General features: G+C 38.8%; 2 protein-coding genes across 2 annotated transcripts in view; one reads left to right on the forward strand and one right to left on the reverse strand.

Annotated features, from left to right (window-relative positions):
* Positions 1-22,886: 22,886 nt before the first annotated feature.
* Positions 22,887-60,171, forward strand: GALNT5 (polypeptide N-acetylgalactosaminyltransferase 5). Its single transcript, XM_059051943.2, has 10 exons — positions 22,887-24,499; positions 37,032-37,198; positions 38,780-38,899; positions 44,300-44,435; positions 45,053-45,172; positions 47,466-47,583; positions 48,592-48,915; positions 52,787-52,867; positions 55,929-56,090; positions 59,610-60,171. The coding sequence occupies exons 1-10, from the start codon at positions 23,049-23,051 to the stop codon at positions 59,748-59,750; spliced, it is 2,820 nt and encodes a 939-aa protein (XP_058907926.1). The 5' UTR covers positions 22,887-23,048; the 3' UTR covers positions 59,751-60,171.
* Positions 60,172-65,582: 5,411 nt separating this feature from the next.
* ERMN (ermin) overlaps positions 65,583-70,957 on the reverse strand; it is a 7,216-nt gene continuing 1,841 nt past the window's right edge. The window contains exon 3 of the mRNA XM_059051946.2: positions 65,583-68,661. Within this exon, the coding sequence (XP_058907929.1) occupies positions 68,153-68,661 (509 nt within the window). The 3' untranslated portion in view covers positions 65,583-68,152. The remainder of the gene's footprint in view (positions 68,662-70,957) is intronic.

Genomic DNA, 70,957 nt, shown 5'->3' on the forward strand with positions numbered 1-70,957 from the left:
ATGAGGCAGGACACACCAGGAAGGACAGGGCTGGGGGATAGCCTCAACAGTGAACTCTCACCCGGAATCCCTTGTAACTAAGGAATGATTGATTTTCTACCATTGTGTCCAAATGACAAAGGCAAAACTCAACAAAATAAAAAGTTTGCCTCTGTTAGGTACCACCTACATCTGCCTACATATATTCATGATGCATACTGAGAACGTGCGTATGTCACTAGCAGAGGGGGTTGGAGTTCATAGCATGAATCCCATTGGCAAGGATGTATTTTAGTGGGTTGAATTACACCCATCTGATAAACAACATTTGGGTTCACAACAGGGAGGGCTTGGAAAGAGAGAGGCTGCTCACAAGGAGATGCTGACACTGGGGAAGAAAGCAGGGAGGAAATGCAGCATAACAAAATCCCATTGAACTATTGATGATGGCGTCTCTAGCATGAGAGTTTGCCGGTCACAGCTATCTTGGAAGAAGTTACACAGATATTGATATGCCCAAATTAAAGAAAGAAAAAAAAGTTTCATTCTTCAAATAATTTCTTTTATATGAAGCTATTTTTCAAATAACTGTATCTGTAGGATTTTGCTGGAAAACGAAAAGTCTATAAAAACCAAATATCAGAAAGTTTTAAAGACATTTGGATAAAATCCTCCCACAGATTCAGTTGGATTGAAACTAATTCCACTTCTCTTGTAATAACCTATAATGGAAAAGAATCTAAAAAAGAATATATATATATATATATATATATATACACACACATATATGTATGTATATAATTGAATCACTTTGTTGCACCCCTGAAACTAACACAACTTTGTAAATCAACTATAATTCAATTAAAAAAAAATTCCACTTCTGGGTCTGTCTAAAATTTTGCATTTGGCTAGGAGAGTTAGCAAACACTTATTTTTAAAGTTTATTTTAGCTGCTAAAGTTTATATAGTTTGTAGTATATATGAATGCAATCACTATTTTTTCAATTGACCTCTTACACAGCAATCTTGCTAAATTAACTTAGAAATTCTAATAATTTAGTTATAGATGCCTCAGAATTTTGTATGTATGCAATCATATGACCTGAAATACAACGCGAATTGTATTTCTTTCTCCCCAGTTCTCATAGCTCCATTTTCTTGACTTACTGCACTGGCAGGGCCTTTCAAGAAAACATTGAAAAAAAGTGAATATTCAGCTACATTTTTCCATTCCTCAAATCAAAAGGAAATCATTCAGCATTCCTGGTTAAGGATGACATTTCTGGATATTTTTTCTTCTAGATACCCTTTATCAAATCAATAGTCTCCTTCTATTCATAGTTTGCTGAGACTTTTGATCATAAATAAGATTGAATTCTATCATAAGCTTTATCTCCATCTGTTGAGATGGCTACATGATTGTTCTCCTTTGTTAATTTGTGAAATGCACTGATTTTTTTTAATGCAAAGCCAATTTTACATTCCCAGAATAAACATAACTTAATCATGATGTATCCTTTTTGGATATTGCTATATTGGGTTTACTGATACTTTGTTTAGGGTTTTTATATCTATGCTCATGAGTAAGATTGGCCTTTAACTTTTCCTTCTTATAATGTCCTTCTGAGGTTTCAGTGTCAAGGTTATACTTGCCACATAAAACAGGTTGAGGAATGTTCCTTCTTTATTCAGAATTGATCTAAACTGGTGTATTTCTATTTAAACTGTTTGATAAAATTCATCAAAAATGACAAGTGGCTTGGGAGTACTTTTTGCGCCATATTGGATTTCGTTTGTTAGTTTGAGTTTGTTTATCTTTAAAATTTAGGATTCAATGTCTTTAATAGTCAAATTATTGTTTTCTTTTTGCATTAATTTTGGTCAGTTTTATATTGGGGGGAATTTATCAAAATTTAAATTTATTACTATATAGTTCATAATATCCTCTTTTAATAGTTTAAATCCTGAAAAGTACATTATAATGTCATTTTTTCCATTTTTTATATTGATTACCTGTGCCTTTTTACTTTTTTTTCTTCATCATTCTTACCAAATATTTGTCTATCTTGGTCTTTGCAAAAAAACTAACTTTTGTCTTTGTTGATCCCTATATTATGATTGGGTTTTATTACATTATTTTATACTTTTATTATTTACTGACTTCTACTTTCATTGGATTTAACTTGCTCTATTTAACTAAGTTTTTGAGATTAATGCTTGCCTTGTTGGTTTTCAGCCATTCTTCTTTTCTGATATATACTTATTTGTATATGTACATATATAAATCTCACAAGTTTTGATGTGTAGTATTTTTGCAAGCATTTACTTATTCATTTTCTATTTTTCATTTTGATTTTTTCTTTGACCCACAGGCTACTTGGAAGTATGCTCCTTAAATTCCAAATCTGTGAGGATTTTACAGCTATCATTCTGACTAATTTCCTAATTAAGAATGTTAAGGGAAAAACACATTAAGATGGGTGAGAGGGGCAGAGATGCAGCCTAGTCAGTATTCACATCCCACACAGGAGACCCACAGGTGGAAGGGATATCACAAACTCAGAACACTTCTTAAGCAGCAAGGAGTTCTTGTCCCATACTGGACACCCCAGCCCTGGGGTCTGGCACCAGGAAGATGAGGCCCCATAACTGGCTTTGAGAACCAACAGAACTTACAACCCAGAGAGCCAGAGGGCTATAGGAAACCAAGACTCCCATCCTAAAGGGCTCACGCAAAAAATCAGTGACTCTGAGTAGCGGCACAGAGGTAGCAGATTGAAAAAGCACCTGACGCTCTAGTTGACCTGCTGAGACCACCCCAGCACGACCCCAGCCTTTACCCAGCTCCAGCCTCAGCCCTCCCAGAAAGACTGCAGTCCTCAGAACACCCCCCAAAAAAGGTCCCAGCCCATGCTGGGCTCTGGCTCTAGCACTCCCACCAAGGCGGTGGCCCCTGGAACACCGCAGGAAAAGCCTTGGTCTGTGCCCGCACCAGTTCCAGCCATACCACCAAACCCAGCAGGCATATGCAGGCACATAGAGATGCTCCTGCATAAAGCCATGCCTCCAAGACTGGCAGAGGTAACTCTTTTGCCTAGTTCATAGAAACTAACACAGAAAGTCAAGCAAAATGAGATGACAAAGCAATTGGTTCTAAATGAAAGAACAAGATAAAACTCCAGAGAAAAACCCTAATGAAATGAACGTAAGTAATTTACCTAGAAAAGAGTTTAAAACAATAGTCATAAGGACACTCATCAAACTCGGCAGAATACCAGAGAAACACAAGAACTTCAACTATAAAAAAGAATGAATCAGAGCTGAAGAATACAATAACTGAAATGAAAAATACACTAGAAGGAATCAACAGCAAATTAGATGATTCAGAAGAACACATAAGTAACGTGGAAGACAGACTAATGGAAATTACCCCTCTATTAGAGAACTTCTGGATAGTTGGGACAAAAACTTATTCAATTTTGATATCCCAAGCTTTTAGCACCGTACCAGGCAGATGGATATTATGGATGAATAAATGGAAAAAGAGGAAAAGGAAGGAAGTTTCTCCAGATACCTGAGGGTCATAAGAAGTTCTCCTGCTGTAAAATTCTTCTCTTTTTCAGTGGTGCAATACAAAAGGACTAGAGGCTTAAAACTCTGTGCATTACAACATCTGGAATATTCTGATAGTAAATAAAGTAGCTAGTTCTATATTAAAATGAAATAAGAAGCTCTTTTTAAAAAGAAGAGAAAGGAAAAAGTGCATATTTCTGCCAGTTATAAACAGATCTCTAAATTAAATTTCCAATAGCAACTACTTATTATGTCACTTTTTTTTACTTTAAAAAATTATCATTTTTGAAAGAGGTGGAGGAAGGTAGAGGGAATTTTTTGGGAAAAAATGAAGTCTGTTATTTAACACAGCTCGTTGGATAGCTGGTCATTCATAGTTTCTCACAAGGAGTCCCCAAGACAACACTCTATACTTTTAAACTTCGTGTTCTCGGCCTGAACCATGAAAATGATTTCTGTTAGCCTGACCAAACACTGTAAGCAGTGTAGGCTGAACTCCTCTACAAATACACACATATTCCTGGCTATTTGAACAGCATGTCCTCCCTTGAGAAAATAGTCACTTCTATATGGATAAATTGATTAGTTAAGTCCATACTACTCCAACTTTAAAATAGCATGAATATTTTCAACACCCAGAGATAAGGAGTTTTTAATTTAAGTGTTGAGAGGCTCTTCAAAGTGTTGACAACAGCAGAATATGACAAATTAGTCTGTATGATCAAGAATCTCCTCCAGCTAATGATTGAGAGGAAATCAAAATGGTGACCCAATATTTCAGGGACCCCAAAGAGGACAAGGAGAGACCAATTTTCTCAGTTTGGAGGGCTTATGGTCTTTGGTGGTTATGCTGATAAACTGTCTTTATAAATGTCTGTGTATAACTTGTCTGACTGCAAGGAGGATCACAGTCTTCAAAAGACTAAAAGTAATACAGGTAACTTTTAATCAACATGTAAAATGTACTTTTGCTAAAAGTGAAAGCATGTAATCAGACAAAATTATCAAAGCACAAATAGTCACAGCACTCTCCCCTCACCCAACTCAACCCCCTGGAACTCAGTGCTGAGACTGGCCTTAAGTCAAGAACAAGAAGATCTCATTTTATTCTAGTTAATATGGAGAAGGTTATTGTGGTTTGTCAGAGAGAACATTGAGCTGAATAGGGTGTATAAGGATATAGTGAAAAGCACAGGTTAAGGAAGATAGAGTAAGAGTCAAGCCAAAGGCAGATAAATATTGTACTTAGACACTGTGCAAAGCTGGAGTATCACACAGCTTCAAGGGCACCATTCTCAAAGAATGAATTAGCGGTGCCTGACAGAATCATGCTATGTGTTGCCCCTAACTTTGCCTGGTGAGGATATATGTAATCACGGTCAAGACAGTAAATGCTACATCAGACAGGAAAAAGAGTTTGAACAGTGACAAAGTCAAGAGTTCAGTAATTATAGTTGCTGCTGTAGACACATTGGAACATTGGCAGACTGCAGTAAGGATTGTTGATTTGTCCAGTGCAATTGTGACTCGTAATTCTTTTAAGTAGAACACTAAAATTTATAGCAAGCTCTGAAACTGAAGAGTCAGAACCATTAAATTTTAGTAAGGAAATTCCCTGATGTAGCAAAATCTGTGACCTCCTTGGGCTGAGTGATTTAAGAAGAGGCCAAAGACCTTCTGCTTGAAATGTCACTGAGGTCAGCCTGCTATATGCCATTCCACTCATGGAGGCCTAAGTTAGGTTTTAACATTAAAATATCCTTTGAAAGTAAAGGTATTTTTCCCCCATTCTTTATTTATTTCAATGGTCTTGTTTCAAAAAAATAAGCAAAAATTTGAAAATGATTTACATCCACAGGAAAACCTTCACACCGGTGATTAGAGCAGCTGTATTTATAATTGCCAAAACTTGGAAGCAACCAAGATATACTTCAGTAGGTGAGTAGAAAAATCAACTGTTGTACATTCAGACAATGGAATATTATTCAGCACTAAGAAAAATGAGCTATCAGTCCACGAAAAGAGATGGAAGAACTTTAAATACTTATTACTAAGTGAAAGAAGCCAATCTGAAAGGCTACATTCCAGTTATATGACAGTCTGGAAAAGGCAAAACTATGGAGACACTAAAAAGATCAGCGGTTTCCAGCGGTTGGATGGGAAAAAGGATGAATAATCAGAGCACAGAGGATTCTTAGGGCAGTGAATATACCCTATATGATACCACAGTGGTGGATACATATCATTATACATCTGTCCAAACTCATGGGATATACAACACTAAGAGTGAACTGTAATGTAAACTATGGGCTTTGAGTAGTTATAATGTGTCAATGTAGGTTCATCATTTGTAGTAAACATACCACTTGGATGGGAGGTGTTAATAATGGGGGAGGTCATGCATGTGTGGGGGAAGAGCCTATATAGGAAATCTTTGTACCTTCCTCTCAACTTTGCTGTGAACCTAAAACTGCTAAAAATAAGTTTTATTAAAAATGTTTTACAAATATACTTAAAATATTGCCAAAGTACATAAATTGGTTGTAGGGAAGAGAGGTGAGGCAGTGGTAGTATAACGGTGAAGACATTAAACACAATAACACTCTTCTTGGGGAAGGCCAAGCTATTGAGCCACGATAAACCATTAATTGGTCAGATGATCGAATTAGGCACTAAGGTATACAGGACAATTTTGGTTGGGAGTTGTCAGAAGGTTGAGAGATGGGAGAAATCCAGCATGTGGGACCCAATCCCTCAAGAACTGTTTTAAATGAGAAATCATAGGGGGAAAGTCTTAAGACATAGGAAGACATCATTAAGGGCTCTTATTTCTGAAATGAATGAAGCAGATGGGAAAAGCAAGCTAACTAGCAAAGCAGGGACACAGTTTAGCAGGTGGGGAGGCACTAGAATGATTTTGCAGAAAAGGCTCTGGTTCTTGTAACAGATTCCTTTTTTTTTTTACCCCGTTACACGATTTTATTACAATCTCCTCTTTCCTTCTACCAAAAACTTCACTTCTAAGAAGTCTGTGCTCCACATAAGGCACAAAAAATGCTCTGTAGCATCAGTGTGACCACAGTGTGTGGGGTTCCCTTGGGAAGCAGAGCCAGGACAGGGAAAAAAGAACCTGCAAAAGAGAACTTGTGATAAAAACCCAAGTGATGCAGGGCCCTCAAGAGTTCAGCTCACTAACCTACAGGGGCAACTGAGATATTTCTCCCTGCTACTGCTGATTGTTTGGGTCTCTTCTTACACTTTTTGGTATTCATAAACAATGTCATGATCTGGTCCCTGCTTACCTCTCTAGGCTTATTTCCTGAATGTTTCCTAACCTACTACATATGCCACATGCTATCAAGTCTCTGTGCCTTTGTACACACTGTTCCTTCAGACTGGAGTTACCTAATCCCCTTGACATTCTTGATGGCTGTTATTCAATCTTTATTACTTATCCTTAAAGTTATTTCTGCTGATATTTCCAAACTAACCAGATTCTTCTGTGGATATCTATTAGCTGCAGCATTTATCATTTATCTGTGTTCAAAATGCTGGGTTTGAACACTCGAGAGAGGCGAGAAGATGGCGGAAGAGTAAGACGCGGAGATGACCTTCCTCCTCACAGATACATCAGAAATACATCTACACGTGGAACTTCTCCTATAGAACACCCACCGAACGCTGACAGAAGACCTCAGACCTCCCAAAAGGCAAGAAATTCCCCACGTACCTGGGTAGAGCAAAAGAAAAAAGAATAAACAGAGACAAAGAATAGGGACGGGACCTGCGCCAGTGGGAGGGAGCCGTGAAGGAGGAAAGGTTTCCACACACTAGAAGCCCCTTCGCAGGCGGAGACTGCGGGTGGCGGAGGGGGAAGCTCCGGAGCCGCGGAGGAGAGCGCAGCAACAGGAGTGCAGAAGACAAAGTGGAGAGATTCCCGCACGAAGGATCGGTGCGAATCGGCACTCACCAGCCCGAGAGGCTTGTCTACTCACCGGCCGGGGCGGGCGGGGGCTGGGAGCTGAGGCTTGGGCTTCAGTCGGATCCCAGGGAAAGGTGTGGAGTTGGCAGAATGAAAACAGCCTGAAGGGGTTAGTGCACCATGGCTAGCCGGGAGGGAGTCCGGTTGAAGTCTAGAGCTGCCGAAGAGGCAAGAGACATTTTCTTCCCTCTTTGCTTCCTCGTGCGCGAGGAGAGGGGTTTAAGCGCGCCACTTAAAGGAGCTCCAGAAACGGGCGTGGAGCTGCCGAAGAAACAAGAGACTTTTTCTTGCCTCTTTGTCTCCTGGTGCGAGAGGAGAGGGGATTAAGCGCACCGCGTAAAGTACCTCCAGAAACGGGCGCGGAGCTGCCGAAGAGACAGGAGACGTTTTCTTGCCTCTTTGCTTCCTGGGGCGCGAGGAGAGGGGATTAAGGGCACCTCGTAAAGGAGCTCCAGAAACGGGCGCGAGCTGCGGCTGTCGGCACGGACAGTAGAGACGGGTGTGGGACGCTAGGGTTGCTGCTGCCGCCACCAAGAGGCCTGTGTGCGAGCATAGGTCACTCTCCACACCGCCCCTTCCAGGAGCCTGGGCAGCCCGCCACTGCCGGGGTCCCGGGATCCAGGGACAGCTTCCCCGGGAGAACGCGCGGTGCGCCTCTGGCTGGTGCAGCGTCACGCCGGCCTCTGACGTCGCAGGCTCGCCCCGCATCCGTGCCCCTCCCTCCCCCCGGCCTGTGCCAGAGCGCCCGAATCAGCTGCTCCTTTAACTCCGTCCTGTCTGAGTGAAGGGCAGACGCCCTCGGACGACCTACATACAGAGGCGGGGCCAAGTCCAAAGCTGAACCCCAGGAGCTGTGCGAACAAAGAGGAGAGCGGGAGGTCTTTCCCAGCAGCCTCAGAAGCAGCGGATTAAAGCTCCACAATCAACTGTAAGTGCCCTGCATCTGTGGAAAACCTGAATAGAGAGCGAAATATCCCAAGTTGAGGAGGTGGATTTGGGGAGCAAGATATACTATTATTTTCCCCTTTTTTCTTTTTGTGAGTGTGTATGTGTGTGCTGCTGTGTGAGATTTTGTCTGTATAGCTTTGCTTGCACCATTTGTCCTAGGGTTAGACCAACCCGTTTTTTTCATTTGTTTGTTTTGTTTTGTTTTTAATAGAAATTTTTCTTCTTAATAATTATTTTTTTATTTTAATAACTATATTTTATCCTACTTTATTTTGCCTTCTCCCTTTCTTCCTTTCTTCCTTCTTTTCTTCCCTCCTTCCTTCCTTTCTTCCTTCTGTCCTCCCTTCCTTCCTCCCTTCCTTCCTTCCTTTCTTCCTTCCTTCCTTTCTTCCTCCCTTTCTTCCTCTCCTCCTTTCTTCCTTCCTCCTTCCTTTCTTTCTTCCTTCCTTACTTTCTTTCCTTTCTATTTTTTTCTCCCTTTTATTTTGAGCCATGTGGATTAAAGGCTCTTGGCACTCCAGCCAGGCATCAGGGCTGTGTCTCTGAGGTGGGAGAACCAACCTCAGGACACTGGTCCACAAGAGACCTCCCAGCTTCACGTAATATCAAATGGTGAAAATCTCCCAGAGATCTCCATCTCAACACCAAGACCCAGCTTCACTCAAGGACCAGCAATGAACAGTGTTGGACACCCTATGCCCAACAAAGAGCAAGACAGGTCTACAGCCCCATCCATTAGCAGAGAGGCTGCCTAAAATCATAATAAGGCTACCAACATCCCCAAACACACCACCAGACGTGGACCTGCCCACCAGAAAGATAAGATCTAGCCTCATCCACCAGAACAGAGGCACTAGGCCCCCAACCAGGAAACCTACTCAACCCACTGAACCAACCTTAGCCACTGGGGACAGCCACCAAAAACAACGGGAACTACGAACCTGCAGCCTGCAAAAAGGAGACCCCAAACACAGTAAGATAAGCAAAATGAGAAGACAGAAAAACACACAGCAGATGAAGGAGCAAGATAAAAACCCACCAGACCTAACAAATGAAGAGGAAATAGGCAGTCTACCTGAAAAAGAATTCAGAATAATGATAGTAAAGATGATTCAAAATCTTGGAAATAGAGTAGACAAATTGCAAGAAACAGTTAACAAGGACCTAGAAGAAATAAAGAGGAAGCAAGCAACAATGAGCAACACAATAAATGAAATGAAAAATACTCTAGATGGGATCAATAGCAGAATAACTGAGGTAGAAGGATGGATAAGTTACCTGGAAGATAAAATAGTGGAAATAACTACTGCAGAACAGAATAAAGAAAAAAGAATGAAAAGAACTGAGGACAGTCTCAGAAACCTCTGGGACAACATTAAACGCACCAACATTCGAATTATAGGGTTCCCAGAAGAAGAGGAGAAAAAGAAAGGGACTGAGAAAATATTTGAAGAGATTATAGTTGAAAACTTCCCTAATATAGGAAAGGAAATAGTCAATCAAGTCCAGGAAGCACAGAGAGTCCCATACAGGATAAACCCAAGGATAAACACACCAAGACACATAATAATCAAACTGTCAAAAATTAAATACAAAGGAAACATATTAAAAGCAGCAAGGGAAAAACAACAAATAACACACAAGGGAATCCCCATAAGGTTAACATCTGATCTTTCAGCAGAAACCCTACAAGCCAGAAGGGAGTGGCAGGACATATTTAAAGTGATGAAGGAAAAAAACCTACAACCAAGATTACTCTACCCAGCAAGGATCTCATTCAGATTTGATGGAGAAATTAAAACCTTTACAGACAAGCAAAAGCTGAGAGAGTTCAGCACCACCAAACCAGCTTTACAACAAATGCTAAAGGAACTTCTCTAGGCAAGAAACACAAGAGAAGGAAAAGACCTACAAGAACAACCCAAAACAATTAAGTAAATGGTAATAGGAACGTACATATCGATAATTACCTTAAATGTAAATGGATTAAATGCTCCCACCAAAAGACACAGACTGGCTGAATGGATACAAAAACAAGACCCATATATATGCTGTCTACAAGAGACCCACTTCACACCTAGGGACACATACAGACTGAAAGTGCGGGGATGGAAAAAGATATGCCATGCAAATGGAAATCAGAAGAAAGCTGGAGTAGCAATTCTCATATCAGACAAAATAGACTTCAATATAAAAACCATTACAAGAGACAAAGAAGTACACTACATAATAATCAAGGGATCGATCCATGAAGAAGATATAACAATTGTAAATATTTATGCACCCAACATAGGGGCACCTCAATACATAAGGCAAATGCTAACAGCCATAAAAGGGGAAATCAACAGTAACACAATCATAGTAGGGGACTTTAACACCCCACTGTCACCAATGGACAGGTCATCCAAAATGAAAATAAATAAGGAAACACAAGCTTTAAATGATACATTATACAAGATGGATTTACTTGATATTTATAGGACATTCCATTCAAAAACAACAGAATACACATTTTTCTCAAGTGCCCATGGAACATTCTCCAGGATAGATCATATCTTGGGTCACAAATCTAGCCTTGGCAAATTTAAGAAAATTGAAAACGTATCAAGTATCTTTTCCGACCACAACGCTATGAGACTAGATATCAATTACAGGAAAAGATCTGTAAAAAGTACAAACACATGGAGGCTAAACAATACACTACTTAATAACAAAGTGATCACTGAAGAAATCAAAGAGGAAATCAAAAAATACTTAGAAACAAATGACAATGGAAACACGATGACCCAAAGCCTATGGGATACAGCAAAAGCAGTTCTAAGAGGGAAGTTTATGGCAATACACTCATACCTTAAGAAACAGGAAACATCTCGAATAAACAACCTAACTTTGCACCTAAAGCAATTAGAGAAAGAAGAACCAAAAAAACCCCAAATTTAGCAGAAGGAAAGAAATCATAAAGATCAGATCAGAAATAAATGAAAAAGAAATGAAGGAAACAATAGCAAAGATCAATAAAAGTAAAAGCTGGTTCTTTGAGAAGATAAATAAAATTGATAAACCATTAGCCAGACTCATCAAGAAAAAAAGGGAGAAGACTCAAATCAACAGAATTAGAAATGAAAACGGAGATGTAACAACTGACACTTCAGAAATACAAAAGATTATTAGAGATTACTACAAGCAACTCTATGCCAATAAAATGGACAACCTGGAAGAAATGGACAAATTCTTAGAAATGCACAAGCTGCCGAGACTGAACCAGGAAGAAATAGAAACATGAACAGACCAATCACAAGCACTGAAGTTGAAACTGTGATTAAAAATCTTCCAACAAACAAAAGCCCAGGACCAGATGGCTTCACAGGCGAATTCTATCAAACATTTAGAGAAGAGCTAACACCTATCCTTCTCAAACTCTTCCAACAGATAGCAGAGAGAGGAACACTCCCAAACTCATTCTATGAGGCCACCATCACCCTGATACCAAAACCAAAGATGTCACAAGAAAAGAGAACTACAGGCCAATATCACTGATGAACATAGATGCAAAAATCCTCAACAAAATACTAGCAAACAGAATCCAACAGCACATTAAAAGGATCATACACCATGATCAAGTGGGGTTTATTCCAGGAATGCAAGGATTCTTCAATATATGCAAATCAATCAACGTGATACACCATATCAACAAACTGAAGGAGAAAAACCATATGATCATCTCAATAGATGTAGAGAAAGCTTTTGACAAAATTCAACACCCATTTATGATAAAAACCCTGCAGAAAGTAGGCATAGAGGGAACTTTCCTCAACATAATAAAGGCCATATATGACAAACCCACAGCCAACATCATCCTCAATGGTGAAAAACTGAAACCATTTCCACTAAGATCAGGAACAAGACAAGGTTGCCCACTCTCACCACTCTTATTCAACATTGTTTTGGAAGTTCTAGCCACAGCAATCAGAGAAAAAAAAGAAATAAAAGGAATCCAAATAGGAAAAGAAGAAGTAAAGCTGTCACTGTTTGCAGATGACATGATACTATACATAGAGAATACTAAGGATGCTACCAGAAAACTCCTAGAGCTAATCAATGAATTTGGTAAAGTATCAGGATGCAAAATTAATGCACAGAAATCTCTGGCCTTCTTATATACTAATGATGAAAAATCTGAGAGTGAAATTAAGAAAACACTCCCATTTACCATTGCAACAAAAAGAATAAAATATCTAGGAATAAACCTACCTAAGGAGACAAAAGACTTGTATGCAGAAAACTATAAGACACTGTTGAAAGAAATTAAAGATGATACAAATAGGTGGAGAAATATACCATGTTCTTGGATTGGAAGAATCAACATTGTGAAAATGACTCTACTATCCAAAGCAATCTTCAGATTGAATGCAATCCCTATCAAATTACCACTGGCATTTTTTACAGAACTAGAAGAAAAAATTTCACAATTTGTATGGAAACACAAAAGACTCCGAATAGCCAAAGCAATCTTGAGAACGAAAAATGGAGCTGGAGGAATCAGGCTCCCTGACTTCAGACTATACTACAAGACTATAGTAATCAAGACAGTATGGTACTGGCACAAAAACAGAAATATAGATCAATGGAATAGGATAGAAAGTCCAGAGATAAACCCACAAACATATGGTCACCTTATCTTTGATAAAGGAAGCAAGAATATACAGTGGAGAAAAGACAACCTCTTCAATAAGTGGTGCTAGGAAAACTGGACAGGTACATGTAAAAGTATGAAATTAGAACACTCCCTGACACCACACACAAGAATAAACTCAAAATGGGTTAAAGACCTAAATGTAAGGCCAGATACTATCTGAAGGTCTACACACACACAGACACACACAGACACTCTAGTATACATACACATACTCACGTAATCACACAGCCAGGATTTTCCCTTCAGAGAAAAAAAAAAGTTAACCGAGTTAAACACTTTCTTCCTCATATTACTGTCTCAATGAACATTGCCTTCCCTCCATCTCTTACATCTAGAAGGCACAGGCAGGATGAAGAAAAGACAAGGAAAAGAGAATAGAAAATGCAAAAATTAAAGGTGAAGAATAGAACTAAGGGAAAACAGAAATCAAAAAGAAGACAGAAGAGACTGTACTTATTGAGATAGGAGTTAGCTGCTCATAAGTCACTGAATAAAATAAAAGCAGTCAGAAAACCAAAACCGTATCTGACCTGACTTCCCTTAAAATGTCTTTATGCATTTTAGAACCACTGAATTTCAGAATGGAGAAGGCCCAGCAAATAACGATAGTGCAAACCCTCACCAAATGGAAGAATGCCCCCTACAACTTCTGTGACAGATGGCCACGCAGCCTCTGCCACATGTCATTTCCAAGAGTAGGCAGATCATTATCTACTTTTAGAAGCAATACATGTCTCTTTTGTGTAGTACTAATTGTTAGAAAGTCGTTCTCATTTAAAACAGAAATCTGCTACGCCTCGGCCTCATTTCTACCCTCTGGAACCATATGGAATGATTAAATCCTTCTTCCACATGACATCTCTCCAAAATTATGAAGCAGTTATTATGTTGTCCTGAGTCTCCTCTAACCCAAAATAAACATATGCAAAACATAAAATATGCCCTCCAAATATCAGTACACCTGGTAGGATGACCAATGTCCTCAAAAGCCCTGTTTCATTTCCTTCTCCATAATAATCTTTTCCTTGGAGAGCTCAAAATCAGCACATCTGGTGTGTATTTGTTTGGGAGTGCTCTGTGAACTCTGTACATACATATGTGTATAAATATGAATATGTACACACAAGCATAAACCGCACATGGAGTTTGTGTGTTTGCATATAAATATGTAGACACATATGTGTGCACACATGTAAAATATACACATTGCTCATCTTTCCTTTTCTCTCAAGTGTTTCTTTTTGCATGGCTCCCATCCAGTTCAAGTTCATGAGGAGAGTTCATCTTATTTCCCGGCTTATTTCATCCCTCTGGAAATAAAGTGGGGACTTTGGGGTTATATTTACGTTCCTTAGTTCAATCATGAGTGGATGCTTGAATACTCCTGTATCCTACATGCCGAAGCTTGAATAGTTCGTTAACCCTCAGCTTCTAAGGGTAAGGAAACCACTTAGAATTGTACATCAGAGGAGCTGAGTAACTCTGAAGATATTTGATCATGTAAGCAAAATTCATATCCTGTGATAACTGTAAGCATGACATTAATCTAAATGCACTTGTCTTTTCCTCTCTTAATTTCATTTCCAATTAAGTATTTCTTACACTGTTTCTGATTAGTTTATCACTTGTCCATTTTCTACCCTATTTTCAGCAAGCAGGAAAAAAATTCCTTCTTTGATATCCAGGAAAATGTCCAGAGGGCCCTGAGTTCAAATCTCTTTCATATCTCCCATTGTGATTTGAGTTTCACGGTTCAGTACTTTAGCAGGCCTCAAAGGCAAGGGTTGTTTCCAGGTTATGATAACTTAATTGGATCCAAAGTCATTGTCATCCTTTCATCCCACAGAAGGTTATTTTGATCTTGCTCCTGGGGGCAGGAATTGAGTTGGAGGTGGTGGTGGAGGGGGGAGATAGGAAGCAGCATTTAGCCCTTCTTCAAGGCTTTCATTTCATCCTACTTCTTCACAGCACATGAAAATGCCCTCAAGGGCCCTCAATTGTGCATACCGTCTGCCCCTCCCACGACTCTTCTTTCTCTACCTCTTCTCTCCTGGCCCTTCTCTTCTCTTTGTTAAAATGGAGGTCATAGAGAGAACAGAATGGTTCCAGGGTGGGACAGAAAAGAAGAAGAGGAAGAGTCAGGACATGTTCTGAGGGCACCACTGCTGTGGCACCTGGAATGTGGCAGAGGTGGCCTCAGCGGGGCACATAGGGCTCCTGGGGGCTCAGGGCTCAAAGCTCTCTGACAGTCCTTGCTCCTGTTCTGAGTTGGCAGCTCTTCCTTCTCTTCGTAGCAACTGATTCCAACCTTTAGCACGTGCCTCGACTCCCTCCCACCCACTCCCATCTCTTCCCTGTCTGCCTCACGCTTATGTAAAATAATCAGAAGCCATTGAGCACAAACTCCCTCAACTTTCTTTCCTTCCATCTCCACTCATCCTTATCTGCCCTGGAACAGGTACAATTTCAAAATGAAACATGCCCCTAGTTGTTTCTAAAATGAATTAAATAATCCACCTGTGTTCTTAAGCTTATTTCCTGTCTCCTCTGGGACCATCACTTTAATCTGATAAGGCTTTATCCACTCTTTATCTTCAATCTTACCTCCCCTATGCCTTAGTCTTCAAAAGCATTCAGGTCTAATCCATCTGCAAGTAAAAGGCAGGCTCATCAAGCTACCAAATTATCCCTTTTATTTCCCTGTTTATAAGAAAAGTATACAATAAAAGCATTTATCTATAAGAGAGATATAATTTATTTATAAAAAATATTCATTTATTTATAAGAAAATTTTACTACAAAATTATGTTTTTATGAGAGATATTATGGTGTAGTGTGTGCATTTTTCCCAATGAGGTGATGTCACCCTCAAGGGGGCAAAAATAGATTCTTAGTGGGCAAAAACATTCTAAAACATTACAATGGTTTCTGGCCCTCCAAAGCTTAACTCTACTTGACAAAGTATTCTTTCTTAGTATTTAAATTCTCTCTCTTTAGGGAGAGTTTTAATTTAATTTTTCTCACAGGGAGTAAGATCTGATAATGAGAAAGAGATTGAGAAACACTGATGTATAGGATCCAGCCGGCCTGGGTTTATATCCTGAACCCACCACTGCTTGGCTGGCTGTGTGACCTTTGACAGGCTACTTAACTTCACTGTGCCTCAGTTTTCTTACCTGTAGAATGGAGATCTTAGCACCTAATTCACAAAGTTGATTTTAAGTAAAGATTACTTGAGGTAATATAGGTAATGCTATGAGTGTTAGCCCACGCTTTCAACTAATTGAATCATATATACAATAGATTAGCTACGAAATCTGGAGCCTGCCTACCTCTTCATCTCTTCCCACTCTCCTTCTCACTCATTCTACTCCAGCTACACTCACATTCTTACCCATCTCCAAAATGCCAGGCTGTTTCCAATGTCACATCTTGATTTTTCTGTTCTTACCATCTGGAATCTCTTCCCCCAGATTTTCTCGTGGCTTACGCCCTTACTCTATTCAAGTTTCTTCTCAGATGTTACCTCTTTAAAGAGGTTTCCCTGCTTTATATTCCCACTTTTCTTTCCCTATTTCCTTTAATTCTCTTTCTAGCACACATGACTACCTAAAGTTACACATTTTTGTCTCTTTATTTCGTTATGTGTGAACTACAAGACGATGGAACTTCTCTGGTTTAGTCACTGTTGTATTCTTGGTGCCCAGAACATTGGGAAAAGTAGTATTGATTGAGTACGAGGCTCTAAGGATATAGTGGTGAATAAAAGAAATGCAGTCTTTGCTTTCCTGGAACCTAAAATCTAGTGACAGTCAGACACTAAACAAGAAAACATGCAATTAATGTATAAGTGGTAACCAAAATTACAAAAGTCTGCTCTCCCAGACAGCCTGAAGCAACACAACACAAATCATAGATTCCACATTGCCCTGCTGAGACCCACTGACAGGACTGCAGGTCCTTCTTAGGACTAGAGAGCTAGGGACCTGATTTCTTAGAAAATTGCAGGCTATACTAATGGCTACTCCCATCCTTCTCCAACCTGGAATGGTAAAAGACTGAAACACTGAACTTCTCTTCTTGTCAGGACTTATTTTCCTTCCTTTTTAGGTTAGTTGATTGTTTCACTCACTTTTCCCATTTTTATATTAATATTTTACCTCTGCCACTGAACCAATGAACCTCAAAGTGTGGGTCTTGGTCCACCTATATGAGAATCATCAGATATTCTAGTTAAAAATCTAGATTCCCAGGCCCTATATCCAACCTCAGAATTACTGAGGGAAGAACATGAGAATCTATATTTTAACAGTCCCTCCCCTTGAGATTTTTGATGCACAAAAAATTGAAAACAACTACATTAAACTGTGAGCTTCAGCTTCTTTGTTTTCCCAGAGGCTAGTACACGGCTGGTACTCAAATATTTGCTCATATATACATGTTTATGTATTCCACATATATTTCAAACACAACATGTTTAAATCTGAACTTCTCTTTTCTTCCAAACTGTCATTGTTCTTCCTACCTTTCCTTTCTGAATTAGTAAAGCCTTAATCAGAGTCACCCTGAGCTATTTTACCTTTTTCTCCAAATTTATAATTAACCAATACCAATGGCTCTGTTACCTTAGTATTTGAGTTAAAAGTCTAGGGCTCATTGACAACCTGTCCCTTAAGGCATCTTTTTCCTTCTGATAACTAGCACAGTTCTTTTCCCAAGGTGGATACTCAGTTAATGTTTTATTTTATTTTTAATTTTTAAATATTTATTTATTTATTTATTTACTCATTTATTTGGCTGTGTTGGTTTTTAGTTGTGGCATGCGAGATCTTCGCTGCAGTGCGTTGGTGTCTCTCTAGTTGCAGTGCGTTGAGCATGAAGGCTCTCTAGTTGTGGCGCATGGGCTGTAGAGTGTGCAGGCTCAGTAGTTGTGGCACACAGGCTTAGTTGCCCTGCCGCAAGTGGGATCTTAGTTCCCCAACCAGAGATTGAACCCACATCCCCTGCATTGGAAGGCGGATGCTTAACCACTGGACCACCAGGGAAGTCCCTGTTTTATTTTAAATTTATTAAATTTTTCTTAATCAAAATAAAATATTAAAACAATTAAATTGGCCAGGGACCTAGAAAGCACAGATGCTGGCTTGGCTCCACTCTTCACAAAACAGAAATAGAGACAAGATGTAGAGAACAAATGTATGGACACCGAGGTGGGGAGAAGTGGGGGTGGGGTGAATTGGGAGATTGGGGTTGACATATACACACTACTGATACTATGTATAAGATAGATAACTAATGAGAACCTACTGCATAGCTCAGGGAAATCTACACAGTGCTCTGTGGTGACCTAAATGGGAAGGAAATCCAGAAAAGAGGGGATATATGTATACATATAGCTGATTCACTTTGCTGCACAGTAGAAATGAAGACAACGTAAAGCAACTATACTCCAATAAAAATTAATTTTTAAAAAATCAATGAAACCTGAGGTCTAAGCACAGTGTATTATTATCTTTCACTGGTAGAGGCCTTGCTTTCTTCAAACTCAGGCTTAATGGATTATGATTTACCACCACTAATATGGGAAAACTTTTCAAGGACAAATGTCAGAGGGAAGGTCACAGCAGTCCTCATTCTCTGGGCGTTAGATAGTGAGGCTGTTTCTTAACCAGCTTCTAAATCTTATAAAAAAGGATACATACACCAAAGCTTAAATGGCTGCCAGAAATTGTATTCATCCATCTTCACTAGAAGAACCAGTTAAACTGAAGTAAAATTATCATTTTTATATTTATGGTACCTATGGACTTTATAAAAACTCCAGCCTTTAAATTATGATTTTCAATTTTCTCTCTTTTTTTTGTGAATTTTGTTCACAGGACAGTGTTATCTTCTTGAATACAATTTCTCTTTTTCTAAAAAAAAAAAAAAAATTTTGAAGGAAAAAAATGATCATATTAAAATACAAAAGCAAAATATATTTAATATTTGCTTGATTTTTCCCATTCAAATTTCCTAAATGAATCATATCCTCATCCCATATTGTCTTTAATTGGAATCTCCAAATTTAAATCTACATTCAAATTCAGTGATGCATCTGTAGATTCTCATTATTCTCTAAAGAATATATGTTTAAATATATTTTCCTTTTATATCTTTTATAATTAAGAGTAAGCAACTGGGTACATATTATAAAAGAAAATAGGTATTAGTTACTCAGAATATACTTACATAGTCAAAAAAAAACATTCAAATATTTTGAGAGAGTTACTTTAGACACAAAGCCAGGGAACTGGAACCAGTACTTCTAATATTCTGCATTCTGACTGGGGATATTGGAGAATAGAAATTTTTAAAAATGTTTATGGCTTCCCTGGTGGCGCAGTGGTTGAGAGTCCGCCTGCCGATGCAGGGGACACGGGTTCGTGCCCCGGTCTGGGAAGATCCCACATACCGCAGAGCGACTGGGCCCATGAGCCATGGCTGCTGAGCCTGCGCGTCCGGAGCCTGTGCTCCGCAACGGGAGAGGCCACAACAGTGAGAGGCCCCGTACCGCACACACACACAAAAAAAATGTTTCTTGAACTCCTACTGATTATCAACGAGCATGATTCAGAGATATTCACCTTGGAAGCAGAACAAAGGAACCCACAGATTTCACTCTAAATATATACAAAGCTGTCCTGCTAAACAGTTCATGATTTAATCTAGGAGAATCCAGTGTCAGACACTCAGTAAATTCTCAATAAATGGTAGCTATTAACATGATAATCCTGACATCAACCTTGTAGAGTTTAAGGACAGGTCCTCCTACTAATATACCTCTTTTACAGAAGAAGAAACTAAAAATATATTTTTAATTTTTTACTACACAAGTGTCAAAATGAAGTCAAAATGAATTAGAAAAACCCCTCCAAAAGCTTCCCAAGGACCACTTCATAGTCCTAGTTTTTTAGAATGATACCCAGTCCAACTAAGTATGTGCAGATTCTTGAGGAATTTGACCAGGTAAGTCTACCATTTGGGATGACAGCCAGAAGTACCTTAAACAGCCAACCCACCTATATATTTAGTTTTCTGCTAGTAATATGGAAACTAACACAAGTAAACCAAAAAGCAGCATCATGTATCTATATGAAAGGTCATCTGTTGAATCATGTGCGTATTGACTGCTATTAAAGGTAAAATTTCTTAATTTCTTTGTTTTCTATTCTTTTTTATCCATACTTTTTCATTGCTCCGAACATCATTGAAGCCCAGCTAAGAGGAAAAAAAAAAGAAGAGAAATACATACATAGCTGGTGGGGACCACCAGTTGAGATTGTTACTGATTTTCCGAAGATCCATAGTATTGAGTCTGTAGAGCTGCTTATAACCAACTTTTGTCATCCTTACAGATTCTCATAGACTAACCAGGAAAAAGATGTGGAAAAGGCTGGCAAGAGGCCCTTAGAGGTGCTTTTCACCATGCGTTTATCACCATTAGATTGTTGTAAACCTCGAAAGAGATACTCAATGGAAAGAGCTTAGCAAACAGTTTGGGGCATATGGGGTACACACACACACACACACACACACACACACACACACACACACACACATGCCTGAGTTTCCAATCATGCTGGTTCTCAGAAATGTGTACTTCCCGTAAGTACTATAATCTCTCTTCACTTCTATGTTTTTGCTAATTTCTCTGCCCTTCACCATCCAACTAATGTTTCCCTTCTCTGACCACCCGGTTTTCTGGGTAATTGCTTGAAATGTTTTCCTTATGAGAAGTGGTGTTGAGTTACAGCGTGTAGACCGGTATGAGCAGAGATAATTATGTTCTTGTTCATCCCTCAAGTCTAAGGAGAGCTTCTCCAAAAATCATTCCCAAAGAATCCAGGATATGGTTCTCTCATATTACTTACTGTGCATTGTATATGTGCCTGCCTACCTGTCTGTGTCCACCAATAGACTGTGAGATCTCAAAGACAAGAGCTATGTCCTTTTTACTCAATATCTTTCAACACCCAACACAGGGCCTGAGCGACGGGACAGACTCAGCAAATATTGGAAGGATGGACAAATGGAGGGTAGGGCTGCATGGAGGAAATGGCTGAGCCATCAGTGCTGCCATCCATGTGGATATTCCAAACTGGAGGGAGCAGGCACGGAATAAAAAGGAGAATCAGAGATTTAAGAAACATGTTACCATAGCTGCACTTATCTGGGTGCCCTCCCATGGGGTAAAGTACAAATTTAAAGTTAAAATGTTGTGGAATGCAATGCATGAGTATAAAGTATTCAGAATCTTCCCTTCCCAAGTCTTTGGGAGCCTATTTATCTCAAAGCGGGGATGCTATACCCCTCCTAACGCTGGAGAAATAAGTGGCATTACTGTCAGCAGATCACTCAGAGCTCCTCGGAGAGCAATGCTCCTGGGCTGTGCTTCTCAAACTTTAGGGACGATGTTTATAGCAGGTGAGGTTAAAATGCAGATTCTTGAAAAAGAATGGATACATGTACGTGTATAACTGAATCACTTTGCTGTAACACCTGAAACTAACACAACATTGTAAATCAACTGTACTCCAATGTAAAATAAAAATTAAATTTATAAAAATGCAGATTCTGATTCAGTTGTTCTGAGGATGTATAGTTTTTATTAGGTTTTACTCTGTCTGGGAGAAAATTTCACAAAAATTGTGTGCAGTGTTCAAAACCCCCCAAAATAATGGTGAGGCATTTTATTCTAGACCAGTGTTTCTCAACTTTGGCTGTACATTAGAAAGACCTGGGAAGCTTCTAAAAACACAATGCAGACCAATGGTCATCTTTGCCTCTTCCCCTCCGTCAATTAATCAGAATTTGGGAGGATTTCTTCAGGGTGATTCTACCATAAAGCTGTCGGAACCAGTGTTCTACCAGTCTACCAGTGCCACTCAGGGTCTGGTCCAAGTTCTGGTTCAGTCTGCAAGCTGTTGTTCCATCAGGGACAAGTATCCAAACCAAGAGTCAGAGTTTAGAAACTTTTACAGCAATATGACAAATTAAGTTTATGTCTACTGAATCTAATAATAAAAATAGATGGACTCATTTAAAACAAAAAGCTGACTTACAAACAAAGATTTGGATACCCACCGCCCCCCAAGAAGGCTTCTGAATAATCAAACACCCACCTTTGGTATTGAGGTTATGCTCAGCCCCTTCTATAAGCTGTTACCTCTCAAAGTTGAAACTTTAAGTTCAGTGATTAATTGCTGGAGCAAATCACTTGGAGACCTGGGTACAACAGGGTTAATAAGCAGGAATGGGGTAGGTGGGGTTACAAACCAGGAACACTTGCCCTCCAAGTTAGACAGTTTTCTTTAATTGCCCTGAAAACACACACACTCTCACATAACACGGAAGGTAAGAGCTGAATGAAGTTTTCTGGGTAATGGCTTGAAATGTTTTCCTTATGAGAAGTGGTGTTGAGTTACAGCGTGCAGTCCGAGAACTGGGAGGAGAGAAGGCATAGCCCGGACCCCACCTTTTCTTGGGTTTGTAGGAAGGTGGACATGGGCTCATGGAGACAAGGCGAGTGATCTGTTGACATTTCTGGTGGCTGGAATCGACCACTCCCAGAGGGACCAAAGGGCAATGTTTAGCAGGGCTTAGCCAGGGCCCAGCCAAGCAGGCACGGATGCTCTGCTGTGAAATGCCACGCAGGCAGAGACTGACAAGCGGTAAGAGCTGAGCTCTCCCTTTGGACTGCTGCTTCCTGCTGTGTTCAGGGGAGGGGGCAACTTTGCTGCTGCTGCTATTGCTACTACGTCAGCTTCCTTTCCACTCAAGGTAAGCAGACTCAGAGGGAGGGCAGGCTGCAAGGGAAGCCTTTGTACGATGAACAAGATCCGAAAGTTTTTCCGAGGAAGTGGGAGAGTCCTGGCATTTATATTTGTAGCTTCTGTCATCTGGCTGCTCTTTGACATGGCAGCTCTCCGCCTCTCATTCAGTGAGGCCAACACTAGGGTCCTGAAGGAAGACATCATCCGGAGGGAGAGGATAGGGTTCAGAGTTCAGCCATACCAGGGGAAGAGCCTTGACGGCAGCGTGAAAGAGATGAAGCCCCCCTCGAAGGGACACAGGAAGGGCGTATGGGGCAAAGAGAACTTTAGAAAGACTGAAAAGAGTAAGCTCAAGGTTGAGGATAATTTGGACCAAACCCAGAAGGAAAGAAAAGTGCAGAATGCCCCCGGGAGGGGCAAGGTTGCACCTTTGTGGCATCCTGCATATCTGCAGAACCCCCCAGTGACTTTTACCAAGCAGAAGACAGAGGGGCGAGACGTCAGACCTGAAGTTTCCTCGCACGTGACGCCCAATCAAAAGACAGCCCAGGGGACTGAGAAAACCCCATTCACAGCAGCAAGGGGAACTCCATTGGCCAAAATATCTGTACACACAGGACCTGTTGGTATAAATCAGGAGGGCCTGGAGAGTCTTGGTCTCAGCAGTGAAACATCAAAACAAGCAGCTGAGAGGAACCCAAATGTGACCATCCGTCTTAATATTGACAGATCAAAGCAGCAATTCCAGGCAGTAGCAAATGAAAGGACCTACCCTGCCAGCCCACCAGTGCCAAAACCCAGGGAAGCCATAGCCTTAAATAAAACTGAGACTCAGAGCAAAGAGCTAAATGCAAATAAACACAAAGCCAATACGAACCTTCGCTTTTCCAAGTTCATTGCCAATTCAAGTCGCTTAAAGAAGCAATCTATTAATGAGACACAGTTGGGAGGCTTGCCAAAGTATGATGGAGCCAAAGTGGCTGATGGGAAGAAACTCAATTTGTCTGAAAGCCATGTTGTGATTATAACCAAGGAGGAGGAGCTAAAGACAGACACCAAAGAGGTCCCCAATTCCAAAACCAAAACTATATTTCCTACAGTACTGCACAAAAGCCAAGAGGAACACATTGCCAGGAAGAGCAGGGAGGCATCTTTCTCTTCTCTTGCTCTCCAGGGAGTAGCAGTGTCTCAAGCCAATCAAGCCCTATCTGTTGGGCTGGGGCCAGCAAGAATCAACTTAACTGCCAAAACCGGGCCTGCACAACTCAACCAAAGTCACAGAAAAGCTCGTTTGCCTGAAGATGGTGGAACGCACCGTGTGTTAAGAATTGATGTGACACTTTCTCCAAGGGACCCCAAAGCTCCAGGTCAGTTTGGACGTCCAGTAGTTGTTCCCCATGGAAAGGAGAAGGAGGTAGAAAGAAGATGGAAAGAAGGAAATTTCAACGTCTACCTTAGTGATTTGATCCCAGTGGACAGAGCCATTGAAGACACAAGACCTTCTGGGTAAGATCCATTTTTCTTCTCTTTCCTCAGCCCCAAGTATTTTGTGTCTTACATAGAGAAGACTTATTTCTAGATAATTCTGTGTGATTTCTGGTCACCTAGAGAATTAGAGAAACAATAATTATTAGGCACAGTTCAAATAGTCTACCATCCACACAGAGAAAAATTCTGCTATCAGCATACCCATTGCACTCTCTTACATTTATTTCTCTGAGAAACTTTGGCCCTCATCCCTATTAGCTCATGTTCTGTTCCCTTTTCTGTATTGAAAACCTATCAAAATGATTAGGGGAGCTCAATTCCTAATAAGGTGTATATGAATGTTAGAGCTTAAAATGTAATTCCATTAAAATAGTGACAGTGAAGTGAATTCTCAATTTCAGAAGTTTTTATTATTAGCAAGTTTGTCAGGAGTATATTTGGGAAAGGAGCACAGAGAAGGAGCCTTCTAGGACTCTCTGGAATCATGTCTTAGCCAGCAGAATTCTGCCTAATCATGAGTAATGATCACCATAAGTGAAGAAGTGACTCTACTCCTTAGAATTTAATATCCTTTATAGATGAGAATGCTAGATAGTTCAGGAGTTCAGTGATACAGGAATAATAATTTTGGAAAAAGTCAATCAGCCAATAAGTAGCAAACATTCATAGGACATACAAGAATATAATATTTTATATTTCTAGAGTTTCACCATTTATGAAGCAACTGCACACAAATCACATGAATTTCACAAGAGCTCTGCAAAAGAGGCAGCAGCTGTTATGCGTTCAAATCAACAAGTAAGGGCACTCAGAAATTACTTCAGTCTTCCAAGACAGCACAGCTCTGAAGGTGCCCAGTGAGCCTTCATAAACCAGTTTTTAAAAAAATTATATTCCTTTAACTAGAAAGTAGATCACAAATATTTAATCTGATTCAAATATATTTGGTTTCTGGCTCTTTTAGGCCCCCTCATAAGTGAGGGTACCTCATAGCCATATGTTCACTACCCATTAATTGATAATACAACTCCATGTATGCCTGGATATGCAATTCCTGAGCCAAACAATATTTGCCGAGAAGGTGGAATTAGGGAATATCAAGATTCAGATGTAACACATGTGGTCTGTAAAGAATGCCTTCATTTGGCTTCTGTAAAAAAAAAAAAAAAAAAAAAAAGAAAAGAAAAGGGAAAACAACCCTTCTCTGTGATCTAGGCATTCGGTGTTACTAAGAAGAAAGCAGATATAGATGTGCCTGTATTCATATTGGTGAGAGGGGCCTCTTCATTGGGATGTTAGCCATTTTCAGCTCTTAGCCATTGGCAGATGGCTGTTGGCCATGCACTAACCACCTGTTTAGGCCAAGCACTCTGCCATTCGTGTTCCTCACCCTGGTGAAACTCACAACCTTGAGGAGAACACAAATATACCCAAAGTAAAGATGAAGAAACTGAGGCCCTGGGAAGTTATATTGCCTGTGGTCATAGAGCTAGCAATTGTAGAGAAATTATTAAAATCCATGCTCAAAATTATGCTGTGCTGTTGATCGCCCATATCTTACTAATTACTACCAAAATGATCCCCAATATTATGCTGGACCAGCTCTGATCTGAAATCCTGTATATCACATATCACATATATCACATATATTTATGATATATCACTATATTACTACACATATACACTATGTATGGCACATTCAAATATGCCAGTATAGGGCATATACTATATATGCCATACTATGTATGGCATATTACTATACATATCCTATATAGTATATACTATATGGCCATATACTATACACGCCAACTTTGAACACAAAACACCAGAGAATGAAGTAGGAGAGTAGCTTTATTTTAACATCCCTTCTGTGGCCTGGCAGACTGCTATGGAGCTTGGAGAAAAATCAGACACTGCACAGAAGCCCAGGCTGCAATTCCAAACCAGAGAAAGGACAATTGTGTGAGGGCCAAAAGCAAGTAATAATGATGTTATCGTCCATGTGACTTATTGAAGGCTCAGTGGCTGCCAGTGCTTGTTCGTTTCTGAAATTTGGTCTGTGGAAATTAAGGGTTGCTGCCCAGGGAAGTCATAGTCAGGCTCTGTCTTCTGAAGGAGGCTGTCCCAACAGTAGGAGAAAGTGAGTGACACGTGTGCTTGAGAGGATGAGTCAGACAGCATGTGGCCAGGCCCCTCCCTCTTATCACACAACCCACCTTGGCTAAATATAGGTGCTCTTGGCAAGGTGCCTACCTAATGCTCTACTCTTCCAACAGGATGGAGGTGACAGTTTTAAGTGAGCAGGGATCCTGTGTACAGAACCCCTTTGGGGCCATTCTTACAGGAAAGAGAATAAATTATTTTTCTTTTCTTTTACCCAAACACTCTGACTACAAGTATGTGCAAATTATTTATTCATATGGATAAAGTTTGGAAGAAAATACAAACGAAAAACATTTGATTCATCAGGTTGGCATGATTTAAAGTTTTCTTGCTTTGATTTTATTTTTTTCGGCTTTGCTCAAAAGGTATGTGAGATGCTTGTAAGAAAACACACAGTAAGACTTTTTGAGATAATAAATTTTAAAAGTCAGCATGGGGGAAATTGTTATAGAATATAATAAGAATGTGTGTGTGTGCATGTACATGTGAGAGAGGCAAAAAGAAAAAGAAAAAGAGACAGAAAGAGAGGAAGGAAGGAAGGAAGGAAGGAAGGAAGGAAGGAAGGAAGGAAGGAAGGAAGGAAGGAAGGAAGGAAGGAAGGAAGGAAGGAAGGAAAGAAGGAAGGAAGGAAGGAAGGAAGGAAGGGAAAAAGAATCTATTAGAATGCCAAAGGACTGGCCTTAAAATTAGCTATGGCAGCAACCCACTGGAACCTTTAAATTTTAATAGTTCTGGGAAATATCTCCCTTACTGCTTCTTTCATTTCCCCCAAATCCACGTTATGGATTGATTAACACGCTATAACTGGTGTATCATAACTGGCTATTGAATATACATTGAACCAAAACAAGGATAAAAACCATAGATTTGCTAGTATGTTTGTTTAACTTTAGGTCCCCTCAGTAAAGATAATAAGTAGTTAATAGTTCTTAAGGATGATGATTTAACCGATATGCTAGGTTGAGGCTGACATTGAGAAGGAGAAGAGAGAAGCAGCATTCCCAGGACAACTTCACTTGCTCTTGTTCTAAAATCAGACTCTCTTTTCCAAAACTGTTCTTCTCTCCTTTTCTCCTGAGTCCCAAAGAACCATTTCTGAGATGTTGAGATATAGTCATGGCCTTTTCCAAAAGCACAAAAACTCCTTTCTCTCATTAGCATTATTCTCACTGTCCTTTTCAGTGCCACCCTGATTTCTGACCCTTGCTGTATGGCTATCACTTGCTGCATGTGACATGCTCTCTAATGTGGGCCTTCAGCATAAGGATAGTTAGTCTTATTATCTTTCTCTACTCATCACGTTTGTTACCATCCACTGATATTTTTCTTAACTGGTCCCTTCCCACGGCTTCCCCCCACCCTCACCTGTCACAGTCCTCACCATTTCTCCTAGAACATCTTAACCTGACATTGCTCAAAATCTAATTGTATCTTACCCCCATCTAGACCATGATTTGACTGTGACCTCTAAATTCCTATGACCATTAAAGCACTCTCCTGGTTACTGAAACACTCCTTGCTGTGTGCCCTTCACTAACTGTGGCCTTGAGAATCTGTTTCAACTTCTCAGTGAAATTCTAAGCTTAGGAAGGAAGCTTTGTCTTTTACTTTATTTTGTATCCATTTAGCACTGAGCACAGTGCTGTGGACTCAAAAGATACAAGTTTACACAATATGGTTTTAAAGATAAGATTCTCTGAAATGATTTTTGAATATTGATACTATTTTTAAAAAAATAAATGGTAGATAACTATTCAAATTAGGCTTGCGAGAAGTCATTTTACAAATTAATAATGACTTCCTAATTTTTCATTTTGAATATATGGAATATGTTAGTGTCTCGTTTAAGGTAAATACATCCTATTCTAACACTATTGGCTATTCATTAATTCATGTTCATTCATTAATTCATATTTTTGTTGTTTGGTTTGTCATTTTAATGTTTCGACTTTCAATGGATGAAAATCTCCTTATCTTATTTATGAGAATGTTTTATGCCAGTAAATAAAGTACAATTTCATTTTGCTTAGAATTTTTGCCTATAAAATATGCTCCAGATAAAATACTGTTTTGACAGTTATTTCAAATTTCCATATTTAACCCTTTCTTTATAAAAAGCTAATCCTTGCAGTTCTTACTATTAATTATTGAAGTTTGTTTTAGCCAGCAATAATCAATACATACACACAGGCTTTGGTAAAACATGGTTCTATCTACTGGAAATGCAGGGCAATTCTACTTAGACAAGTCTGTCCTGTGGCCTGCACCTAGAGTGAAGATGTAACTCCAAAAATGAACTTATTTTAAGAGTGCACTTCCTGAATCTGTGTTTAGAGAACAATGACTCCAAGACTATGTTGGTCAAAAAAATGTTGGTTTGCTGCCAATATTTAGTTTTTTAGAGGACAGTAAGAATTACAGCCTGCTCTTCTAGCACTGCTGCGTCATCACGATGTTAGCCAATTGTTTATTTTAATGCTTTGCTTTTCCTACAGTACTCTGGCAAGCCCCTCAATAAAGCAACTAGAATGGGCCTATTCTCTTAGCCCAGAGCTGGGACTGTCAACCAATCATTTGATTCCTTCCTACACAGCTAAAGAGAGAGTTTTCTTTTGGCACACATGAAAAGCAAAAGATAGCACCGTGAGTTTGCCACAAACCAGTCCAACTTACTGAGGGGAAAGAAAAACCTTTATAGGACCTAAATTTCCACCTCTCCCCTCCTCTCCCAATCCTAGTGAGGCCAAAAACCACAACTAATGAATTACTGAAAATAAACTGACCACATAGCCTTCCAAACTTCATGCTTCTAGATATGTGTATCAGGCTGAGAGAAAAGAGAAACTTTCCTGTTATATGAAGTTCAATGTCCTTAGTTTTACATAAGATTAGTATTTTAATTGGTGAAATGAGATAGCTTTTGTGACTAATAGCGATAGGAGAACATTATCTAAAATTGACTGGAAAAGCTCTCTGAGACCTCCCTGAGAAACCAAACAAGGGCAGGGGAAAGAAAGAAAACCTCACAAGATGGATTTAAAAGGGTTATTTCCTGCTTTCTCTTCCATGAGTGTACACAAAGCAGTGTTGCTTTTGTGTGTGTGTTTGTGTACATGTTCATGCACATTAGCGTGTTCGTGTGTGTTCGAGCACAGTGTGCTATTTCACTAAAAAGTTGTATCAGGAAGCTGGAAATATAAAGCAAACTTTGTTTAAAGGGTGCAGGCTAGACCATAACAAGACAAAGGTTAAACGTGGCCAAAAGATGACTATAGAGCTTTTGACATTTTTACTTATCACACTCTCCCCACAACCAGGGGAATGATAAGGAGAGAGATGATCAGAGGATATAAAACACACTTCTGTTACTGATTCAAAGAGAAGAAAACAGTGCCTAATTAATGTCAAACTGAGAAATGTTCAACAAATCCGTGACTTTGTCTCCTAAATACTGCCGGAGACCTAGAAATATTTATGCAAGACAGGAATTAGTGAATGTAGAAATTCGAACCTGTGTACACTTCTTTTTTACGTACCTCATCCAGGGCCCAGTTTAACCATCATAAAATTATTTATCAAATTCTTATGGTGATACTTCCCTGACTACTCTTGTCCCAGAAAATAACTCCCTGTTAGGCTGTTCTGGGTGACCCATTCAGAGCAGAGCCTCTCAAGAAGGGAACATTTTTGCTCAAGGCTCAGAAAATGGGGGAAAATGGCAATGTTTGTTTAGAAGCTCTGTTTTGTTGTTTGCTTTCAGAATAAAGGGAGCTTTTTAGAGTCTCCTCTATGTTTTAAAAAAATCTATATTATTCTAAACTAAAATATCTTCTAAATTGGCCCCGCTTCTAAAACGTTGGTGTAGGGGTATGTGTGAGAAGGGTCAATGCAGAGAAACTGAGTACAGTATTTAAAAAGGCCTTTACGACTTGCCTTCTCATTTGTTCCTTGAAATTATTCTTCAAGGCAGGTACTGTCGCTGTCCCAGCTTCACCTGTAGAGAAGCTGAGACTTAGAGAGGAAGCTGAGGTTTCAGATTGCGGCAGGCAATGCAGTTGGTGGCAGTTCATTTCATTCCACGCCTGTTTGCTCACTGCCTGTCATGAGCTGGGCAGCTGGGACCTTCTATTCTCCATGTACGTCATCTTGTTTGATCCACACAACAGCCACGCCAGATTGATCAAGTGCTACAGATGAGGGAAAAAGCACAGGGAAAGGTAACTTGCCCAGGGACTCACAGCTCAGAAATGGTGGGGTTGGGATCCAACTCTCAGTCTCTGATTATTCTTCACTCGGCAATAATTCAACTACACCAGGCCAGCTCTCTCCCCACCACACCTGCTCTGCCCTTACAGTGACCATCCACACCTCTACCTCTCCTGGGTTTGCCAAGCCTCTCTGAATAAAGGGAATCTGTTCCTTGCTGAGCTTCACCAAAAAGGTGCTTATTTATGATTGTGTGTGTGTGTATAGATTTTATATGTGTGTGGAGTTTTTTTATTCTAAACAATCCTCACAACAACACTATGAAAGACATGCTATCTCTCATATGATTTACAGATGAGAAAAGTGAGGCTCTAAAAGATTAACTGATAGGTCTGCTGTCCCAGCAAGAAAATTTTCTGACTTCTAATTCTAGTGCTCTTTCCATAGGATACAGCTCCTCTTACTTTGGTTTCCTTATAATCATATGACTTTAGCAGAAATTAAAACATCTCTCTTCCTTATACTCGGGGTGAGTAGCTGCAGGGAGGGGGATAGGGTCAGAGGTATACGAGGGGAATTAGTTTTGCATGTCAGGTACCTTGTCAGGGAGAAAATTTACAGGAAATCATTTTCTATACAGCACTAAGCAAAGGTGACTCTTTAAAACTGCCCAACAACCACAGCTCAGCAGTGGACAACTATCTCTGAGTGCCTACCTACTCAGCAATCTAACATCTGAGCATGGATCCTGCCTTCAAGGCAAACACATCAAAACGTTCTTTGGAAGCAAAGTAAACTACTGGGCAAGGAAGAGAAAGGCTGGGCCTGGCCTGAGAGAGGACAGAAGTGTTTCATCTGCAACCTGAAGGGGTAGGCAGTTAGAGACATGGGAAAGGGGGTACAAAGAATAATCCATTGAGAAACTGAGGGACATCTGACATAGGGATGGGGAGAGCCGGGACGGTAGAAATGAGACCATAGAAGTGAGCAGAGTCCAGATCACGCAGGACCTTGTTAAGGTGCTTCTAAGGACCAGAGAGAAAATGTCCAAAGATTTAAAGCCCAAAACAACACTTTAATTTACCTTTGCTCTGGCTCTCATGACCCAGAGGGAAGCACTTATGAGGCTAAAATTACATAGAGCCGCACCGAAAGTTAATACTAGATGAAGCTTCAGAAGAACTCTAATCCTGTCCCCTGCGTTACAGAGAAGTCTGAGGAAGGAAGTGACTTGCCCAAGGTCACAGACCCCCAGGAGAGACAGACCTGCCTGAAAGGTGCCCTAACCTCCACCCAGAACTACCTCTGTCACATCACACCACCTCCTGCTGTTTTTCTTTTTTTAAATTTTATTTATTATTTTTATTTACTTATTTTTGTCTGCGTTGGGTCTTCATTGCTGCTCACGGGCTTTCTCTAGTTGCGGCGAGCGAGAGCTGCTCTTCTTTTCAGTGCACGGGCTTCTCATTGCTGTGGCTTCTCTAGTTGTGGAGCACTGGCTCTAGGCGCGCAGGCTTCAGTGGTTGTGGCTCATGGGTTCTGGGGGGCAGGCTCAGTAGTTGTGGCGCACGGGCTTAGCTGCTCCATGGCATGTGGGATCTTCCCAGACCAGGGCTCGAACCTGTGTCCCCTGCATTGGCAGGCGGATTCTTAACCACTGTGCCACCAGGGAAGCCCCCACCTCCTGCTTTTCTCCCTCCCATCCCTACCTCACTCTGACAGCTGCCTGCTCAAAATAGACTATTGTTGAACTGGTGAATATTGATGCTGGTGGCTTATATTTCTAAACCTGAGTCCAGTAGCTTTGATGGGTAGGAAGTTACCTCAGGAAACACAGCTTCAGCCTTTGGAGTATGGGTGCTGAGTGTGACTGAAAACTTCTAACTTAGTAGTCAGACAATTCTGACTAAATGTCAGGGCTAGTCTACCCTAGAAAGAACAAAACATAAAAGTAAAAATTTTATATCACTATATACCCTCTTATCAGTGAGAGGAAAAGAAGCTTTCTAAGGTCTTGCAGAAAAGAATATAATTCTGGACAGAGCTCCTCAGCTAGATGCTCTATTCTCTTTCTAATCCTCCCAAAGATACCAAAGCTTGGAGACAGAAGGCCCCTGAAGGCTCACACTGAGGAGTTGAATTGCAAATAGAAGCTGAGAAAATATTCTCCTCGACCTTCTGTTCAAACCTGTGAACCCTGAGACTTGACCCACACAGTCCATTTTGACTGTTTTGGAATAAAAATGAAAAATTCATCGACTTGAGGGAATATTATCATTTCCTCAATCTTCTGATTTAAAACCTTCTTTATTCGATAGGCTACATACAAATCAGGTTAGTGGCTGAGCCTTCAGCACATACAAGCCAAGAAGGCAAACCGCATCACTTTCTGAGTCTCTTGGTAAATGATGAGCCCTTGATAGATTTGGATTAAAGGACTGTCTGGGAAAAAGGCAGTGCACACAATCAAAATGGGTGCGTGTGCTTTGGCATAATCATAGAACCTTGCACGGGTTTTTTACCATGGAACTTACAGAAGTATTTTTATCTCCATTATCTCATCAAATCTTTACAGACATTCGGTGATGAAGGCATTGTAATCTTCATCCTAACAGCGAGGAAACTGAGGTTCTGAAAAGTTATGTGACTTGCCCATAGTCGTGCAGCCAATAAGTATCAGAAAGGTCTCAGTATTTAGTCGCCTGTCATCTTCCTCAAGTCCAGAGTGTTTCTCTCCCACACAGTAGTGGTGCAGGACAATGGAGCCCCCCACGTTAGAACCCCCCTTTATTTTTAGTACCCGGACGGACTACAGTAATCTCAGTCTAGACTTCTCCCAAACATACAGGTTACAGGTTGGGTTAATTTTAAAGTATAGCACAAGGCCTGTAGACTCTAAATACCTCACTGGTGTGATGACTGGGCATATACAATACAAATATGAATTCTTAACCTCAAAAAAGATTACAAACTCAGAAATATCTTGCATTTAACTTAGACTTGAGCTGCAACTCTTCCCTCCAATATGGCAGAAAGTTTTCCAATGGGCAAACTGGAGGAAAGGAAATTTGCTTCAGTTGGGTCAATGTAGGATAACTCGAAACAGTTTCACCACCTATGGGAAGTAGATGACAGTCCGTGTGTAAGAATGATGCAAGAGGTAATAAGGCTGAAAGTCTTTCCAGCCTGACCCACTGTGCCTTTGAACAAAACAAGCATGCTGCGTTTTCTATACACCTGGAAACATGTTTAACCTGTTTAGTAATGCAGGAAACGAGTTACCTATAGAGTAGCCTGGCATCTCAGCCACCCAAACCAAGACACACTATGAAACTTTGTATTTGAAACCTCTCACATATCCTTCTGTGCCCCTCTTCTCCATCTTTTAATGCCACCCCCTTTTCCAGGCACCAATATGATCTGTACAGCATAATCTTCCACAGGGCCATCTTCAGTGTGATTCCTCAAATGCATCTAAAATATATATTTGTCCATAACTGGCAGAGGTACTATTTCCTGGGATAGAAATCCACATTGGATCTAGTGGACTCCTTCATGATCTACCTATATAGACTCCTGATGGGGAAATTAAGGCATCACAACAGATAATGGAGAGGAAAAGGGGAAAGGAGGAGCAGGTATTTGGTGAAGGGAGGTGCCTTCCCCAAACCTCTCAAATCCCTGAGCATTCTTTCAACTTCCAATTTCAGACTGGCTCACATTACCACTTAGAACTTTCTTCTAAAAGAGGCCCCCAAAATTGATTGTTTTATAAGATGAAAAGATTCATTTTCCTGGTTATATAACATGAGTTAGCCTGCTTGGTTAACTCTCCCCAATGTTTTTTGCATTTGTCACTAGATGTTTCTAAAGTTGACCAAATTTTAATAATAAAGCAGCTCTAGGACTTCACAGCTAAGGCCTGTTGATACAGATGGCTCAGGCAGAATTTGTGCAGCTGACCCTTCCTTTTTATTTTATTTTTTTAACATATTTATTGGAATATAATTGCTTTACAATGGTGTGTTAGTTTCTGCTGTATAACAAAGTGAATCAGCTATATGTATACATACACCCCCATATCTCCTCCCTCTTGCATCTCCCTCCCACCCTGCCTATCCCAGCCCTCTAGGTGGTCACAAAGCACCAAGCTGATCTCCCTGTGCTATGCGGCTGCTTCCCACTATCTATCTATTTTACATTTAGTAGAGACAGTGGCATGGACTTATATATACTACCCTTCCTTTTTAGAATTGATTTATTTTTTTCAGGACCAAATATTGTAAAGAATATTTGTGTGTGAAATGTGCATTTCCCATTCATTTACACTATAAAATTAGAGATGAGAGAGTCACAGGAGGTCACTGATGTTTTCTATACTCTTCCTTTCACTCAGGCCAATAAACTCCTCTTAGCTTTACTTCCTCTTTCCCAACTTAGAGCCCAAGATGGAATATTTAACCATACATCCCCCATACCTTCAAAATCCTCTACCACTTTCCTTTTTACCTCATTTTCTCTGATGACCTAGATCTGGATTAAACTATTTATTCACATTCTCATATACATTCGTTCCAGTGAAGGATGTTAACATTTGGTAGTTCATTTAACTTCTTAAGCTTCAGTTTGCTCTATTTGAAGAAGAGTATAATAGTATATATTTCAAGTAGTTGTTATAAAGATTGAAATTAACTATGTACATAATAGTATTCTACCAACTGCAAAGTGCCATTCTAATGTGTTTTTTTCTATGGCTTTTACTCTTATCTATTTCTTATTTTCAGACTAAGCACAGTGTAGTTATGTTGTCTGGCAGAAGTACCTGCTCCCACAAAATGCCACATCTACAGCCAGCTGCTTTTATTCTTGTGGACTTAATATTTCCTGAATAGTTATTTCTGGAGCCAAACTGGACCAGAGCTGGAGTCCCAACTCTGCCATTTACTAACAGTATAATCATGAACTAGACTCCCCATAATTTCAATTATATTCTTCTATAAAAAGGGGAAGAGATGCTGTTAGACTGAGGTTTAAAATGAAATAATGCAGAGGGCTGATAATATTTATTTATGATCATTATAATTTAATTATCACATTACTAAGAGTAGCTGCGTTAGAAATATGGCAAATACTCTTTGTGAGGTTCCACTGGGTTCCATCCTGTGAAGAGTTACTCAGGTGGGAGATGGAAGAATGCCAGCAGAGAGGCCCAATGCACTTCAGGGCATGGAGAAATCCCAAGACCAATTACAACCCACCTGAATACCAACTCCCACTGTAGCCATTGTCTCACTTCCATGCCAGCAAAATTATTTCAACTGTGGCTACCCTGTAGCACAGAGAGTCTCAGCAAAGACCCCTTAAATAGATAGAGAAGCTAGCTATTTAAGAGTTTAATTAGTATAGAATACATATCATCTATATCCATAAATACATTCACATGCAGAGGGAAAGAATATTTTCTTTGGCATTTGGCTGAAGGCCAATTGGGAAGGCAATCATAAGCTACTTGGTAGCATTAGCTGAATTAATGTTAATTAAATAACATTAAATAAGAGAATAGACATGTTCTCTTGTGGTATATAACCTAATTAGGATAGCAATAGCTACCATTTGGTGAATTACTGTGCCCAGAAACTGTGCTAAACGTTTTATGTGCATTCTCACTAAGCGGTAAACCTCTGTTCAATAAAAACCATTGCCTCACTTTACAGATGAGGAAACTGAGGCTCAGAGAGATTAAGTAAAGAATCAATAGACAAATATCTGAGAAATATTGGCTGTGGGCTTCAAAGTAGTGTCTTAACTAACTGCAAAGCCTATGTCCTTTCCACTACAGGGTGATGCCTTCACAGGCCATTCTCATGTCTTACATGTCTAGGCCTCTTATAGCAACAATTGTCATTTGGTATCCTTCCTCTGCTTTTTTATTTTGTTTATAACTCTCCCCAACAAAAGCACATGAGAAAATCATCTTATAGATAGATAGAGATAAAGATAAAGATATAAATAGATGATGGATGGATGGATGGATGGATAGATAGACAGATAGATAGATAGATAGATGGATAGATAGTGTGAGTGTATGTGTATTTACACACAATTGTACTCTGTGACTTTTAAAACCACCTTGTGGATCTTGTCGGCACATCTTTTGTGCTCTGCTTGTGTTATGGCCCAGGTGTGCAGAGCAGCTTGTACACAATAACCTCCCAACAACCAGTGTCATCATGTGCTTTGTGGATGAGGTGTGGTCCACTCTCCTGAGGTCTGTTCATAGTGTCCTCAACCGCTCTCCTCCGCACCTCATCAAGGAGATTCTACTGGTGGATGACTTCAGCACCAAAGGTAAGAAAACTACCCCCTGGAAAGTCAAACTTTGATATGAGTCAATAGCAGTTTGGATGGAAATTACAAAAATTACAGGATAATTTGATAAAGCATAAACATTTTACAAATGCCAAATCATTTTTTCATGTTGTGACTTAGAGGCCTAAGTCCAAACGTCTATGGGTTACAGAAATTCAGGTCAACTATCCAGGGCCTTGTTCAACTAGCCACCACAGACTTCCCTTTAGCTATGATTTCTCTGCCATGTAGGAGTTATTTTCTAACTACAGCTCCTTGAAGTTCCGGAGACCATAAGATGTTCTCTACAATTACATAAATAACTTTTTATGGAATCTAACAAGCAAAGACTCCATAATTGACCGGATGCCTTTCCTACTGATAATAGCTAGAGTTACAGTAAACAATGAAATGGAAGGCCTATGTCCTCTTCTTCAAGAGTAAAGCCTATTATATGTTCAGCTAAGTGTTGAGAAGACAAATTGCCAAAGGGACAAGAAAAATGAGGTTCCAACAGAGTTCAAAGGCAGAATCCACCACTGTATTTACTTTTGTGTTTATTACAGTGAAGAATCTCTTTGGACTGTCAAAAAAATTGTGTATGTAAATGGTCCCATGACTGCCAGAGGTCCTAGACCACATTGCAAATTCCTAAAATGCAACCCACTTCAGAAAATTTTAGAAAACAGCAAAGAGACAACAATCTTAATAGAGCAGCCTAGCCCTGGCCATGACCCCAAGGGCAGGAGCCATTTCCCTCTGCCTCAGAGTACCTACCAGGGTCACACTGAGTTCCAGGAGCAGCGATATACCTAAAGAAAACTGGTTAAAAATTTTAAGAAGTGGCCTCGATAGCATAAACAGAAATAGCATCTAGTTACCAAACAGATAATAGTCCCTTTAGGAATGGCCTATTCGGATTTTGTGGGACCCAAAGCTTCTATGGGGTCCTCTTTAAGAAAAAGAATTCACAATTAGTAGAAAAGTGACCAGCTGAAGTATTCCTAGAAGCTATTCCTACCTGGGATATGTCAATAACTTAATTGCACATAGAAGTAACTGCAAGCTACATAAATATACCCCACAAAACCCCAGAAAGAGCAAGAGAGCAGAGGTGTGATAGAGAGGGTGTCATAGTAGGAAGTGACAGTGGTCTTAGCCAATTGCAATTACAATATATTTCTTTTGCAAGTTTTTCAGTTTGCATACAATGCTTAGACTCTCCCCTAGGTCTTAGAAGGGGCCTTAGCAAGGGGAAAAGGTTGTGCAGAAACCTGAGCTTTATTTATTTCAAGGTAAATTTGTACCTGTCCTGACAAATCCTCAGAAAAGGCAAGCCCTCCTCTCGGTGACTTGGCTACACTGAAAAGATGGATTCGGGTTTTGGGAAAATGGAGAGCTTAGAGTATTGAACCCAGAGAAAAATCCATCCAAGAAAATGACATCATGGCTCAAAGAATAAAGTTTATTTACTATAGTAAATGTCATAGTTTTAGGAATTGGATATTGAAGAGGAACTTCTGGTTTTGTCCAGATCTCATTAATTAAAGTGTTTCCTTGTCTGTCCTTTCCCTGATATAGACTACCTGAAAGATAACTTGGATAAATACATGTCTCAGTTTCCAAAAGTTCGGATTCTTCACCTCAAAGAGAGACATGGCTTAGTAAGAGCCAGGCTGGCAGGGGCACAGAATGCAACAGGTAAGAAGCTGCTAACTTCTTGTTTTGGTTACATTTTTATTTTAGTTTGTTTCCCAAATATACAGAAAATTTGAAATAACAATACAGTGAACACTCATATATCCATCGTTTCATGCCACAAAGTTTTACGTGCTTCATCACACACATACACAGACACATACATACATACACTCTTTTTCTGAACTTTTGAAAAGGAATTTACAGACATCATGACACCATATCTCTAAGTACCTCAGTAGACATCTCTGAAGAATAGAGACATTCTCTTACATTAGCACAACTTTCATCATCTAAATATCATCTAATAAATGATCTTTTCAAATTTCCTCATTGCTCCCCCATTTTTAAATAACTGTTTCTCACTTTTGAAATTAGAAATCTAATTCAGTGTTGTGCACTGCATTTGGTTGCTTGGTCTTCCTAGTCTCTCAGTCTAAAATAGACAAGTCCACATACATTGCTTACTTACCCTTATTATTTTTTTAAGCGTACAGGCCATTTACTTCGTGCAATTGACCATGTTCGGAAATGTTCTCACTGTTTTCTCACAGGATGTTTTTCATGAATACCATATAGAATTCTATTATATAGGTGATGGGAATTGTGAACTTCTTATCGCTTCAAATCAAGAGACACATGATATCAGGTCGTCCCAGTGTTGGTGATACTAATTTTAAGCACTTGGTTAAGATGTTGACAGCTAGAGTTTTCCTCAGAGTAGGAAGTCATTTGTGGGTGATACTTTGATCCATGTGAGTATTCTGTTTCCTCACAGCATTTTTTCCCACTGCTAACATTCTTTCTTATATTTTAAAATTTCTTATGGAAAGGCATTTTATTTTAAGTTTAACAATGTGTACATGGCAATCCCAAACTCCCAGTCTATCCCTCCCCCCCTACCCTTCCCCCTCTGGTAACCATAAATTCATTCTCTAAGTCTGCCCTCCCAACATTTTATCCAATAATCTAGCAGCCATTGATGATCATTGCTTGAATCAGTTATTACACTGAGGACTGCAAAACTGTTTTTCTAAATCTCTCATTCCTTCTTCTTTTATAGCTGGCATTCAACTTGTAAAGAAGACATCTCTCTTTTTCTTTTTCTCTTTGCCCCTCTCTCCCCTCTTTCCCCCTTTCTCTTCCTCCTTTCTAACCCCATTATGCCCCCATCACTATATATTTATGCCTTAAAAAGGTCAATGTGTATATTATCAGCATTAGTATTATTATCAGTATTCATATTTTTGTGTGTGTGCTCAAATCATCCCAAATTTGACCACAAGGCACCCCTTCAAGCCTGTGACTTTTTGACCTGACCCCATCGGTTTTGAGAACTTCAGAATTAATTATCTCTCCCCTGACTTTTGTCTGCTCTTCCAATTGCCCTCTCTTCCCAAAGAGCAACATGCCTTCTTTTCCTCACCTCTTTTTAGTGTGTGGGTATTAGTGGGTGAATGGGGGAGAAGGTATATCTTTTCTCTCCATAAGTACTCTAAAAATAGCATCAAACATTTTGCTTCATTTTCACATCCTCTCTGGATACACTTGTACCCCATAATAATAGTTGACCTTATGTACTAGGTACCATTCTAAACACTTTCTACACCAATTGATTTAATCCTTACAATAACTCTGTGAAGTAGGTACAATCATTTCCCTCATTTTATAGATGAGAATAAGGAGGCACATTGAAGTTACAACAAGTTCTCCCAGCTAGTAAGCGGTAGAGCCAGGATTAGAACCCAGAAACCTTGGCTTTAGAACCTACACTCGTTTCTACTACATTTTGTTGCTTCTAGACATTTAGCCACCACTCTGCCCCTATAAGCCATAGCATTGCAGACCTCCACCAGCTTGGATTCAAGCATTGTCTGATGCTGAATTATCTGCTCACCTGAGTTTCACTGCCTTGCAACTAGACCCCAGATTTGGAACTTTTCTTATCCCATTGGTTTGCTAACAAATTTCTTCTCTCTGTAATGGAAGTTTTAAATTGACAAGAAGCATATCACACCACACATCACATTGTGGTGACAGCTAAGCTTCTTAATTATGGACTGCATTTGGAAAAATTTAATGAAATTCTCCACTTGATTTCCTTTGGAAAGTCATTATCCTCAAATGATACAAAAATAAAATAGTCAAGAAATAGTCCAAGTGGATAACTTTTGAGCTGTGTGATGAACATTCCCAGGCAAAAGGAACAAGAAATGCAAATGTCTCATTGCAGAAACAAGCTCTGTATATTCAAATTAAAGAAAGAAGTTTATTATGGCTGATGGGTGCTGACCATGGAGGGAGTGGTAAGAGATGCATCTGGGGAGAAAGGCAAAGGCAGTCCTCTGTAAAGTTTTCTGAGTCACTTAAGAAATTCAGGCAATTTTCTTGGTATAATGTGAAGCCAATGAAGGACATTAAAAAGGAGAATAAAACTGTCTGACTTACATTTTAAAAGCCCATTCTGGCCATTTTGTAGAGAATAGATATTAGGGAAGCCAGAGAGGACGTAGGGAGACCAGTTAGGAGGCTACTGTAGTTGTCAGGTACCAGAAATGTACCAGGGCAGATAGAGGAAGTGGTCAGATTTAGAATTACTGTGGACAAAGCCTACAGGACTTGCCATCAGGTAAGATGTGAAGAGAGTGTTAATATGAGGAGTCAAAAAAACCCCTTGGATTGGAATCTGAACAAGTTGGTGGATGGTGGGGCTATGACCAGAGGAACAGGTTTGGGATTGCAACTGAGCTCTGATTTTGCCCATCTCAGTTTGAGATGAAAATTAGACATCCATATAGAGAAAGCTGATGAATACAGGACCAAAACTGTGCTGCTTATCAAAACTGTCTCTCTGCCTGCCTGGAGCACAAGACCTGCTGGTAATGATCTCCAGAACAGCCCAAATTGTTAGACAGATTGAGAGGCCACCTTCAGAAGGGATGCGATGAACTTGATCAAAGTTATTGCCATTGGCCTTCTCAATAACTTATAGTTACACCATAAAATGGTTTCTTTGAATTTAGTAAATCCAAATGTAAAAGTGTAAATTTGTTTCTCAGTCATTCATTAACACCCTTGAACACATTAGCTCAGCCTTAGTTTAGTAACTTTCAAACTCTTTTGACAGTGACCCATGTTAAGAAATACATGACGGATTCTAATGTCTTCTTTTCTGTTTTATTTATTTATATTTAGATTCTGGCCAATCCCAATAAATTGTTTTAATGACTCACTAAGGGGGTACAACTCTGAAAAGCTTCAGCGAGGAGCATCTTAATTGCTTGCCACTATGCAGCAGAGACTGACTTCCCAAACTATCACAGAAGGACTTCTTTTCATTTCCATTTTTTGTGGACACCTTTATAAATGATAATAAAAATGAATTACCTAAAAAGAAATGGGAAAAAAATAGCTATATACACAATTATACATATACACATCCATACACACATATAGATATATACATAATTATATATAAGTGTATGTATGTATATAACACACATGTATATGAAATAGACAATAAATTAACCAATTACTCTGGCAAACTGCTATAAAGTTTCAAAACATTTGTTCTCAATTTCTGTCCCTATCTCCCTATAGACGGCAGTGTCTATGGCCCATACTTTGAGCAGCATTAGTGGAGGGCTGATGTCTGAGTTTGGAAAGAAGCAGAAATGTCTGTTTGATGGGGTTAGTAACAGCCTCATCTAAAGATAAATCCAACTGCCCTGAAAGGCACCTCAACCCTGTGGAGAGTTTAAGGGAACTCAGGAGGTCCTGTACCAGATTTAGTCAAGGATGTAATTCAGGGACCATTCAAGGATGGCACTGAGCAGGGCTGGCCAGCCTAGTGAGTCGTCCCAAACTCTCCCAGGCATTCATTCCCCTGACCTCACAAGTAGAGCATAGGCAGCAGCCTGCAGTGGATTTGAAGAGTCTCTATTATCAGAGATCAGCAAAGATACCAGTGTAGAAATCTTCTCTAGAATGCCTGACCAAACAAAGAGATCAAAGATAAGACTCTGGGGCTTCCCTGGTGGCGCAGTGGTTGAGAGTCCGCCTGCCGATGCAGGGGACACGGGTTCGTGCCCCGGGCTGGGAAGATCCCACATGCCGCGGAGCGGCTGGGCCCGTGAGCCATGGCCGCTGAGCCTGCGCGTCCGGAGCCTGTGCTCCGCAAGGGAGAGGCCACAACAGTGAGGCCCGCATACCCCAAAAAAAAAAAAAAAAAAAAAAAAAAAAAAAAGATAAGACTCTGAATCTAGAATCTGACAGGCCTTGACAGCTACTGCTTCCTAAAGACTTACCCTTTAGGATTCAGAGAGGAGGGAAGAAAAGCCACAGGCAAGGTTGAGATCAGATATCCAAGGACATGCAGGAAACAGAAGTCGAGTTAGGCACATTTGGTCTCAGAGTAATATCAGGCTCTCTGAGAGTCTGAAAGAGTCTTCTACAAAATAATAAGGCAACACTGTAACTCTCTGGCTAAGTTTTAGTATGCGGAAGACAAGTGACATCTAACCTCTGGCCAACTCTCAGGTCTTCTGAAGAGCAACAGTCTTTCTGTAAATTTCTACAGCTTGTTTCTGCCGCAGGGAAGGCACGTGATTTCCTCACCATCACTTATAAATCATTCTGTAAAATTAAATGGGCAGCAGGTCCACTTTCATCAAGGAACTCTAAGCACAATGCTCCAGCACTAATTGGTGCTAGCAGCAGTATCCTAAGTTGGTCACCTAAGTAATATGTGGGGGTCTGTGCTCAACAAGGACAGACAATTTTTCAAATGTACAGTTCACTGTGAAGTACTTTCACACTGTTGGCCACCCAATCTCCAGCACTCTTTTCATCTCATGAAACTAAAACTCTATACCCATTAAACAACTCCCCATTCCCCCCCTCCGTAGCCCTTTTAAAACTACCTCCTAGTCTTACTAGTTCCCCCACTTTAATTCCTTTTCACTCCTATAATGTGGAGCGATTTTTCCTCTTCATCATTCCTAAGGCCAAACTTGGAATCTCAAACTCTTCCTTGTCTTCTGCAAAACAAAGTCCCAGTCCTCCACCCCAGAGTTAATGGGATCCACCCTCCTTAGAAGGGACAAAAGCAACTAACTTTAATACTAAATATTCCCTTCAGACCCTTGGCTCCCCATTCTAAGTGGCTTATCAATTTTTTCCAAACATAAATAATGCTTGCCCCAAGGGACTGCTAGAAACAAAATTTCTTTCATTTCAATATGGCATGAAATTAGAGAGACAAGGAAGAAATTCAGTGAGAAGAAAAGACTACTGCCTTTACAACCACATTTCTGGATCTATCCCCAGGACCTTTGAACGTGAAGTACACACATTCAGTGTATTGCATTTTCAAATAATTGTTTTTTTTTTCTGGCTCTGTAGGTGATGTGTTGACATTCTTAGATTCTCACGTGGAATGTAACGTTGGTTGGTTGGAACCTCTTCTGGAAAGAGTTTATTTAAGTAGAAAGAAAGTAGCCTGTCCAGTAATTGAAGTCATCAATGATAAGGATATGAGGTAATATTGTCATATTCCACGAGATACGTAAGTGAGTTTTAACCAGCAACAGAAAGTACTGGTCATACTCCTAATATGTACATTTTTGCAAATCTAAGTAATACACAATTTATCTGTTTAAATAAATGGAAATACATGATAGATATCTTGAGATGAAAGCAGATGAATCCAATTGTTTATTTGATCATCACAAATTCTTAACCCTTAATGTCGATAAATACTATTACTCATTGTCCAGGTCTTTCCTCTTTCTATTCAGCTTAACCCCAAAATATTTATTTTCCTTAAGATTAGTTTTTCTTTTTGTGGTATCTGTATGTAAACCTATATATATGTACACATACACATACATATTCCTAAGTGGGGTTTTTTTCCTCAGAAATGGCCAGAACATTATAAAAAGAGAAGTGTAAGTTAAAAGTGAGCAATGCAGCCAGTTAGTTACTGATGCAAATTATACTCATACATTTTATTGAAACATTGTTAAAAAGTTTGTGGTGATCTAAAATCATCTGTGTAAGCTCTTGTTTCATTCACTTGCACAAGGCAAGGTGTCGGGTTGATTAAGTGTATGTTTATGATCTCAGATAGCACTTTGGTTTTTTTTCCTGGACTAGTTACATGACAGTGGACAACTTTCAAAGAGGCATCTTTGTGTGGCCAATGAACTTTGGTTGGAGAACAATTCCTCCAGACGTTGTTGCAAAAAACAAAATTAAAGAAACTGATATAATAAGGTAAGTGTGTGAAACTCAAGATTAGGAAGGAGTCATGTATCTTTTTTTTTTTTTTGCGGTATGCGGGCCTCTCACTGTTGTGGCCTCTCCCGTTGTGGCGCACAGGCTCCGGACGCACAGGCCTAGCGGCCATGGCTCACGGGCTTAGTTGCTCCGCGGCATGTGGGATCTTCCCGGACCAGGGCACGAACCCGTGTCTCCTGCATCGGCAGGCGGATTCTCAACCACTGCGCCACCAGGGAAGCCCCGTGTATCTTTTTTGTAAAAGCATAGGAAGCAATTCCACAAAACAAGTATATGCTGTCAGTCTATAGAACACCAAGAGTTACAGTTCTAGCCAATAAATGACCAAAAGCAAAAATAGTTTACCCGAGAAGTTAGTTTCCCACAACAAAACTCACCTTTTCAGTGGGCAATTGCACCCTATCCAGCCCTGAACCAGAGAAATTCACAAATGCTACTCCTGTTCTCTGGGATTTGCAAACTAAGAAATGTAAGCCACTTAAATGTGCTGCATAAATGCTAATAATATTAAAGTCAACATGAGTAAAAATTAAGAGTAAATAATAGTAATAGAGATATCATTCTAATTCTTTTTGAGTCTAATCCTGTACTTTCTATGGGAGGGGTGCCAAATTCTGTGAATAAATTGAGAAATAGACACAGAAGCTGGATGCGAATTATAATTGGGGCTTTATTGCTGGAGAAACTGGATTGAAAAACACAGCTTAGACCTGAAGCCAAAGTGGTGGGAACTTCCTAACACTTCCCCAAAGTCTAGACCTGCAGGACGAACACTTGGCCAGCCTCAGGCAGAGCAGGAGGAGCCCTGAAGCTTTCCCTGTTGGAGAGAGAACTTGAGCAGACATAAGCAAGCAAGTCCCAAAAGAAAGCCTGAGCCCAGCCTGTGCATTGCAGCATCCTTTTCCTGAACTTACCCCTCAGAAAAATACGCTTCATGTCCTGCCAGATGTGATGCTTTTCACAATTGATACTCCTAGCAAGCGAAGTAAGAGTATGACCATTTATTAAGCACTGTGCAACCTCTCTATAACCCTAGGAGAGAGGTTGTGGTTTTCCCATCAGAGATAAGGAAATTGAGACTTAAGAGAGTTAAGTAATTTTCCTGGGGATGTACAGCTTGTAAAAGAAGAAACTGGGATTCAAACATAGATCTTCCTGGATTTAATAATCTTGCTCTGATCTTACACCTAAAGAACCTCTTTGCCTTTTTCAGACTCCCATTTTGAGGGTCAATGTAGTGATTGAGTTCAGATTATATTCAGCATAATGTTAGAAAGGGAATACATTCTGGATAGTCTGGAAAGGACATTTGGGATACAGATAGAATATGCACTTAAATCGTGGGGGAAGGAGGTAAGTGTGCAGGAGGAATTACTTTACCCTTGAGATTGCTGCACAGCCTAAAAACAAGGCAGGCTCTCCACACAAACTGCTTTCAGCTGGCTCCGTGGTGACCACCATGGGAAGTGATGACTGCCTTGTCGAACTGCTGACTCAAATGTAGTTCCTGTTCCCTATGACCAATAACAGCAGTGAAGGCTCTGGAGTCAGACTCTGGGTTTAAATCTGAACTCTACTAGGCACTAGTGGTGACTTTGAAAAAGTTTCTTAACCTCTTTGAGTCTCTGTTTCCTCATTTTTACTTTAAGACTAACAGAAGTAGCTACCTCTTGGATTGTTTCGAGAATTAAATCAGATAATACTATATATAAAGTGCTTTAAAAAGTGTTTGCCACATAACAAGCTGTCAGTAAAGTTTTCAGTAAACTTTGTGTGTAGTTGAGGCAGTATAGCGGGGGAGAAGTCATAGAGTCAAGCCAGACCACCCAAATTTGAACCCCAGATGTACAGCCTACCAGTCTGTGACCTTAGGAAACTTTGTTACCTTTTCTGGGTTGTAGTTTCTTAGTGTTACATATAGGATTTTTGTGAGGCCTGAGTTAATACATATATAACACTTACAACGGTGCCTGCCGGGTCTTCCCTAAACAGCACTAAATAACTGTTATTAAAAATAACATCTCTGGAGAATTTGTGTCAGGGCATAAAAGACAAGTAAGAATCCTAGTTCCAGGCCCCATGTTTGCTGACCCTAATCAAGTTCTGCCACATAAATCAGGGAATTTGTCACTTAGATGCTATGTGTGACTTCTTTCAAGACCTCCCCATACTTGGTAAATATTCTAAAATGCCTCCTAGTAGGGAACCCACTCTAAAAGTTGAGCTCCCATGACATGCAAGATTAAAAAACCAACTTTTCTTTTTGTAGGTGCCCCGTCATGGCAGGTGGATTATTTTCTATTGATAAAAATTACTTTTTTGAACTTGGAACATATGATCCTGGGCTCGATGTTTGGGGTGGAGAAAATATGGAGCTCTCTTTCAAGGTATCACCAAGTGTTTCTCAAATTCTTTTTACAATTAAGAGTTTATCGTTTTTAAACAGTTTCATTTTACTAATACAATCAGATATGTTACTACCTCTGGGAGGAAATTTCACAAAAATATTAGGACCTCTGGATTAACATCTTCATATTCCAGATTGAATTTGGAAGAATCAATAACTCTCATGAAATTTATTGGAGTTCTCTCATATTTCACAACATGGTTTCTGCATTTGAATGTGGGGGAAATAACTGTCTGCCATTCAGTGTAAATGCTGCGGGATGCATACTTGACACAAAATTACTCTCATAGGTTTTTCTAATATATTAGAAATAATGAAATTATTTAGTAACGGGCTGTCTTGGAGAACACAAGTGACAGAAGAATAAAAAGAGCCACTAGGGAAGGCCACCAACAGGCTATATATAGTACAGCATCTTAGGACGTCTCAGATAACTCTGGATATTTATATAACCATTGATTCATATCTGAGAAAGTGGTGGCAGCAGCCATAGTGGAGAGCATCCAAAGCACCTGCTTTCCTATGGAGTGGGGTGTATATAGCAACAGGGGTATTACTTTGAGCTCTTGATCAGGAAGAATTGTCTTCCGTTGTGTCCACAAGTCATACAGATCATTCCAAGATGTGAGAAGGGGACATTGGAAAAAATGGAAATATATATTCCTTTCCTTGATCTGACTAAAGTAGGAACTCGTGTTACATATTTCCTACATTGGGATTCTATTAGGATTTTCTTTTAGAAAACAAACAAGATTTACACATGATAGGAAAAGAGAAAATATATATTTTAATAATCCTAAAATGGTCCACAGCAATATACAAAACTAAATAAACCTGTTGAGTTTAATTTTCTGTTGAAAAGGATTTCAGAAGTGAAGAGTAGTACTTCAAGAGGGGGGAAAAGTTGCCAGGTGGCTTCTTGTCATTCATTGCCCGTGATTTGTGGACAACCACTGGATAATTGGTGCATGTCATCAAATTGTTCCAGGTGTGGATGTGTGGTGGCGAAATTGAGATCATTCCCTGTTCCCGAGTGGGCCACATATTCCGAAATGACAATCCATATTCCTTCCCCAAAGACCGGATGAAGACAGTGGAGCGGAACTTGGTGAGGGTGGCTGAGGTCTGGCTCGATGAGTACAAGGAGCTCTTCTATGGCCACGGGGATCACCTCATAGACCAAGGCTTAGACGTCGGAAACCTCACCCAACAACGGGAACTTCGAAAGAAACTAAAATGCAAAAGCTTCAAGTGGTACTTGGAGAATGTTTTTCCAGACTTGAAGGCTCCCATGCTGAGGGCAAGTGGTGTGGTAAGTTCAAGCAGCAATTTAAAATCTGACTTCGTAAAAAGACAATGCAAAAACCCTTTTGAAAATGCATGGGGAAGAATGAATTATTACATTATCAATAAACAGCAAATATGAGTGCAGAGGAGACCAAGCATGGTTGAGGACCACATACATTGGGTAAACTTGAGGAAGGCTTCCAGGCGGCCATGTTCATTGATGAATTCAGCGAACACTTACCGAGTGTCAAGAAACCCGGCAGTACTTCAGAACTGGATTGTAGGGTGATGAATGAAGTAGACTTGATTCCTTCTCTGTGGAGCTTAAAGTTGGGTAGGATAGAAGGGTAATAAACAGATAAGCAAGTAAACTGTAAATAAAAAATATAATAGCTTTTATTTAGGGAACTGGCCACAAGTCATGAATTATTCTTAGAGTAGTCAACTCCGTGGAGACATTGAAGGCCAGGCCTGAAAGACCAAGTGCTGGCCAAGCTGTAAAGAAGAGAGCCATGAGCAGAGGATGCCCTTTGTGCAAAAACTCTAAGACGGGTGAAAGTTTGAGGATTTCAAGAACTGGAAAGAAGATGGATGTTGTTATCAGGGTGTGAAGGAGGGAAGGATGGCACCAGATGAAGGTGAAGAGAGAGGAGGGAGATGCATCACACAGGTGCTGCGGGCAGAGTAAGGATTTTCTCTCTCTCTCTCTCTCTTTCTTTCTTCAGAATGTAATTGGAAGTTGCTGAGTAGGGTTAAGCAATGGGATGACGTGATTTAAGTAGAATTTTAGAGATTTCAAAGAGAGATTGAAAATAACAGAAATTGTCAGACAATAGCAGGGAAAATTCCAGGGCACAAGATAACATACCAAAAGGAAAGAAGCCAAACTTGATAGGTTGGATAGAGTACAAAGCTAAGAAAAAGTCAAGGAAGGAGAGAAACTCTAAAAAAAAAAAAAAAAAAGAAAAGCCATTTCAAAACCATTCTAGGAGTGAGCCTTAATTTGAAGAGGATGACAAGATATGAGAATACTTACCATAGACTGGGTTTAGAGATGGTTAGTTAAGCCTTGACCTAGAGGTCTTCTCCAGTAATGTAAATTTTTAATCTCTTTTTAGGTCATATTGTTTCAGTTCTCCCTAGAAAGTGGCTTGTACAAACCCAGCCTTTCTCTGCCTAGGAAATCTCCTGATGACAAGGACACTTAGTAAGGCCATTCCCCTTGCTGATATAAAGGAGATCCCAGAAAAGTGAGACAGAGAGGAAACCAGTCTGAGAATTTGTTCTGCTTTTAGAAAATTCAGCTGACAAATAAGTATATGTAACCTGTTTGTACGACATAATTGCCACCTTTGTAGGTCAAAATGCAATAGTTGCTACTTCAGATGGTTCAACCTGATATTTTATCTTAGATAACTCACTAGGAGGAATAACCTGGGTTTATACACTGTTCAAATAACATGCTTGTAAAATAAATTTACATTTTTAAGCCTCTATTTCCTGAGCAGGATAAAATAAAAAGAAATGATCACCATAGTAATTTTTTCCTGTCCTAACAACACAGAATCTCAGCAAGAGCATTACTGAACTTTAACCACCAGAGGGAACTAAAAAACTATCTTTTGCTCCTCTTTGAGGCTAGCTTGTATAATAGTTCTCACGAAATTTTTGAAAAGCTCTCCTAATGAAACAGCTTTCTGCTGATGCCTGAGCTTTAATACAACAAAATGTGGAAAATATTTTTTAAGTGATTTTAACAAATTCTTTCTATTTTCCTCCCTATTTTCTGCCTTCCTTAGACAAATTTTAATAAATGACATTTGCTCCCTTCTGAAGCAACCAGTAGGGAGTATTATTACTATTAAAACAAACAAACAAACAAAAAACCTTTCTCCAGTCAATTCAGAGTAAGATTAACTAGACCATTATTTTGGATAGATAATCGTGTAAAGTTCCAAGAAAATAAAATCCACAGCTTTTTTTTACTTGCTCCATATTTTCCCTTCTTTCAACCTAACACACTGAGGAAAGTTTGACTTTTTAAAAATAAGAACAAATCTTTTCTCACTGAACCAAAAATATTTGAAAATAATAAAGTAAAAGAACCTCACCAATAATTCATATTCATATTGGATAAAACTCAGCAAACAGCTTCTAGCCTAGTGTTTAACAATTCTGAGATAAACTATAGGGAACTCCCACCTCCTAAATTGGAAGCGAAATAATTCAAAATGGATAATTTAAAATTTGTGTACTTCCTAATTTTTAAAAAAAGATTGACATGGTTTACAATAAAAGCATGAATATAATTTTTTAAAAATGAAAAGTTAAAAACCAGTTTTCAAAACGATTCATAATGAGATAAAGAATAACAATTCCTTAGCACTTCATAGACCATTCCTATATGAAGGAAAGCAGTTTCTCCAGTAATTTCCAAAAGAAGGGAAGGGAAACAGATCTTCATATGAAGTGGGAGAGGGGAGGCAAGGGAGAGAAAAGTTTTCTCTCTTTCTAAGCCTTTCAGTGCTTGGAAGAAGGGATTGTGAGAAATAAATACAAAGAAATCAATTAAACTAGGGGTTCCCAAACACTGTTCTGAGCAAGTTATTAGTTGTGCAGTCAGAAATAGGATTCCGTGGTCAAATGTATTTGGCAAACTCTCATACCACATTGCCTTTCAGAGCTGCAAGCTAAACATTAACCTGCACTCAGTACCGAAGGTTCTGAGAAGTTCTGGAGTAAGTCAACCTGTTCAACTGTACTGAAGCCAGAGTTTTCCAAATTCATTTGAAGATAAGATATTTTCTGCATAATCTACAAGTACAGGAGTTTGTATTTATTTCTGTTAAGATCCAGAGAGCAATTGGGGCAGCATTTCCTTTCTTTCAACTCCAGGATGATTCTACCTCCGTGCACTTCTATTTATTAACTTTTTCTCTGAAGTTTATGGTGGTGGATTCCTTCTGTAGGTTCTGACTGCTTCCGTTCACTAATGATGGGTTGTCTCCTCCCAAATTTGCCATTGTCTATTCACAATTTAAATTGTGAATAGAGCTTCCTTTGAGGATTTCTGATGGAGATTCTGTTCTTCTAGAAATGTTTTGCTTACCAAAAGTGTCTGAGTGCAGACACTTAGCTCTACACAGCTCTTCTAGATATCTGAGAAGTCCAAATTGTGCTATTAACCCACCATCTTGTTAGACCTGCCCAGAATGTCAAAGGGAGCAAGGGAATCAATATTTTTCCACATTAAATGGTGACTTATAGAAAGCTGCCTCCATATGGACTTTAGAAATCCATTAAAAACCTGCGGGCCTGCCAGAAAGTGCCTTTAAGCTTGGCTCTGTATTAACTTGCATGACTTCCCTGTAATGAATTGTAGCTTGCCTGAGTCATTAGGAAGATTCTGACCAGGAGTCAGCTGGAATCTGCTGTTTTTGAAGGACTCAATTTATCTATGATTCAGTGCCTAAGCAGTCAAATAGCTTGGAGGGGTCAGCCAGGGAACAGAGCCCATAACCGCTGGTTTGATTAAATTGCAAGTATGTGCATTGACTTTTAATACATGCATCAGACAAACTTGAGACAAGAAAATAACTACTTTTCATGCCACCTTTTTCTCCTTTCCTATTCAGCATTCCAAGCAAGGGTTAATTAAGAGCCTCTGTTGGGTCTGTGGCTGAATCACAGGCCTAAACTGACAGATTGAAGCTGTACTTTAGCAAGATTACATTATGTCTCTGTTAGAGATAGCAACCAATAAAATTGTATAGTGCTAAGTAATGCTATTAACTGTCTTTTAACCCTATTATAGTTTTATGTTCTGTGTTTTCTGAATGTCTTGTTCTACTTTAAAATATTTTTTCTTAGCACATGTTTTATATTTTGCTTCCTAGCTTATTAACGAGGCCTTGGGTAAATGCATTTCCATCAAAAACACCACAGCCATTCTGGAAGACTGTGATGGAAGCAGCAAGGTAAGCTGAGCTGGGTTTTTTTCTCTCATGATAGGTACAGTTGATAGTAGGTGCAGGTGTAGTTGATAGGTGCAGGGTATGACATATTCATCATTCACTTGAGAAATTCATTTTTGCCTACAGAAACAATAATTAGTTTCTACATTTCTGTGTAATGATAGGGTTGGTGACAACAGGGTCCGCTTCTAAATGTAAAAGACAGTGACTGAGGGAATAAAGGTGGATACTGTAGTCAATCCACCAGGGACCCAGTTCTGGTTCCATCACTCGAAAAAATGTGTCAACTTCAAATTTCTTAACCCTTAGGTAAATGGCAGTGATGATAGTGTCTACTCCAAAGCTGGTGTGAGGATGGAATTAGATAACACATATGAAGCCTGTAAAAGAATATCTAACATTTGCTGCTCCACAAATTTTCACTGCTATAGTAATAAAGACAAAAATGAGAAAAGTAACTCATTACATATAAAGACAAAATGATAAAGAAAATAAAGATGGTACATATTTTTAAATAATTAATCTAAGGGAGCAATTTTACTCTCTGATTCCACCCCCCCACACACACACACCCGTTATCCTACATCTTAAGGGAGTAATGCAAATTGCACAAATAATGATCCATGGTGGAAAACTCTAAGCAAAATTTCAACAAACTCAGAGCACAGTATTTAGGGGAGGGAGTAGGGCCAGGGAGAACAGAGCAAGGACTCTGCAGGGCTGGAGATGAGCTCTGAGTGAGGGCACCTTCCTCTCCAACATATGTTTCCTACCAACTCATTCTGTGGGGACAGTTATCAGTTTGGGTACCAAACAGGATTCACAGGAACATACATTCAAGAGTTGAATTCACCCCCTAAAATTGCAGGTAATTCTTTGATAGAGAAATTTTTTGTAATGAGAATCTAGGCTTGTCAAGACTTAACTCCTTTGCTTTGACTTAGAGGTATTGCTTATATTTTCAAGCACATCCCATCTCTACCTCTTAATTCCAAGCTGCTATAATTCAGCTATGGATTGTAAACTTGAAGTTAATGGAATTCATTCTTAATTAGGAAAGAGGAGAGAGAGGAAAGAGAAGAGTGTCAAAAATCAATTGAAAGAAGTAATTTTCACATATTAACAATTCAAAAAGGAAATAAAGTAGTAAATTGTAAAACAAAACCATAAGCAGTCCCAATTATATGAAAGTAAAATATTAACTAATGCAATCCTTCAAGACTCATCATTATAGTGACTTTCTGTGTCTGATTAACCAGTATTTTATCTGAAAACCCAAGTTCTCAATAACCATTAAGTCTCTTGAAGGGATGCTAGGAGACAAAATGTATGAATCATGGAGCCCCTGCTTTTCACAAACGCCCATCTTCCTTTTTGTCTTGTTACTCAGTTTTAGCTTCTGCTTCTTTTGGTTGGTTCGAGTAATAAAAAGTAAAGGAACATGGAGGAAGTTAACTTATTTTTAGCAGAATTAATGAGGCTTAATATTAAGCCAGTGAGGGGCTTCCCCGGGCTTCCCCGGGCTTCCCTGGGCTTCCCCGGTGGCGCAGTGGTTGGGAGTCTGCCTGCCGATGCAGGGGACGCGGGTTCGTGCCCCGGTCCGGGAAGATCCCATATGCCGCCGAGCGGCTGGGCCCGTGAGCCATGGCTGCTGAGCCTGCGCGTCCGGAGCCTGTGCTCCGCAACGGGAGAGGCCACAACAGTGAGAGGCCCGCGTACCGCAAAAAAAAAAAAAAAAAAAAAAAAAAAAAAAAAAAAAAAAAAAAAAAAAAAAAATTAAGCCAGTGATTGTAGCATTCATCCAAAAAAGCTCAAAAGGAATAAAACTCTAGGATTGAACCATCAAGCCCTATCCGTCACCTTACTTAAAATGTCTCCTTAGTTATTAACTTTTCTACCAGTTGAAATGTCCCTTTTCAAGGTAAGAGTTAGCTTCTCCTAGTAGCCACATAAATCCTTGTATTATGACATGTTCGTGCTTCTCAAATTTAATGTGCACTCAGATCACCTGGTGAGTTTGTTACAATGCAGATTCTGATTTAATAGGTCCACAGTGGGGACTGAGATTCAACGTTTCTAAGTAGCTCCCAGGAGATGCTAATTTTGGTCCAGGTACTACCCTTTGAATGGAGAGTTCTAACACAATAACATACTGATAATCTAAGTTAAATCTCAATTACATTACAAATGATTCATTAGATAAAAGTATTTAGATAAATTTTATCAGCAGTCTATTTTCTTAAAATATGTTTACATTAGTGCAAAACAACAAATTTCCCACACACCTAGACATTTAGAGTATATTGACCAGGCATATAGTACTAGGTTGTAAGAAAACTGGAGAGAAATATTTATAAAAATTAAAAACATGGTTCCATTACCTAAAACAGTATTTATTTTAGACATACAGTGGCGACTCCCCCAAAATGGACATCTCCAATAGCCGTTCCTGTGAACTGGGGGATGCTGACACAGTAGCAAACTGGTGATTCCTTATGCTACCAGAGAAGAAAGATTTTTAACCTTTCCTATAATAGAACAAAGCCTCTAGGAGTCCAAATGTCTAGTCTTAAAAAAAAGAAACATAATAATTCCCATCAAAGTAATTTAGGACTGTGACTTGGATCTCCCTGTAGCCCCAATGGCCAGAGGCCTAAATCATGTGGTGGTTTGAATGTTCCAATTCTTCAGGCACCTGGGTAGTCTGGCATTCAGAACACCTAAAATGACATCCATTCGCAGATACGTACTAATTGTACTAAATACTTTTTATTATTGCAACTAACACTTATTGAGGCCTTACTGTGTGCTCAACACTTGAGAGTCATTACCCCAAGGTTTTGAGATAGACACTATAGCTATCCAACTTAAAAATGATAAAAATGAGATTAGACAGGGTAAATAATATGCCCACATGATCAGAATCGAAAGTGGCAACACCAGGATTTGAACACAAAACATCTGACTATAGTGCCTATATTCTTAAGCATTGCTAACAAAAACATTTGACAAAGCTGCTACTTGTGTGTGCCTTTGGAAGTCACCTTATTCATTTCACCTACAGCTTCAACAATTTAATTACACCTGGTTAAGACTTATTAAACAAGGAGAATGGTGCTTAGCTCCCTTCCCTGATAACGGAGCCCTGAGGCTGCACCCTTGTGATAACAGGAACAAAGGGCTAAAATGGCTGCATAAACCAACATCCGTCTTTCATCCAGAGCTGGTAAGAAAATATTTGCACCTCTTGCTTACCACAAATCCAACTTTCAATTAAATGGGACATAAAACCCTCATTGTCAGCTTCCTCAATCAGAAGTCTTAAATGTGTTTGGGACAATAGACACAGTGTGAAAGTTCATACAGAGAGATAAACAGATATTTTCTATAAATTGTCAAGTCTTTTTTTATTCTTTTCACAAAATTTATTTCAAATCAGTTATTTTAAATAGAACAGTCACCAGGTTCTTTTGGTTATATTGCTATTGTCTTCTTTCTTTCTAAAAGTCATTTGTTTCAGTCAACTAACAGTGCCGAAAGAAAGGCTTATAGGCTAGAATTGGTTCTCACTGGTTACCAGGAAAGTTTATAGGGACAGTATATGGGAAAAGTGAGAAGCAGTGCGCTTCCCACAAGCCCTGCACTTAGTGTGAACCTGGTTCCGCATCCTGCTTCCTTTCCACGTAGAGAGACTTTCTCATGTCCTCTGGTTCCCAGAGGCCTAGGCTCTGAGTGGGTACTGGAGCCAGCTCCAGCCAGCCTGGGGGAGCTGACTGTGCACAGCTCTTGCCAACTTCACATTCAGCAATGTCACATTGGTAACTTGAAACCAGCCGTGATGCAAGTATTTATACCCATGCTACTGCTGACGAAAAATTAACCAGTCGATCTAAGAAAGAATTGGAAAATTTTATTCGAGCCAACTTTGAGGATTATAACCCGGAAAGAGCATCTCAGAAAGCTCTGAGAACTGTTCTGCCTGTTAGAAGTCAAGACACAGTTTATATAAGTTTTTTGAGACACAGGGCTGCACATTAAATAACGAATTATTGACAGTTAACACAATCCAGATTTAAATGCCATCGTGGTGGGTCATGTGACCCTTCACAAGATCAGGAAGGACTGTTGTTGTTGATGCTAGAAGAATGTTGTTTATGGTTGAGCATGTATTCCTGCTGATGGGGGAGGTTTGGTCAATGCATAATGTGGAGACACAATGCATAGATGGGAGGGAGGGGAGGCCAAAGGGCAGAGAAGAATTTTTATGTTTAAATTTTTCTTGTCTTGCCATAAATATGAATTTTATTTCACACTACAAATCGGGGATGTTTTACCAGAGGTCCAGTTGTGAATATTTACCAGAACATCTGTGCTCTATCCTATTCACTCTCAAAGTCTTCTGTTTTCCCCAATTATATTTTAATAGGACACAAAGTCATAAGCCTTGGTGTAGGATCTTGGAATGGCAGGAATAATTTCAAGCCTGCCTTCTCAAATTTTCTGCTATCTCACTAGCAGGTAGCCACCAAATCCACTGAATGCACTGAGTATGCGAGACCATCATTTTGCTCAGGGATGAACCCCAAAGTAAGCACACTGTTTTCTTCAGAGCGCCTCCATTCTTTTTGATGTCACAGCCAGTGACTGTTCTCTTCATGACATTTTTCTTCCTGCTCAGGATCAAAATTAGGACCTAAGCAACACCTCCTCCAATCTTTCTTTCTATAGATCATCCCTGTTATATTTCAGTTCCTTCTGGACAATATTTTTTTCTTTTTAGTGATGATGGTTATTATTGAGTTATTCAGTAAAACTAGGAATTACCAGTGTCTGAGCTGCTAATTTCACGTTGCACAGGGTTAAGAAAATCTGTAAACACATATTGAATAAATTACATCTAACCTTCTGCTTTCTTAACCCTGTGCCAAAGAGGAGAGATAGAGAGAGAGAGGGAGAGAGAGAGATAGGTAGATGGATGGATGGATAGATAGATAGATAGATAGATAGATAGATAAGGAGGGAGGGAGGGAGAGAGGGGGAGAGAGAGGAGGAAAGATTGAGATTGCGAATGAGAAAAAGAATACATTTCTCATCTTCAGAAGTGAATCTGTTATCAGAAAAGATATTAGGCTTGTGAGAAAATATTTAGGAGCTGACAGTCCTTAAATTACATAGGGCTTACTTATAAACTGGATTGGGCCCACTTAGAATTTAGGCCTTTATTCGCTGATTTTTGTATAGGCCCAACACTGGTCTCCTTAACGGTAAGCCAATTTGTAAATAAGGTAATTTAATTAAGCTGGTAAAAATTAGAAAGCTGTTCCCCTACCTTGTTTGTGCCTATGACTTTGTAACATGTTACATAGCTGCCTTCTGCTTTGGGTTCCCATTTTCACGATGCTAGATGTCATGGAGATGAATATCTTGACAATTATCTTTCTTCTTTTTTCAGTATTTTGGTAGTTTTCATACTAAACCTCCTAGGTCCCCCAAGATGTATAAGTCTTAAAAAACAAAAGAAATGGAGAATAAGACTATGAATAACAGGAACATGTCTCTTCTTTTAGAAAGCATTAGGCATTGAGAGCTTCATGGAAGGCAGAAGGGTGATAGTGAGTTTGACCCCGGATACCAGTGAGCTATTAAAATTATACATTTCTGAATCTGCATTTAAAAGGTGTCCTCTAGGTCAGCCCTCCTCAAATGCTGTGAACTGTGGCCACCTAAAAGGAAAAGTCTCACAGGTGGAGTCTAGGATTTGGATATAGAATGCCTCTCCAATACTGATTTCCACATTGTGTCTTTTGTTGGGGACAAGTTATTTAGTTACCTCTCTACAACCCACAAGAAGAACATTGTAGATAATCCAGAATGATCTTCTCAATGTTATCTCTTTTACAATACCTTGAGCATACTCAAGCATCATATTCCCAAAATCCTACAAGGGTGACATTGTTTTTGTAAGATCATCTCTAAAATAAATTATTAGGAAGTCACCCCTGTTTGATAAATTTTTTAAGCATTTCAAAACAACATTTATATATATATTATATCTAATTAAGTATGTATATATAATTAGAATGATCTTTGTCACAGTCATGGGTAATTGAGAGGATTGGTAAGTGAAAAAATTATAAACCCATGATCAGGTTCTAAGTAGGTTATCGACCATTTCTAGGACATTCAATAAATATTAAGCAATAATAGAACTTCTGAAATACCTATGACTTTCTCTAATCATGTCTGGACTTTCTGGACATCAGGCATTATGTACTCTCAGAGATCATGATAGGAAACTCAAAAATAAAATACATCATTTCTAGCACTTTTTATTCCAAATTTGCATTCTAAGTCACAGACTTAAGAAATTAACTAACACACTTTTTATAATGGTGTGTATTTTTTCTTACTACCAGCAGTGAGGCAGCCAGCGATCAAATATAGTAAATGCCATCTGGAATTATTTCCTTTAAATAATATAGTTATCAGCCATATCATCAGAAAATTCATCTTTTGCCTCATGAAGAATTAAAAGTCTTGTAGCTTGGAGAATGTGAGAACTTAGTTTGAGATAAAGACAAACTTAATACTGCCTAAAACCTGTGTTTATGTTATTAATTTTGTTCAGGAGAATTCCTGAAAAATCAAAAATGTAATTACCTAATTTTTTATTGGTTTTCATTTTCTTTCATCACAATTGTCAAATTCAGTCTGTGGCTCATTCTCAGATCCTGTTTCTCTCCAGGTGAATCACATTGTTTTTGGAAACTACCACCAGTTGTTATGCTTAGAAGGAAATTTCTCTCAGAAGACCCTGAAAGTTGCTGCTTGTGACCCAGTGAAGCCATATCAAAAGTGGAAATTTGAAAAATATTATGAAGACTGAGGAGGAACTGATGTCTTTATCTAGTAAATCTATTAAACACTGTGACTATGACAATGAACTTGGTGACTATTTCTCCATGCTAGTTCAAAATTAATAACATTTGAATGGAAGATTTTTTAAAAATCACAATATTTGAGATACCAAAAGTTAACTCAGGGAAACAGTCCAACATTAGATTGGAGTCCTTCTTCAGCACTAGATGGGCTTTTGAATTGCCTGCTTTCCACCCTGTGCTGGAACAAAGCCTTCAAGTTTCCACATGCCATCAAACATCTAACATCTAACTGGAAAAGAAGACGGAAGTACTTGGAGAAGCACCATGATACTCATGAAGGCTGAGTTTGATCGTAACCAGCTCTTCTGGTCCACAAGTAGGTATAATCAGTGAGAACCTGATCCTTTATTTGCTATTTTTTTCATCCAAAAAATAAAAGAAAGAAAGAAAATTACTTGAGTTCCTAGGCTAAAAGAGCTCAGAAACACACAGCTTTCACCTTGGTGAAATCCCTCCCAACTACATGCATGTTTACCTAACAGTTTGAAATAGTATTGATATAATACTCCTTGATGGCAGGGTTTTGAGCTAGATGACTGTATAATGTTTTTCCCAGTCTGAGTCAGTGGAAAAACTTTAAGTGAGGAAGTCACATGCTTATTCAATTCTAGACATGGATGTTGTTTCCATTCATTCTGTGCTTTTAAATTGCACTTTAAAAAATGACCATACTCGTAACTTCTAGACTCATGTGGATATTAAAAAAGAAAGAAAAAAATGCAAAGAAATAGAGGCTGGGTCGCAGCACACCACAGTAGCCAAAAATACATTTAATCATGGAATCTACTCTAATGTAGGACCAAATAAGAGGAGTTGAAATGAATAAAGCAGAAATAGAAAAATATTAAAGTTCTTTTATGTGAAAATACTACTTTAGATTCAGCAGCATTCACAGGGATGAAGAATGCTAAAAATGGGCTCTAAAAGATTTCAAGGTAGAAATAAAGTGAGGGAAACATAAAGAAAGTGGAAGAGAATGAGTTAAAAACATTAGGAAGAGAGTTAAGAAAAAATTGTCCAAGACTTGTCCAGATATGGAAGGTGATCTGGCACCTCTATGGGGGGGAGAAACAAATAAAGTCCTAGATGTGGACCTAAAGATAACACTGATAAATTTGGGGAAAATTCCAATATTTCTTTGATCCAAATTGCGCACATAATCTTAGGTATGACAATACTTAGGCATACCGGAAGATATCTTAGAAATCCTAATATCCTTTGCATTCATTTTAGTAAGGAAGATGGCCTGTCCAAAAATCCCAGGCCAGTTAGTGAGAGAATCAGGATTAGAATTTGGATCTCCAGAGACAGGGCCACTAGCCTAACCAAATCTCCTCCACAACATTCTTAAGAAAAATATACATAAATTTTTTTGTTAGGGTTGGGTCTCTGGGGGTCAATCATGCTATATTCTTGTTAATATTAAAATAAACAAACAAACAAACAAACCTGTGCTGTTGAGCTGATGGTAAAACTGGGCATCTTTAGTTCTGATTTCCTGTTTAAATTTTAATTCCCAATTAATTACACAAAAGCAAAGCAATAACTAAGAGTTGGAAGGGGAAATAGTTTTACGTATTTGCAACATATTTAAGATGTTTTATGTAAATAATTGACATTGCAGATGAGATAAGAAAATGACTGGAAAATGAGATAATTATTTTCAAAACAGAGCCATGTGAGGGATAAAACACAAGTCAGTTGCCAAAGGACTAATTGAGTTGCTGACCAAACTAAATATGCTGGATGCCTCATGCAATGCTTTGTGTAAGTGAAAAATGTTGAAAGGTTTTCTGCCAGTGTAAAGAATCTCTTTTTATTCAAAAAGAGTTTCCACCAAAAATGTCAACTCTGTTCACAAAAAGATGAATTATGTTTTGGATACATTTACCTTTGGGTATACCAGCTGAAGAAATTTGAATGTTTTTGCTCAAAAGAGCCTTCTGTGGTCTGTTCAGTGTATGCTCTTCCTGGCTTTACCTTGACATACTTATTATGTGAAGCTATATTTGGATCCATATTGTCAATATAACAAAGATCTGTTTTCATACATCACATATTTGTTATTGGGTAGAATTTTAAAACAGCTTTTACCATGTTTTTGCTCAACTACTCTTAGAAGCAAGGAACTAAGCAGTAGTTAGGAATCTTATGGACCTAACTGTAAGAGTGTTGACTAATTGTGAAATCTACTACCAACATTCTTTTAAATATTGCCCTCTAAATTTTGTTTTCAGAAGACCTTTATAAAAGTATAAATGCCTCTAGGTCTTCTGGTACTTCTAAAGATAAACCCTTGGCTGGGACACATTAGGGTCTTAATTAGCCCCGAATTCTTCAATAGGGGGCTCTGTTCTTGGGGACTTCAGAGTTTTCCCTGGATTAGCTTAAGTTATGGCGTTTTCTTAAAAAAATGTCTCTGCATCTTGTTACCTTGAACACAAACATAGTTGATAATATTTTACAGGACTTATTTGATCAAAAACTAATTTACCAAACCATCTGAGTGCTTCTGAGCCTTCCAGCTTGCACAGTTCTTTTCTTGTTTTCAACAGTTACCCAGAGATTCTACCCTACTCTCTTGAAGGATTACACAGCTGTTGTTGATACAACTGTGTTTTATCACCAGCCTCAAATTTGCTCAATTCTTCTTGCCAGCATTTAATCAACTGTCATTGGGCAAAAAAGGGCAAAAACCACCATGTGCCATGATCACAATGTATCATTAGCTTTGAACTCTAATTTGGCAATACTTTCTTAGAGATTAACACCTTGCCTCTAGAATTGCCTTAGGAACTGTAGAGGAGCAAAGATACTAGTTATAGTGTATAGGAATTCAATTTTTCCAGTCAACCTTCATTTCATGAATGGCATAGAATGATTTTCAAGGGCCTCTCATGCAAGAGAATGGAGTTGAGGTGCACCAGATAGTACCATCTTTATTTGTTGTAACATCTTTAACTTTCACATTCAAACACAGAAAAGAAATTCTGTCTCAAAAGAAAGCCCCAAGAGCTTGGATAAAAACAAGGAAATTACACGGAGTAAAGAGAAAGAAGTGGGACTAAGTACCTTTGAGTACCTATTATGTGCTAGGCACTGTTTGTGCCCCATCTCACTATTGTGAGCAACTCAGTTAGGGGAGTTTCATTCTACTCATTATGCAGACGAGGATGGCTGAGAGGGATTGTCTAAAGTCATCCCACTATTAAGAGTTAAAACCCAGATTCCATTCTATTGGGCTCAAAAAAAAAAAGGTGAGCCTCTTTCACTAAACCATGCTGCTGTAATTCTTTGACTCTTCTCCTCCATCTCCTCTTCCTCCTCCTTCTCCCCCTCCTTCTCCTCCTCTTTCTATTTCTTCTGTAAGTAGGACAGACAACTCAGGTGGGCTCAGTTAAAATCCCTTGGTATAGAGTCACACCTCTTTGGTCTCTCTCTTGCATGTTGTACAGACAGGAAATAGAGGCTGTGCCCCTCTCTGTTAAACAACTGAAGTGTAGACTTAAGGATAGTTATCCTCATACACTTTGCAGTGGTCTATCTCCTTGACTTCATGCAGGACATATTCCTTTCCATTTCCTAGAACAAGTATGAGAGGGAGAAGTAGACATAGAGAGATTGCTTCTCTGTGAATGATATTAGCAACTCTTTGTTCCCTCAACCGTTAATCAAAGCTGACAAAATTTTTCATTTTGAACAGAGGTGGAAAGTGAAAAATTGGAGTCCCTTAATTTAAAACAAAAACCAAGTCATGTAGCTTTCATTCCACTGTGTAGATTGTCACCATAATGCTTTTACAACAACCTTTGCATAAGTTTACTCAACAACTGCTACAAGCCAAGATGCCTTGAAATGAGAAAAGGAACACTAACCACAGTTAATGTACAAAAATATTTATTTTTGGTAAATAGCCTTTCCATGGTCAGGTTTGAATGAGCCATGTGAAGTGTTATCTACTCCTGATGAGGTTTAATGGACGGAATTTCAGGTGTTGGTGGTGGCATGCCTAAAAGAAAGGAAAAAAATACCATTGCACTAAGATTTAATGCCTCTGTTTTCAACATAATGGGTCAATTAATAGTTATCACTACAGTTAGGGTCTCTTTTCAAGTTTATGTGAATCTTTGCTTTGCAAAAACACAAAAATCTCATTTTCCAGCAAATAGAGCAACTTCTAATATGCTGAGTTTCTAATGACAACAGTTGCCATCAAATAAGTAACAAATAATTTCTTTGAAAACTGGGATTTTCTATTTTGTTATTAACTGATAGGTTTTCCCAGTTCAAGGATATTGGTTATAAATATCTATACAAAGTCTCTATATTAGCTGTTGAAACTAAAACATATATATATATATATATATATATATATATATATATATATATATATATATATATATATGGCTATGGGTATGTTTCTATATTTTATGCTTTGAATTGAGAGAAAGTAAAATGAAGAGTTTTAACTAACAGAAAAATTAAGAACTGTTTTGGGATATTTTTAAGTCTCCCTTAAGTGCATAGCTTCATCTGCATCTGGCCTTCTGGACAAAAGTATCTCACACAGACTTTCACTCTGGGTATTTTTTTTTCCAGACCTGAAAGGAGTAACCAAACTCTAAATTATCAGGATGCTTGTTATTCAGTTGCACATGTGTTAATTCTTCTTCAAACAACTGCCCAAATGTTGCTAGTTTTATACATATTAGCTGTAAGAGGTGGGCATAAAAACAAGAGAAGGCAAAGGTTAAATTTGTGAATTTCTTATTGATTACCTAAAAATATTTGTTAGTGGAAAAACTAGATTGAAACTATGTATAGAGTAGAAAGGAATTTGGAATAAATTTGAACATCAGTTTTTCTGCCTCTGACCAAGCAAATTTATTATAAAGAAGAAATCAAATATGTAATTTTAAGTTTCTAAAATTCAATTACTTTCCAAATTCATAACCAAAACTCATCCAAACTGGCAGTTAATTACAAAATGCTTTGATTTTGTAGTTTGCCACGTATCTGGGTGATTTCCACTGCTCATTACTACCCTTGTCATTGTGTTTTTGTCAATTGTATGTTCTACTCACCTTATGTTCTACATGAGCTGTGTACACGTTTTGGTATTCATATTTATTATGTTACTGTCTGATATTTTAATATGGACAAATGTTTGCTGTAACCTTTGATATTACTTTTTATAGCCCTCTTGTTTTTATAGAGGAATGAAAGTTTAGGCTTTAAAAGAAGTAGTGCCTTTCTCATATGGCCAGACATGTTTCTTCATGATACGCTGGTTCATCTTTTTCCATAATTCTCTATTACTTATTTTAAATGTTTTTCCTATCATTTTGAAAAACTCAAATGTCTGTTCTCCATTTGAAAGTGTGCCAAAAGTACTCCACCATGTAAATATGTAGAAACAATTACTATAAAAGTGTCAGCATAGTTTACAGCAATGTATTACCTTAATGACTACAAAGATATATATATTTTTCAAGTTGTTGGAATTAAGATGTATCTAAAACAATAGTTCAATTCCTGTCAAAATAATAGAAATGTCTCATGAGCATTACATATCTATCCATCATAAATTCTTTTCACAATTTCATATACAAGCATTTTAAGACCTTTTTGAAATAAATAATGCAAATGACTTAAAATGAGGTATTCTCTTGATTTCTGAAATAGTATTTATTGATGGTCTCCATAGCTGCTAATATGCAAGTATTCTTTTAAATTTTAAAAGGCAGATTAAAAATAATAAAATCTAGGCACCAAAATCAAGGACACAAACTTTTATTGAGAGCAAGTCAAACACAGTTCTTTATTTAAACTGTTAATAGGTAGATAGATAGAGTCTGATATATTCTGTGTCTTCAAAGGTAGCATTATATGAAGGGTTAAGTTTTATATTGATAGAGAAATAGAGCTGTTATTACTTTCTGTTCACCCAGCATCTATGGAAAATAAAAAGTCATGTAAGAAATATGCGCATTCTCACAGTAAGTCAATTCTCCCTCCTACCAGGTACCAGAGTCCTTCCTGCATTCCTGAACCTTGAAGCACAAAAGCAGTAAACCTTCATGTGTAGTTACCAATTTGTGTTCTTAATGTGTCCCATATGCTTTTCAAATATGTTAAGTATCCCCCATGAGATTTGAACCAGACCCTTGTCTTTCTTAGGTTACAAGAATCAAACAGCCACCCATCACCATTATGTACTTACAGTCACTAAGCTCTGTGGCCTTAGTGTAAGATGGCAAAATAGGGCAATGGGCACTAATGCCAAATAATAGTTTCAGTACTCTTCTGTAACTACATTGCCTCATTCATGAGCATTAAGCATTTACTCATTGAACATACACTGAAATAGTCTTCTTGATAAAATCTTTCATAGTTGGTTAATCATCTGGTAAGAGCACAAAACTAAAAGGGCCAGGATTGCTATATTTTGGAGCCCGATTAGAGCTAGTTGCTTGGCCACATCAAATGACCACAGACCTCCCACCTCACTCAAGTTCCACAGGAATTGGCTGCCTCTGCTGGAATAATTCAAAATACAGGTTCTGTTGATGGTAGGTTAAGAATATGGTCGTGTTCCATGATGGATAACACAATACTGTGCTTTGAAGTTAAGTAGAAAATAGTAGGGGTCACCAGTAATCCAAAAAGAAAATAGCTTGTCCAAGTGAAAAGATTTAGAGACTCTAAATAAACAGGTAATTGTCCTAGTGCATCAATCTTCTACCTAAATTTGTCAATAAAAAAACTGATTTCCCTGTCTTTATTCTGAAAACTTGCATTGTCGAGAATGAAATGTATAGATTCTATAGATTAAGCATGACAGACTTTTATATGGTCAGGTTGTGAAGTATCTGTTTGAAAGAATAAAAGGAAAAAATTCAAAATTAAGTCTCATAAACACTAAATAGTAGTATATGATACCATGGAAACATATTATATGATAATAAAGAATTAAAGAAAGTGCCTTTAGAATGTGTGGGATTTGTTACCCATAAATAAGCAATAATCTGAGAAGGGCTAACCCAGGGTTTTTCACAAAATGAAAAATAAATAAACAAAGGGTTGAATAGTACAATGAAGACTGTATTACATTCAGACAATAAGGAATTGTCTTTTTATTTCTAGGGCCAAAAGAAATGTCTTTATCTGTGGTGACAGAAAGCTCAGGGTAATATATATAGAAGCATGAAATGAAAAATTATGGAACTATCTAAGAATATAAATATAGACTCTCCCTTTTCATAAATATTCAATACATTATTTGACACATTGGTTTGAGTGAAGCTTCACAAGCACAATTTTAAGCATCTTGATTTGGGCTGAGGTCCAGTAAATTATATATTCCCAACAACCATCAGAGCTTTCTCACTAAAAATACATGCTCACACTCTACTTTGAAAATATTCTAAGATAATTATTTCCATTTTCATAGTAAGTAGTACAGTTATGACTAGAGTTGTCTCAGGTTTCTAAGGAAAGAAAATTATTCTGAGATACTCTTAATAGGAGAAAGTGTAGTAATAGAGAGGGGTATTTTCTTAAAATTGTGCTAAAGCTGTCATTTTCATGTTTAATGACATTAACTGTGCTAGACAAGATTTTATTTTCAGTCTCAGAAATAATCTATCTGATATAACTCTTTAGTCAATTGCCCACCAATCTTCCAGCCCCTCCCTGTGGTAATCTCACAATGGATTTAATTCATCTTGAGAACATAAAGCCAACATTTAGTAAACAGAATTTTCCTGACTGACAATTGTTCAGCCCCTCTAGTGAGAAAATTCAGTGAATGGTAACACCTAGGAAGGCAGCCTATACAGAATTTCACTCTGTACCTGCCAAGAAAAACAACTTAAAATCTGAAGATAATAGGAAAGGCAAAGTATTTTGGAAAGTTTATTGCCAGAGTCTATAAAACCACATTTTAAAGAAAGAGAGATTTGATACCAGACTTTCTATCACCCTCAGTGTACAGGAAGAAAGACACCAAAAGAAATACATTTCATTTCAAATAGTCCTCTTTCATTTGATGACTACATTTCCCAGCATTGCTACTTTTAAAATCAAACTGTTTAGTGCTTAGCACACAGGCTATATTAGTGAAGATTTAAAAAGCAAATATCCAAGAATGAATCTAAAGCTTTTTGATTTGAGGTTACCAGACTGAGTTTTGCCTAGGGTTATTTCCACATTATTCTACAGTGAAACAGAGATTAAGCTTCCACTTCTTTATAGGGGATGACTCAAGGCATACAAAGATGCATCTCAGGAAAATAGAATTAGCTTTTGCTTTAGTGGGCATGAGAACTTCTCAGTTCCAGTTAGTTTATAAATGCATCATAGACTCGAATTCATCAATTCTTTGCTTGGTGTTCCCCTTTCTGATTTTCCGATAGGATATCGTATTGTATCTTGAATAAGCATTTCTGGAAATATCACCCTTCTTCCCGAAGGTTGGCTGCTCATCAGGTGTGACAGGTTGGGAACTGGGGCTGCTCAGTGGGGAGTCCTCACTTGCATCACCTTCCTCTTTTAACTGAGAACCCTCTTCATTTTTTTTCCTAAATTCTATCACTCGAACTTCATCTTCATCATCATCATCATTATTAATTTCTTCATCCCAAACCTCTTGCTCCTCATCATGCTTAGAATGTAACACATCAACGTGGCTAGGTTTCCGAAATCCTAACCATTCAATTTCCATTGCCTGATGTTGAGTTTTGTTCTTCAGATCCTCATCTTCTCTCTCTCCTAAAGGTTGTTCAGCAATCCTTTCCTTTCGTCTACTTAGTTCTCGATTACTGCTGCTCAAAGGAATCTTCTCCCACTGATGTCCTGTAGCAAAATCAATTGGTAATTGATATGTGTAGAGATTTCAAAATACCACAGATTCTCCAGATTATATTTCTGGACCATCTTTTTCCACCAAACATTTTATGGGATATTGTTTTGTGGGTTATTAATATGTTTTACACAATAAAACAGGCTACACCATCAAATTGGCTTGGAAAACATTGCATTGAACACAATTAAGTAAGCCTCTTCAGAATTTATCCAAGCCTTTAAAATACTAATGAATATTAGCATGCAGCAACCCACCCTAATTTGACTATGGAACATTTTTGTTGTGGACTACTGTATCTAGTGATACTGGTATTCCCTGAGACACACTTTTAAAAATACTGTCTAGCCTGTCATGAGTGGATATGTGAATATATTAAAAAATATTTGGACCTAGCTCCTACATACACACACACACACACACACACACACACACACACACACACACACACACACACACACACACACTCCTCAAGGAAAATTATAAAAAAGGTTTTCTTCCAACAGTAAAAATAATGAAATAATCACTGCCAGTGACTGGGCACACTCAGAGTAGCAAATTCAGTGTTTACCACCATGCTTCTCAGAGTTCTCATGTCCTAAAGTACCAGGTATGGAGGAGGAGCAGGGAACCACAGATGGCCAAGAGTCATGTGCTGGGCTAATGGAGGCATCAAGTCCATGAAAGGACACACTATATAGCCTAAGATCTGTCACTGATTTCTAGTGAGTCAAGATTTAAAAATCATGTTGAGGTCATATCTAACCTAACACTAACATAGTGTTAGGTTAGCCTATTATTTTAGACATGTCCTTAACCGACAACTAATTAACTTAAGTTGTTTGGTACCATGCAGTGACTTTTAAGAGGCTCATTTAATTCATTGCAAATTTCACTTTTCAAACACATCCTATCAGCATATCCTCAATAATATTTATTGAGCATGAGAAAATGAATTAATGATAAGAGAGTAGAGGTTGTTCTCAGAGCTTTCAGCCCTGAAGAACTTCTGTGGGAAGCTTTAGCCTGCAGTGCACATGACTCACGGTTGTGTTCACTATTCCCTTTCAACACCATAACAGCCTTAATATAAAGTGAGAGGCACTGTTCCTCTTTGCCATTCTCCTCCACAATTTCTTATTTTCACTGAAAGATGTTGACAAGTCCATTTCCATCAGAGATTTTTCATTCTCTTCTCGTTTTGTTTTCCCAACTATAGGAATCAGATTGTAAACTTACACAAAGAGATAGAAGTGGAGGTGGTTCATCTCTCCTCATTAGCTGTGCACAGCTCCTATCAGGCCACTGGCATCCAGTCAGTGTTTTTTACATCATAAATAAATATGTATTAGAATGTTTGCTATAATTTTAAGCTTTGTTTTGTTTTCTTCTTTTCCATAAGAACCAAAGAAACTAATCTTTTTGCTCATATTCGTGACTTGGGCATGGAGCTTTCATGCATGAAATTACTTCTTGACTTTAAATTATAATTCTTTCTAAGTATTTTTAACATCTTCCCATTTTTCAACTCAGGAGTATTCACTTTGGGGACTTTATAGCTGTTTGTCATTGTGAAAATAAGAGACACCAAAATGTGTCCTTCTAACCCTACAGGAGGAACGTGTTCCACCGAACACAAAGGGATTCATGCAGGGAAAAACTCACCCTGAGACCATCCACTTAAAAAATCCAGACTGCTTTTATTCTTTATTTAAAGGAAATGAAAGATCATAGAAAACTATTGTCTCCAGTGACTTTCTGATCAGAATTTGAAAGGGGCTCTAGTTGAAAAGTTGAGATCCCTGCCTCTCAGAATTTGCTTGCTCCTTGGCAGTAGAAGGGCTAGGGTGAGAGGTTATTTAGTCCATTTCATGGGGTTTAGGTCTTATAAGTTATCTGTGATAATGTAAGAGCTTGACAATGACTGTTGCTTACTACATTCTTCTTTGAGTGACTACACAGTGGACCACCATATGTAGTCAGCAGACAGTCTGAGATGTGTCCAGGCAAAGGGGACAAACCCAAGAAACTGCCAGCAGCCTTGTCCTCCTAGGCATCTACTATTTTGTGTGATGTTCTAATATTTCAACGAATAATCTCTTCAATGTTTTACTTGTTAAGGTCCTAACTAAGCTAAATCACTTAGGTCTACCAAGCTGACTTCAATTTTGAGATAAGATGTTTATGGCTGCAAGAGAGGATATGAATGATTAATTGATAGATTTTTATCTTCCACTTTATTTTGAAATTGTTAGAATGTAGGTGTCTCTTTAGAAGTCTAAAAGATTT

The sequence above is a fragment of the Kogia breviceps genome, chromosome 2 (assembly GCF_026419965.1).
Source record: "Kogia breviceps isolate mKogBre1 chromosome 2, mKogBre1 haplotype 1, whole genome shotgun sequence".
NCBI classification, from domain to species: Eukaryota; Metazoa; Chordata; class Mammalia; order Artiodactyla; family Physeteridae; genus Kogia; species Kogia breviceps.

What these genes read in the sequence shown, in the direction of transcription:
- GALNT5 (XM_059051943.2), top strand. Translation starts at nt 23,049, where the DNA reads ATGAACAAGATCCGAAAGTTTTTCCGAGGAAGTGGGAGAGTCCTGGCA. An exon ending in AGGGGCACAGAATGCAACAG is followed by an intron (nt 38,900 to 44,299) that starts GTAAGAAGCTGC and finishes CTGGCTCTGTAG; the next exon opens with GTGATGTGTTGACATTCTTA. An exon ending in CCGTCTTTCATCCAGAGCTG is followed by an intron (nt 56,091 to 59,609) that starts GTAAGAAAATAT and finishes GTTTCTCTCCAG; the next exon opens with GTGAATCACATTGTTTTTGG.